The 72,089-nt window shown below is 36.2% G+C and overlaps 2 protein-coding genes across 4 annotated transcripts; both read left to right on the top strand.

Annotated features, from left to right (window-relative positions):
• The first annotated feature begins 16,485 nt into the window (after positions 1-16,485).
• Positions 16,486-27,287, top strand: LOC139858489 (pentatricopeptide repeat-containing protein At1g20230). 3 transcript variants are annotated; one of them, XR_011762970.1, is made up of 3 exons: positions 16,486-18,590; positions 26,384-26,860; positions 26,962-27,287. XR_011762970.1 is itself a non-coding variant. In XM_071847347.1 (2 exons), the coding sequence occupies exon 1, from the start codon at positions 16,577-16,579 to the stop codon at positions 18,557-18,559; it is 1,983 nt and encodes a 660-aa protein (XP_071703448.1). In that variant the 5' UTR covers positions 16,486-16,576; the 3' UTR covers positions 18,560-18,582; positions 26,384-27,287. The 3 variants fall into 3 exon arrangements, 2 of the variants coding, with proteins under 2 accessions (XP_071703448.1, XP_071703437.1); XM_071847347.1 differs by having other exon boundaries at positions 16,486-18,582; positions 26,384-27,287; XM_071847336.1 differs by having other exon boundaries at positions 26,384-27,287.
• A 26,682-nt stretch (positions 27,288-53,969) lies between these two features.
• Positions 53,970-65,447, top strand: LOC139858507 (la-related protein 1C-like). The gene is made up of 6 exons (XM_071847352.1): positions 53,970-54,531; positions 54,854-55,385; positions 55,872-56,025; positions 56,098-56,188; positions 57,581-57,652; positions 64,731-65,447. The coding sequence occupies exons 1-6, from the start codon at positions 54,103-54,105 to the stop codon at positions 65,016-65,018; spliced, it is 1,566 nt and encodes a 521-aa protein (XP_071703453.1). The 5' UTR covers positions 53,970-54,102; the 3' UTR covers positions 65,019-65,447.
• Positions 65,448-72,089: the final 6,642 nt, after the last annotated feature.

Raw genomic sequence — 72,089 nt, 5'->3', positions numbered from 1 at the left:
AATATTGTCCTTTTATATTTTTAAATATAATTCATTTATTAATAAATAAAATTTCATATTAAAATTTATAAAATAAAATATACTTTTATATATATCAAGTAATAAAATTTATAGAGTTCATTTAATATCATAAAGATAATATGATAGGTATTATTAAAGTAATTTATTACACGTAGTAAAATATGTTTGTATCACACATTTATTTGATAAAATAATATATACAATAATAGTAAGTAAAAGTTGTATTATTTTGTAATAATGATTATTATTATAAAAATACCAATATTTATAATTACTACGATGACATTATGAATAAACGATAATTCTAATTATGATAACATTAATATTTACGATAATTTTTAATATTATCTTAAAAAAATAATTCTATTTAAAATGGTAATAATAATAATGATATTTTATAGTAACCATGATATTTCTATTATAATGATAATTTTTGTTAAAATGATAGTTTTAATACCAACGATACTTTTAATAATAATAGTAATGATAAAAATAATAAGAACGATAACTTTATCTAAATCAATATCTTATAATATTTTAATTACCTTATGATGCTCTTACACATTATTTCCTAATCGATTTGTTAGTAACTTTTAAATCGTCTTTCATATCGCGTTCATTTTGATGATAAAAATAGTAGTTATAATAATTAAGTGTTACTTAATATTATAATACTAATAATAATAAATGTTATGCTAATGATATTACTAATAACTATTTTAATGATTAATAATAATAATAATAATAATAATAATAATAATAATAATAATAATAATTATAACTTCAAAAATAGTAATAATAATAAAAATATCAATTTTTAATGATAATACTTTTTATTGATAATAATAATAATAATAATAATGATGATGATAATAATATTTTGATAAAAACTAGAACGATGTTAATAACGACGATGAAAATAATCATTTTTAATAATAATACCAAAAATTCAATTGACTATAACTTCTAATCCATTCATCGAATCTATTCGACATCTAAATGAAAAGTTCTTAATTTTTCGCTAGCTTTCCAACGACATGCATATCTTATACCTTATCTCAATCGCAGGTGTAACTAATTCGAGATTCAACATAACCTAACTAAGGGCAATATTAAAAGTACAAGCATGCATAATCCTATATTCTCGAGCACTAGTCAGGGATACATTATTAGTATGTAAAAAATTAATTTACGAGTACTCACGTATCAATATTGAGATTCAATATTGCAGGAAAAATACGTAGACGCAACGGAGACGATAACTACCAAATTGACCTCACGAGCATACCCATGAACCATACCCATCACCTCCATAGCTATAACCCATAATTTCCTTAGCCGTATCCTACTCGAAGACCAATTTTGAAAACCCGTTTTAGATCACTCGAGCAGCACTCCGTCGTAGTATTTTATGTATAATAATGCTAATAATAATACTACGACTAATAATAATAATATGATTAATAATAATAATAATAATAATAATAATAATAATAATAATAATAATAATAATATTTATATATATATATATATATTAGAGAGCAGAGATGATATGAGAAGAATGAATGAGTGAACGAGCAAACTGAAATCGCTGGCTTTATACATCTTTCTCCCACAAACCCCCCATGCGATTGCATGGGGGCTCCTTGAGAATTTCATGCAAACGCACGATTTAATAATACAGCTGGTATCCAGCTTTTTTCATTGCCGAACTCATTTCATTTTCATATGTAATACGTAGGTTTAAATATTATTTAATATATAATATATTAAATCTTTAGAATTAATTAAATATTATATTATATTTACGTGCGTAGTAAAAATGTAACTTTTACTAAAATGACACGGACGTGATCTCACGACTCATGTACCACTTTCGGTTTTTCGAGCGCACTTTCGTACGTTTAGAAAACTAGCCTTTTACGTTTAGTGACTCGTACCCTTATAAAAATAATAGATTTAAATAATGAAAACAATCCCAATCAAAATGTAACTTTATTCATTTGAGCGTTTTGGTCATTTACTTCTATAAATCAGTGACTCATTGTTTATCAAAATATATTATTTTAAATCAGGACGTTTTTTTGACTATGTTAAAATATATATTTTTATTTAGAATTTTAAATTGGTGCGTAATATATATGTTTGAAATATTTATCTAAAGATATAATATCTAGCCTTTCCAAAACTAATTATATTTCAAGGTTCGTTTTTATTTTGTTTTAGAAAAATATTACAATACATAACGTTTTAATATTAATCGTATTACTAAGCGAATGTTCTATCGCGTACTTAACTAATTTGAAAACATATATATTTAGTGAACATGTTTTAAATATAAGCTGCGAGTTTTCTATATTTATTTAACAATCAATATTCCAGCTTACATTTATTTAATCAAGGACGTTCTATCAAGTCAAGTTCTATTATATCGAAAAGCATTTTCGTACATTTGCAAATAGATCCATCAAGTATTATGAAATTCAACCCTCGACTAACTTCGGTCTAACTCTCGAAACTTGATAATTTGTTCTTATTATAATTTCACTTTACCATTTTCCGAATATTGTTAAATGGAAAGATTTCCCAAATCAATGTGGACCTCTGAACAAAGACTCGTAATCATAATTCAATGTATCTGATAATTCAATCATTTGTTATTATTTTTTAATTTTGTCGATAATTATTCTAAATATATTTTAAAACAAATATGTTTATATAAAGTATTATACGTCTAATACTTTGTTAACGTTTTTAAATTATCATATGTACACATATATATATACACACATATACATATTCATATACAATTAGATAATGGTTCGTGAATCATCGGAACTTGGTCGAGATTGAATGAATGTATGAACATAGTTTAAAATTCTTGAGATTTAACTTTACAAACTTTGCTTATCGTGTCGGAATTATATAAAGATTACAGTTTAAATATGGTCGGAAATCTCCGGGTCATCACATACCACACTGCCCCATCTTGCTTGATACTCGTCGTACATTGCTTGTTTGACACGTCTTGAACCCGTAACAATGGTAGTTAATCATTGTTACGCGAGCACGTCGCATTAACTTGCTAGTACAACGTCTATCTCGCTTGATGTGTGACAACCCGGAAATTTCCAACCAAATTTAAACTTTAATCTTTATATATTTCCGACACAATAAGCAATATTTGTTAAGTTAAATTTCAAGAATTTTAAACTATGTTCATACATTCATTCAACCTCGACCAAGTTCCAACGATTCACGAACCATTAAACGAATATGATTATATATGTATATGTGTATATATATTATAACTTGAAACGTAAACAAAATATTAGATTAAATACTTTATATGATTGTATCTGTTTCAAAATGTTTATCAATGGAATTAGAAGATAAGATCAAATGATTGAATTATTAGATATATTGAATTATGATTACAAGTCTCTGTTGAAAGGCCCACGTTGATTTGAGAAATCTTTTTATTTTAACAATATTCGGAAAATGGTAAAGTGATTTATAAATATGAACAAATTGTCAATCATTGAGAACTAGACAAAGGATAGTGGAAGATTGAATCTCATAAAGACTCGATTGATCTATTTAGTTGCAAACGTACAAAAACGTTTTCAGTTTAAAAAGAACTTTATTATTAAAACGTATATAACTTTTATAAATATCTAGAACTACTTTTGACAACTCATTACTTAACTAGTATGACAAAGATAACGATATTTATATTTTATTTTATTAAATATATATAACGATTTAAATTAATATTATATATATTTATACGCGTATTATACGTACATAGTTTTATACTTTTACTATACTTAAACTTTACCTTTACTTTATTTTTACTTTACTTTAACTTTAATAATTCATACTTTAATAATTCACTTTAATAATTCATACTTTAATAATTCACTTTAATAATTCATACTTTAATAATTCACTTTAATAATTCATACTTTAATAATTCACTTTAATAATTCATACTTTAATAATTCACTTTAATAATTCAAAAATCTATTATAAATAGAATTCAATAGGTTTCATTATTTCATAGAAACTTGAAAATAGTTTTCTCTAAACTCTCTCAATCGATTTACATATATATATTTACTCCGTATTATCTCAAGATATTATTAGTATACATAAAATATTACGACGGAGTGCTGTCCGAGTGATTTCGAAGTTGTTTTTTCGAGTGGGATAGGATTAAGGAAATTATGGGTTATAGCTATGGAGGTGATTGAGTATGGTTCATGGGTATGCTCGTGAGGTCAATATAGTGTTTATCATCTCCGTTGCGTTTACGTACCTTTCCTGCAATATTGAATCTCAATATTGATATGTGAGTTTTATTACTCCCTTTTTATATATATTTTTGGGACTGAGAATACATGCGCTGCTTTTATAAATGTTTTACGATATAGACACAAGTAATCGAAATTACATTCTATGATTGAATTATCGAAGTCGAATATGCCCCTTTTTATTAAGTCTGGTAATCTAAGAATTAGGGAACAGACACCCTAATTGACGCGAACTCTAAAGATAGATCTATTGGGCCTAACAAACCCCATCCAAAGTACCGGATGATTTAGTACTTCGAAATTTATATCATGTCCGAAGGAGGATCCCGGAATGATAGGGGATATTCTTATATGCATATTGTTAATGTCGGTTACCAGGTGTTCACCATATGAATGATTATTTTTGTCTCTATGCATGGGACGTATATTTATGAGAACTGGAAATGAAATTCTTGTGGTCTATTAAAATGATGGAAATAAATCATTATGATAAACTAATGAACTCACCAACCTTTTGGTGGACACTTTAAAGCATGTTTATTCTCAGGTGTTAAAGAAATCTTCCACTGTGCATTTGCTCATTTTAAAGATATTACTTGGAGTCTTTCATAGCATATTTCGAAGAACGTTGCATTCGAGTCATTGAGTTCATCAAAGATTATTATTAAATCAATTTATAGTTGGATAGTGGATATTATGAAATGGTATGCATGCCTGTCAATTTTCGATATAAAGAAAGATTGTCTTTTGAAAACGAATGCAATGTTTGTAAAATGTATAATATAGAGGTCAAATACCTCGCAATGTAATCAACTATTGTGAATCGTTTATAATGTATATGAACGGGTCCTTTCATGATGATTGCTAAAACAACACAAAACGATTAGTGCAAGGTTAGTTCATATAGACCTAAGCACTAACCAAATCCCCGGTCCGACCTGTCTCCTACAAGTCCCGCAAAAAGCGCATACACAATAAAGTCTAAGTCTAGGCACCTATCTCAAGTCGCCTAAATCCCTTAGACCATGCTCTGATACCACTTGTAACGACCCAAACCAAACCACGAACAACCCGCGTAAAAATAACAACAACAAACAAAAATTGCTGGAACAGCATATGGCACGGCGCGCCAGAAGGCCGCGTGGCGCGCCATTCTGGTCTGTCCAAAAAGTCTTGAAATGCTAAAAAGATTGGCCACTTCCCGACATAATTAGACAAAAAGCTTTTAACAACATATTCAAATATGTAAAACTAACACATTCCATTAATAAAAATGAGTTTTACGAAGTGGGGCCCACATCGACCATTTTACGAGTTTAATTCAAAATATGAGTTTCGACCATCAAAAGTTTAAGTACCAAACTACACTACGAGCATGGTGTTTGGGATTAAACTACCCAAGTCTCGGTCAATACTCCACAAGCTAAATAGCCCAAAAGCATTCTCTAGCAACGACGGGATCTCTAATCCAAGATGATGCCCTTACCCTTGTCCACAACCGAACCTATAAAAAGGTAAACAACGAGAGGGTAAGCAAAGCTTAGTGAATGCAATAATTATACACATACATATATAATACACCTACTTGCAAATCACTTACACAAACTCCGCATACATGCTAGCAACACAATTAGCTTATAATCTCGAATACAAGCTAGAAAAACCCCAATACCACAAGCTAGCATATGCAACGCATGTAATATAATTCGAATAATATATTATGCTTACACGTATAACACAAATAACCATGGTTAACCAATCGTACAAGGGAATGGCGCTCGCAAAAATGCCATCGGTGTTCGTAACATCCGTTAGGGTACTTAACACCTCGTATCACTAACCCCTAGGGTGGCACTTTAACACCTTGGCACTTCACCCCGAGTGGCATCTTAACACCTCGATGCTTCACTCCTTATTTTACGGAGTGGTGTCTTAACACCTCGACACTACACCCCTAGGTGGCATCTTAACACCTCGATGCTTCACCCAGAGTGGCATCTTAACACCTCGATGCTTCACCCCGAGTGACATCTTAACACCTCGATGCTTCACTCATCACGTGAAATGTGGTGTCTTAGCACCTCGACACTACACATTTCATGCTACAACAAATAGGTACATTATATACCTACACATATAATTATTCCACTCACCTTACGCCTTCGGTGAAAGATAATCAAGTCCGAGAACCTTCAATGTAACGTACCTATTACATTATACATAATATCAATCACAAACTCAAGTTGGTCAACCCACTAAAACTCCATTCTAGGGTTATCTTGACCCATGGTGCAATTTTGACCCATTTGCAACCCTAACCCTAATATTTGGGTTAACATCCCTAAAACCCTAATCATTATCCAAGTTAGGTCCTAAGACACTTTCCAATACAAGGTTTATGCATCAAACACATACATTTACCCACTTAGGTCCATCATGACCCATTTGACCATTTAAAGTCGATATACCCATTTCGGGTTACCCACTTAACACCCATTTACATATGTATAAGTGTGCTAGTACTTTAACTAACCAATTTAGGCTCATAAACATATTTTAATACTTTGGAAACCCTAGTTAGTCATCTTTGGGTCTACATGACCCAAATTCGCCCAAAACACCCAATTTACTAACAAAATGGGTTTTTAAGTTCACCATTAACCCTAACACTAACCCTTTCCCAAAATTAAATTAGGAAATCAAGATTAGAGCATACCACTATGATCAAAACATAGCTAGAGGATAGATGAACGACTTTAAAGCTTGCACTTAGACCCGATTCAACCTCCTTCTTCTTTATTTTGAGCTTTCTCACACTAGAACAACCTTCTCTCTCTAAAATTGAATGGATGAGGTTGAAATAGATGGAATTGGAATTAATGAGGCTCCACCAACTGGTCTAAAGCCTTAAAGTCGGGCTCCAAGTGATTTTACCAAATTACCCTCAAAATATCTAATTTTAAAAAGAAAGAATCTGTCACAGGCCATCTGCGCGGTGCGCCAAATGGCCGCGCGGCGCGCAACATCCCCAGATCAGAATCTGCCCCCTTTTAATATGTATAACAAAACCCCACTTCAAGTATCATATTCACACAAATGAACACTACAATTATTTGGGTCTTACAGTTGGATAATTCCTTCATCTCGGAAGGTGCTAAACGATACGGAGCTTTAGCAATAGGAGCAGCACCGGGAGTTAAATCAATTTAAAATTCAACTTGTCGAGGAGGTGGAAGACCAGGAAGATCTTCGGGAAACACATCGGAAAAGTCTTTAACCACTGGTACATCTTCAATACGCTTCTCTTTCGATTCAATCATCTTAACGTGAGCTAGAATAGCTGGATAACCTTTCATAAGGTATTTGCGGGTTTTAATACATGAGATGATATTGAGATTGGAACCACTCTTTTCATCTTGGATGATGAGAGTCTCTCCATTTCCCAATGGAACATTAACAGTTTTATCGTAACACATGATAGCAGCATGTAATGGACGTAACCAATCCATTCCAACTACGACGTCAAAACTTCCGAGCTCGACCGGCAAAAGGTCTATCTTAAATTCCTTATCGGCTAAGATTAAGTTGTAGTTTTTATAGATTTTATCGACTTGCATGACTTTTCCATTGGCTACCTCTACTAATCTTTTAGTTTCTAAGGGTTGAGGCTTTTCAGTAAATAGGGTACAAAAATCACTAGACACGTAACTTCGATCAGCACCAGTATCGAATAAAATAGTTGCATAACAATTATTGACAAGCTACGTACCCGTGATGACCTCATCCTCATCTCGAGCTTCAGCAGCAGTAATAACAAACGCACGACCCTTTGCAGCAGTAGTATTAGCTCTGCGGGATTATCCTTCTTCTTAGGACAATTAGGACTAATGTATCCCTTCTCTCCACAAGTATAACATGTAGGAGGAGCTTTAGCTGGAACGATAACCTTGTCCTTTGGAGGAGTCTTACATGTCTTAGCAACGTGTCCCAATTTCTTACACAACGAACAAACAGCAGTACACTGCCCCGGGTGATGCCTCTCACAACGAATACAGAAAAGATAGGAACCCTTATAATTCGACTTTGTACCATCCGCAGGCTTCTTACTAACATTCTGAGTCGAACCTTGAGATGGCTCAAACTTCCTCTTACCATCATTACCCTTGGTTTCAACCTGCTTATTAGCCGACGCTCTTCTTCTCTTGGCCAACATCAGATTTTGTGCCATAAGAATCACATCATCCAGAGTAACCTTCTCGGCAGCTATAACATTCCCTTGAACATCCTCGAGAAGACCTTCAATATACCGCTCATTTCTTCTAGCTTCGGTAGGAAACATCTCAGGACATAGAGTAGAAAGTTCCAGATAACGATTGGTGTAGTTCTCAATATCAGTACCCTTGACCTTGAGTTCCCAGAACTCAGCTTCAAGTTTCTGAACTTGACTCCTTGGGCAAAATTTGTTGACCATCATGCTTTTGAGTTCGTCCCATGGAATTGCATTAGCATTGTCAATTCCTACGGACTTGGCATGAGCAGACCACCAAGTTAAAGCATTGACACCCAATGAGCTAGTGGCATACTTTACTCGATCGTTATCACCACAGTTGCAAATACGGAAAATAGACTCCATCTTCTCAAACCAGCGAACTAGTTCGACAGCTTCTTCATTTCCTTTGAACGCAGGAGGGTGACAGTTTGAAAAATCCTTGTAGGAACAAGGTTTCGGTTGAGGATTTACATTATTGGCTTGAGCATTGCCACGTGCGGCAGTGAGTAACTGTTGGAATTGCTCGGTAGTCATAACAATATTGTTAACAGTAGGTGCAGCTGGACGAACCATGATGTCGCTACATAAGTGGCGGATAAGTTAACAAATTATAGGGTTGAGCAATTACAAGTATGAATAAGATAAAGTATTGATATCACATGATATATATATAAAACACTTTATATTATTAAGGAACGAGGCATTAAATAAGCCTTTTAGTACACGATTCGGAAATAGAAATAGTTTAAGGCATAGCCTTTACATAGATGGAAAAATAGAAAAGATAACTAAAGAATATTAAGATTGAAATAGTCTTCATATTTCTTCTTCTCGTCCTCAAACTGCTTCATCACTTTTTCCATGTTATCCTTCACAAGTTTCTCTAGCCTTTCAATTTGAGATTCAAGGGACTCTTTGATAAACTTATCATATCGCTCGTTCTTTCCTTTTTGCTTTTCGTAGAGGTATTCGAGATTGTCGTAAAGGTTGGTAACACAACTGTAAACAGCATTGGTGTCGTATTCCCTTAAGGCAAGTTGTTTGTCGACTCGGCTTCTCTCCATTTTCATTCAAAAGTCAACATCCTCCTGGAGATGAGCAAGTGATTGCTTTCCTCAACGAGTGATGCGTTCTTCCTCGTACTTTAGCAGCCTTAATTCTTTTCTTAGTTCAACATTTTCCTCCACCAACTTCTTAATTTCGCGGTCCTTCTCATCCATACGGACCTCCACTCTCGCCATGTGGCGAAGCAAACCCTCATACTTAGCATCATCATTATAAGAATGAGTCCGGGCTCTCTTCCTTGATGGATCGGCTTCTTCATGACGTTTTCCTTTATCATCAATTCTCGGAGTTGGATAATATTGAGGAGACCTTTGTGAATTTCGTAGAGTATTTGGGCTATAGTTTGGTGAAGCAGGACTGTAAGAAGGACTTCAAACAGGTCTTGATGTTACAGAGTGTCTAAAACCTACTTCGATAGTAGGGTTGTGAGCTGCCTTGTTGGGCTTGTTAACGCTTGAGCTTGACATCCTATCATTAGGAAAGAGACTTTGATTAGAATCTTTTAGTCAAGTTTGGGAAAGCATAAATGTTAAGATTATAGGGCAATCCTAAGTGCTTTAAAGTCTAAGGCAGGAAAGGTTATAGTTTCCTAGATTGCTAAGGCACCCTAGCAAACAAATAAGGCACACATAAAGATGCAATCCTGGTTCTCTATAACAGCCTAGCTATGCTCTGATACCAATCTATCACACCCTCAGTTAGGGCCTGGGCAAAATGTGACTTAATATTAAAATATACCAACATATTATAATAACGAGAACAATACTAAATGATAAAATCAAACTTTAATGAGTACGCAGCGGAAAATGAAATGTCGTTACAAAGGAATAAGTAAATTTTTAAATGCAATAGTAACAAATGCGATATCTCTTGATCCTATGTCCAAGTAGCATCACATAATCAGTAAGTATAAGAGCTTGAATCAAACAGCACCTGAGACAAAACATGCTAAAGTGTCAACCAAAAAGGTTGAGTGAAGTTCATAGGTTTAACAAAAGTTTGACCGTTGTTTAAAACCACAAGATTTAGTTGTAAAGTTGATCTCCCACAGGATCAAAAAGTTATGCCAATGTGTGATATTTAGACTAAACGTTCAAGTTTTCCCCAAGACAAGTTATCGTTTATACTTGTCGGTTTAATTTCATTATTAAGTAATACAAAGACTTAGTCAAATGTATCGGGGACGTTACTCCCGATAGGCCTACCCCCAATAATTAAGCATGCAAGCAGCAATTAAAAATATCATTGTAGGGACTTAGTCGGACATAGCCGGATATAGCATAGTTTTAACAGTTGGTACTTGTGTCTAAATTGTAAAATGTAAAAACAGCATGTGTCTCACCCCAAGAATAAAAGTAAATAAGTTGCGCAATAGTAAGTGGGGCTATGAATTCACCTTAGTAGAGAGAGAGAGCTAGTTATTCCTCGGAATAGAAAGTTGGACGAGTGAGCAGAAAAGTCAACCTATGATATTTAAGAGTAGTAAGTGTTTTTGCCCATGTTTAAATAAATGTTTAAGTATGATAGTGTTTTTAGTACAGCTCGTTTTACTAAGTTTCTATAACTAGAAAGTTTCCACTTTTAGTAGGTTTCTTATCTTAGTAAGTTTCTATAACTAGAAAGTTTCTATTTTAAGAGTGTTTTCCATTTTAGGATACTTGCCGTATTAGATAAGCTTCCAATCACCCATTTCTCTTCGAATGGCCATTTCAGGTCTAGGGGCTTGAGCTATAGGACCCTTTAAATCGGAAATCCAAACCCTTCCGCCTAGAGTTTCGTAGAAACCATTCGTCAAGAAAGTTCGAAGATCTATACATCTCTAATACATATCCCAAAATTTTTTATGTGTTATAATATAAGTAGTAGGTTATAGGTGTTAGTAATAGTAACAGTGTATACATGTTAATTAATAGTATAAGTTGTATTAGGGTTTCATTAATTAGGGTTAGTTAATTAAAGTAGTAATTAATAACTAGGGTTTAGTAATTAATGTCCTCGGGTTTCATAAATTAGGGTTTAGTAAATTAGGGTTTTATTTAATGTAGTAATGATTAGGTAATGATTAGGGTTTTAATAATTAAAGTGGTATTAAATAATTAGGGTTAAGTTTAATGAATTAGGGCTTACTAATTAATTAGGTTTAGGGTTTAAGTAATTAGGGTTTAGTACATATATATGTATATTTTCGTGTATATATATATATATATATATATATATATATATATAATTTTTACATGTATATATGTATATGTGTCGATTTGTATATGTATATATGTAGGTTTATTTTGTTTCCTTAATTAACCATAACAAATCTTCCATGTAATAACCTAGGGTTTTAAGATTAAAGTTTCCTTTCCCTTTTTTTTTCTCCTAGTCGACATGCATACATATATATATATATATATATATATATATATATATATATATATATATATATATATATATATATATATATATATATATATATATATATATATTTGTATATTTTTTTTACATGTATAGATCTAGGTGTTTATGTATTTACTTATGTATAACAAGTTTATAATATGAACATGAATTAACAAAAATCAAAGTTTATGTAAATAGTTTAGGGTTTATGTTATACCTTTGAAGATTCGAAGATAACTAACGAAGAAAAGAAGAACACGACGAAGATTGAAGATTAAAGCCTTGAGAAACTTGAAGAACTTCTTGAAGATCCTTGAAGAACATGAAGAACGCGAAGAACAACTCGAAGATCACCTTGAAGATTGGTGGTGGATTTCGATGGGTGGTGGTGATGATATTTTCGGCTTTGGCCGAAAATTAGAGAGAGATGGGAGAGATTTTGAGAGAGATGTAATTATGATTTGGTACATGGAATGGGTTAGGTTACGTCTCTATTTATAGGGAGGATAGGAGGATTCTAGAATTGGGGTTTAATAAGGAATTACTTAGGGAACAAGTTGGCTTGGAAAAGGGGTTATGGGAGGTGGATTTGGCCGAAATTTTTAGGGGTAATAGGGTAATTTTACCCTCTAAAAATCGGTTAGGGTTATTAGGGTTAGGGTTTGTGATTTTTCACTTTAGTCCTTGTACTTTAATTTGTTTAAATGACTCCTTAATTATCCTAGTTTAATTATTTTAATTACACAAGTTTTAAAGTTATTTATTTAGTCACAAAAGTTAATAAGCTTATTATTTTTTTTTATCTTGTATTTACTTGTCGTTTACAAAGTTAATATTATCATTCTTAACAATCGTTAAATAAGGTCTTAATTGTTAAGTTTAATTATTTAGTTGGGCATTTAGTAAGGAAAAGTATAGAATGAAAAAATGAGGGTCGTTATATTAAGCTTCTTTTCATCAAGGTTGTTTAAACGTGGGAAGTCTAAAAGCTTTCAGTATCACATTACTCCAAAATGGCAGTGGCGTTATCTATCGAATCCGAATGACTTATTGGTGACCATTGTTAAGTCCATTCACGGTAAGATTTTTTTTTAATCACACGGCTTCAGTTGCTACGGTTTGTTCGAATATCATTGATGTTTACAACTGTTATATCGACAATGGTAAATTACCTACTAATGTTTTTCGTTTGAATGTCGGCTCGGGATCTTCTATTCGTTTCTGGTTCGATCAATGGTGTGGAACAACTCCTTTATGTTCAAGGTTCAATCGTCTATTTCACTTAGATATAAATAAGGAAGACACTATTGCAAATAAATGGCGTAACGGTACCTGGAATTGGTCTTGGTCGAGAGAGGTTCTCGGTAGTCGAAATGTACAAGCTCTCAAATCTATGGTTTCCGAAATCAGCTGCTACCATCCTACGGATCAAGATGATAGATGAGAGTTCACTCTATCTTCGGAAGATATGTTTTCTGTAAAAGATACCCGCCTATTTTTGGATCGTGCATCTCTCCCTACTTCGACGACTTCTACTATTTGGTTTAAATTTATTCCACGAAAAGTGAATATATTCCTTTGAGATTAGGATTAAATGCTCTTTTGGTCCGTTGGAATTTGTCCTCGAAAGGTTTAGAGATTAATTCGATTGTTTGTCCAGTATGTTCTAATGGTGCAGAGACACGGGATCATGTCTTTTTCGAATGTTCGTTGACTTTAGATCTTTGGCATCGATTGCGGGTTTGGCTTGATTGCTCCATGCCTCATTTTACTTCATGGAATGGCTTGAAGGGTTTCGATTATCAGCTTCTATCAAAAATCATATTATAGCTTCGGTGATCACTTTGCTTTGGGCGATTTGGAGATTCAGAAACGACATTGTTTTTAATGATTCTTTCTATTCTAGAAGTAGTCTTTTTGATGTTATTAGATTACTTTGTTTTCGTTATTAAAAATATGGGTCATTTAGTTTCTAATTGGAACTTATGGCTTGCTATTGTAATTTCTCATTTAGTTTCTAATTGGAACTTATGGCTTGCTATTGTAATTTCTCCCTTAGCGCCTTGCTAGGGAGCGTTTTTATATTATAATCATTTTTTTGCGGTTAAAAAAAAATCTTTTCAAAGTACATCTTCACCTTCGTCGTAAGAATATTATAAGTACATATCCATGTAGATGTTTTTCAATATTTGGAATTGCTTCCGGTCAATTGGATAGTTGATTGATAATGATGAGATTAATGACTAATTAGATAGCTATTTTTACAGTTAGTAAACCTCTAATATATTATCAAGCTTTATTCTTTTTGCAAAAGGTTGTGGGTGATTTGGGTTGACCTGAAAACCAACCTAACGCAAATAAGAAACGAGCCGTTTAAAATTGTTCTCCTTCATATCAATATGATACCACCTATGTCGTTTTAGTTTTCAATTATCAAGTTTCTATTTTGAAATATCTCTTCATTTATGCAAATTTTTATGTTATTGCTAAGGTGCATGTATTTATCATAGGTTTGTTATGTGAAATAACATCATGAAAGCGAAATTAATTCTGTCCTACGAAAATGTTCAAATCTTGGCCATAAAACTAACAATAAAGTAACTATAGCAAATCAAAAAAATTCTTAAGGCTGCAGTACAAGAAAAATACAAACACACGGCACGTACAAATGCACAAAATTTCATCATGTTTATAACCTCAAGTGTTCACAACAACACAACAACAACAATACCTAATCCCACGAGTGTAGGGTATGGGGGAGGTGGAGTGTAGACAATCCTCGAACCCTAGATTAGAGGGAAGTCACTACTCCACCCGCGGGTATGGAACCCGCGACTAGATAAGATCGTCCCACCCTCCACTCGAGAGCCAAGAGATTGCTTCCTAAAGGACCTCCGGCCAAGAAAACTCATTAAAACGCTATAGTGCGGGCATACGTACCTGTAAGAGTTATGTGCGCGTAGGAAGATGCAACCATACAAAGTAGCCAAAAAGAAAACACATATAACAGTAATGCACAGCAGTAAGACAGATAGCATGAATAATATAATGCGCAGTAATATGTAATCTCCAGTAGACATGCAAACAATCAAAATACACACACACACACATACACAGACACACCCCCACATATATATATATATATATATATATATATATATATATATATATATATATATATATATATATATATATATATATATATATATATATATATGCTTCCACACACACATAAGCATGTATAAAAATCTATACCTAAACATGCATACATAGAGATACAATCATAGGAATATATACTTAGGTACCGATACAGACAAACATATACACTTAGATACATACATACATAATACAGACAAACATATACACTTAGATACATTCATACATTTCACGATTATCGCTTCATTCATATATTTTAGTTAACTAGATTCATATCTACTAATCAGTCTATGTTACCAAAATACAGCTACAACTTCGGAGTAACCATCAAAGATCACTTAGGAAAGGCATCATTCATGTTCTTTTCGCATGAAGCTGATAAGATAGTGCAAGTGGACTTCGAGAAACTGGTAAAAGAAATGTGGTACGACGACCAATTAATAATGACATTTTGGATCAGAACGCAGGTAAGATCTCAAGACAAAGAAGCCAGCTGAGACCTATTGTCATATGATGCTCTATAACTAGCGGTGGAAATATAATTTTCACTTGAGCATAACTATTTGTGGTTGGACTCCATTTTGTGAAAGTTGATCCTTTATTCACTGCTCTTAATTGGATTTAAAGTTGATATCTTTGTTTGAATTTATTCAAGTTGAAAGTGTTGACTTATAGGATAATGCGAATATACATTTGTATGTTCTAATGGACATTTACATTTGAGCATTATTTACATAATGAGTAAAACTCGAAAATTAATCTGCTACAAAACCACATTGACTCGGGACTGCACCCGCAGCAATGCACGAACCGTTCCGTAACTTGTTTTGAAAAGAAAAAAAGAGTATAAATTAAAGATGAAAAATACAAAAATAAAAAAGTGTATTTTGACTACACTTTTTTAATCGTGTTGTTATACACGTATGCTTTGAATACCGACACAATTCAAAGTTTACCAAGAACACTAAACTAAATATCGCAATTTTGCATTATTTTTGCATTATTTTTTAAGTATCTTAGGCTAACTCATTGGTTTTATATTTAATAAATATAAATATAAATATAATATACACTCTTCAACAACAGAGCTCAAACAGACAACCTAGTAACAATGTCCGCAACCACCATTCTCAATTCAACGCTTTCTCTATCACAAACACGTCAAGCACACGCTCATATCCTCCGTACATATCTTTCTCATAACAAGCACCACACCACAAAGCTTCTATCTTTATACGCCAACCATCTTCATTTCAAAGAAGCAAACACCCTCTTAAACACCATACAAAACCCAGATGTATTCTCATTCTCAACCCTCATTCACGCCTACACAAAGTTCAATCAGTTCAACGATGCCATTATGTTATTTTCACGTATGGTTATACAATACAATGTATTACCGGATACACGTGTTGTTCCATCTATTGTCAAAGCGTGTAGTGGGTTGAATAGTTTGAGAATAGGGAAACAAGTTCATGGGTTTTGTGTAACGTCTGGGGTGTGTTTGGATTCGTTTGTACAGTCTTCATTGGTTCATTTTTATTTAAAATGTGGTCGCATGGAATATGCATGCAAAGTGTTTGATGAAATGTCTGATCCGGATGTTGTGTCATGTAGCGCTTTGGTATCTGGGTATGCGAGAGAAGGACATGTGAAGGAAGCGAGGAAAGTGTTTGGTAAGATGGTGGATGTTGGGATCGAGCCGAATTTGGTTACATGGAATGGGTTGGTGGCCGGGTTTAATCAGAGTGGTTGTTATATGGATGCCGTGAACGTGTTTCAAGAAATGTGTGGGCGTGGATTTAAGCCAGACGGAACGACAGTTTCTAGTGTTCTTCCTGCTGTTGGAAATTTGGGGGACGTGTTAGTAGGTGTTCAGGTACATGGGTATGTTTATAAGCGTGGTCTTGGATCCGATAAATGTGTTGTGAGCGCGATGATTGATATGTATGGGAAGTGTTCTTTAACTGTAGAGATGTCAAAAGTGTTTGATGAAATGCAAGATGTAGATGTTGGTTCGTGTAATGCTTTGATATCAGGGTTGGCTAGAAATGGTTTGACCGACGATGCATTAGAAGCGTTTAAAAGGTTACGAAGCCAGGAATTAGAGTTAAATGTTGTGTCATGGACATCTATTATCGCATGCTGCTCGCAACATGGGAAAGATATCGAAGCACTTGAGATTTTTAGAGAAATGCAAGTTTGTGGAGTGAAACCGAATGCTGTAACGATCCCTTGTTTGCTTCCCGCATGTGGAAATGTTGCAGCGTTAATGCACGGGAAAAGTGTACACGGGTTCTGTCTTAGATCCGGGATTTTAAATAATGTTTATGTAGGAAGTGCGTTAATTGACATGTATGCTAATTGTGGAAGGATAAGATTAGCTCAAATTTGTTTTGATAGGATGCCTTTTCGTAATATAGTTTGTTGGAACGCTATAATGGGAGGACACGCGATGCACGGGAACGCAAATGAAGTTCTTGAAATATTTCATTTGATGGAAAAAAGTGATCAAAAACCCGACTTTATTACTTTTACTTCTTTGTTGTCGGCGTGTAGTCATAGCGGGTTCACAGAGCAAGGTGAACGTTACTTTAAAAAAATGCAAAACGATTATGGAATTAAGCCACGTGTAGAGCATTACGCTTGTTTAGTTACGCTATTAGGTCGTGCGGGGAAGATTAAAGAAGCGTATTCCACTATAGAGAAAATGCCGTATGAGCCCGATGCGTGTGTTTGGGGGGCTTTACTTAGTTCTTGTAGAGTTCATAATAATTTGGAATTAGCACAAGTGGCTGCGGATAAATTATTTGAGTTAGAACCGAATAATCCTGGGAATTATGTTTTATTATCCAATATATATGCAAATAAAGGGTTATGGAAAGAAGTAGATAAAGTTAGAGATTTAATGAAAAAAATGGGAATGAGGAAAAATCCTGGATGTAGTTGGATTGAGATCAAGAACAAGGTGCATATGCTTTTAGCAGGTGACAGATCTCATCCTCAAATGTTTAAAATATTAGAAAAGATGGAAAATTTGAGTATGGAAATGAAGAAATCGGGATGTTTGCCAGTTACTTCGTTTGTATTACAAGATGTTGAAGATCAAGAAAAGGAGCATATTTTGTGCGGGCATAGTGAAAAACTAGCTGTTGTACTTGGGTTATTAAATACTCCACACGGGTCAAGTCTTCAAGTGATTAAAAACCTTAGAATATGTGGGGATTGTCATGACGTTATAAAGTTTATATCTAGATTTGAGCAACGAGAGATATATGTTAGAGACACGAATCGTTTTCATCACTTTAAAGATGGCTTTTGTTCATGTGGAGATTATTGGTGACAGACTCGGTTACATATGGTCTGGTGAGAAAGTGAGTTTCAGCTAATTATTGTGTTAATCGTGATACAGCAAGAAACAAACATCTAATATCAACATTTCTAGTTTTCCACCATAGGTGGTAAAAATAGATTATTTTATAATTGCTTCAAGTTATGTGCACTATGTTAAGCAGCCACGCAGTGTGCACAAAGTGAACTATTCTATCGCCTTTTACTACGTGCACTATGTTTATGGGGTGTTGGGTACACTGGCGAATCTGTTGGAGGTTTTATTAAATTCTTTCGTGTAGGGTAAAATAATCGATAGCCGGATAAATCACTGAATCGTGGTATCACTTTCCGAAAGTAATTATTCGACCCTTATAGCCTGGGTTACACGAATATCACTTTGGGATAAGACAGAGATTAAATTCTTGTTTTGGCAGAAACAAGAATTCCTTTTGCAGAAGAATATTTTGGTGTTCGTAACTTGTCTTTTCTCATGCATATTGGTTAATATATTTATATACACCCTTAATCATGAAAGAGTCTTTTTATTAAAATCAATTGGCCGATTGATTAATAAAAGTATCTTCTATAATATTCAAAAGTGGTTACAGGAAGAATATTTCTATAAACAAATATTATCACTTCCATCATTAAAGTAAAAGTTGTTACTTTTACAATAAACAAATATTATATTTTACAACTATCAAAGCATGAGTGATCACTTTATAATAAACAAGTATTATTCCTTCAACCACTAAAGCAAAAGTGGGTGCAAGAATAATTCTTCCGTAATCACTCAAAATTGTGTTAAGTGTTTTCTTACTGCTGTCTCTTAAGAACCAGCACTGCAAAAGGACCAGCAGCGCAAAAATCAGCAAACAGGACCAGCAGCGCAAAAGTCAGCATACAGGACGCAGCGCAAAAGTCAGCATACAGGACCAGCAGCGCAGAGGAACCAGCAAACAGGACCAGCTGCGCAGAACAACCAGCACAGGGACCAGCTGCGCAGAACAACCAGCACAGGGACCAGCTGCGCAAAACAACCAGCACAGGGACCAGCTGCGCAGAACAACCAGCACAGGGACCAGCAATGCAGAACAACCAGCACAAGGACCAGCAATGCAGAACAACCAGCACAAGGACCAGCAATGCAGAACAACCAGCACAAAACACTTAACCAAATTTCAGCTTACTAAGAAAACTTAGTACTGAAAACACTTAGTCAAATTTCAGGTAGACCAAGTCATGATAGTAAATAATGGAAAACCACTTTTGGGTTCGGGTAATCTATCACTTGATGGGTGTACACTCCGTACCTCCAAACCCATTTACAAGTGTAGATTAAAACCCAAAATTACACTAAATTTACAACAATCCTCCCCAATTTAGTGCAATTCGTTTCATGAGAATTAAACAAATTAAACAAATTAAAACAAAACTCATGCATAAATGAAAATATCTTGAAGATTGAATTTTCACCTTAGTACATTACACATTCCAAATATTCGAGAATCGGGGTGTTCTAAGAATTGAACCCTTCAACCCATTTGAATAACTGAAAATAACATACACATAAGTTTTCAAATACTCTAAAGCTATCCTGACACTTTACAAGCCATGTGTCCATATCCATTCATGAATGTATCTAAAGCAAAAGTCCAAGCTTTGTTGAAGCGGCAAAACTTCACATTCACATAGGTAGTTCATTTCAGTCATGCACCTGCTATTGCACTTTTTCAAATAAACCATTAAGAAGCTAAACTTCATCCTCACCTTCAACATGTCCGAGTACATACCTTACCTTGGGATGATACAAAATTTTGTACTCCAAATTTCTAAGTATAAGTCTTCCACATTGAATTCAACTTCTAATTTCCATCAGAAGGGAATTGGGTATCTTATAATTAGAAATTTATGTGGACTTTAAACCCATCCCCACAGCAGACTTGTTCACCAAGTCTCTTGCCAATCCCTTCGTCAAGTGATCAGCTAAATTCTGTTGTGACCTCACGAACACTATAGAAATCACCCCATTCATGATGAGTTCACGAATCATGCTATGTCTGACACCTAAGTGTCTAGACTTTCCATTGTACATCTGGCTATAAGCCTTTGCCAATGTCGCAGCACTATCACAATGGATAGACATGGGTGCTATAGGTTTAGGCCATAATGGTATCTCATGGATCAAGTTTCTAAGCCATTCTGCTTCTTTACCAGCAGCAGCTAAAGCAACAAACTCAGATTCCATCGTTGAGTTGGTAATACATGTCTGCTTCTTAGAAGCCCATGAAATAGCACCTCCCCCAAGCAAGAACACCCAACCACTCGTTGAAGAATGATCTTCAATATTGGTTATCCAACTCGCATCAGAATATCCTTCTATTACCGAAGGAAACCCATTATAAGATAAACTATAGTCCATAGTTTTCTTCAAGTACTTCAGTACCCGCCTAATTGCTTGCCAGTGATGAGTACTAGGATTACTAGTATATCTACTCAGTTTTCCCACAGCAAAAGCAATATCCGGCCTTGTACAAGTCATGGCGTACATCAAACAGCCAATCACCTGAGAATACTCAAGTTGTGATACAGCTTCACCTTGATTAGGCATAAGCTTCTCACTTGGATCAACAGGGGTACTCACAGGATTACATTCAAAGCAATTGAACTTTTTCAACACCTTCTCAATATAATGAGATTGACAAATCGAAATTCCTTTGCTTTCACGTTTGATCCTAATGCCAAGGATAACGTCAGCCTCCCCCATATCTTTCATGGAGAATTTTGATGACAAAAATTCTTTTGTTAAATCAACCTGACTTTGGTCAGTCCCAAAGATTAACATGTCATCAACATATAGACAAATTATAACTCCTTTACCAGAATCATCAAATTTACTGTATACACATTTATCTGCTTGGTTTAATTTAAAACCACTAGATAAAATCACTTCATCAAACTTTTGATGCCATTGCTTAGGTGCTTGTTTCAAACCATATAAGGATTTCACAAGTTTGCACACCTTGCTTCATTTCCTGGCATGACAAAGCCCTGAGGTTGGTTCATATAAACCTCCTCATCCAATTCACCATTCAAGAATGCTGTCTTCACATCCATCTGGTGAATAACTAGATTGTGAATCGTAGCCAAAGCAATCAGCAGTCTAATGGTAGTGATACGTGCCACGGGAGCATTAGTATCAAAATAGTCAATTCCAGACTTTTGTCTAAAGCCTTGAATGACTAACCTTGCCTTGAACTTTTCAATAGTTCCATCCACCTTCATCTTCTTTTTGAAAATCCATTTGCAACCCAAAGGTTTGCAACCAGGAGGTAGATCAGCTAACACCCAAGTGTTATTGCCCATGATAGAATCTATCTCATCATTAATTGCCTCTTTCCAGAATGCAACATCCTGAGACCTCATTGCTTCATCATATGTTTTAGGATCATCATCAACATTGAAACAATACGAATATTGGGTAGAAACATCATCCCTAGAACCTTCAACTAAGTATAGTTGAAAATCTGGTCCAAATGATTTAGGTTTCCTTTTTCTTTTGCTTTTTCGAAGCTCAAGTGACTGATCAACAGCCTTTTCAGAGACTTCATCATTACAATCCTTATTGATTCCATTGTTACTTGGAATCATATCCTTTGGTCTAGGTATAGATGAAAATCGATTTTCATCAAAGATTGCATCCCTTGAATCAATCACAGAATTGATTGAGACAAACTCATTAGGCTCTATTACATAGAACCTATATGCCTTGGAATGTTCAACATATCCAACAAATATGCAATCTATACCTCTTTCACCTAAACTTTTCTTCTTGGGATCAGGTAGTCTTACAACCGCCCTACAGCCCCATACCCGAAGATAATTCAAGTTAGGTTTCCTTTTATTCCAAAGTTCATAAGGTGTAATCTTGTTTCTTTTGTTAGGAACTCTATTAAGCAAATAACAAGCTGTTAACATAGCTTCCCCCCAAAATCCTTCACTTAAACCCGAATAGGATAACATGGAATTAACCATTTCCTTAAGGACCCTATTCTTCCTTTCAGATATACCATTTTGTTGTGGAGTATAAGGAGCTGTGGTCTCATGGATAATACCAACGGATTGGAAATACGATTGGTCAATGTATTCACCTCCCCTATCCGTTCTAAGTCTTTTAATCAAAGCCTTTTGTTGTAATTCTACTTCAGTTTTAAATATTTTAAATTTATCTAATGCTTCATCCTTAGTATGTAACAAATAAACATAGCAAAATCTAGAAGCATCATCAATAAAAGTCACAAAATATTTCTTGTTCCCTAAAGTAGGAGTAGCATGCAAATCACATAAATCACTATGTATTAATTCCAAAATTTCAGTATCACGATGTACATTTTGAAATGGTTTCTTAGTGATCTTTGTTAACATACACGTTTTACACTTTTCATTGTTCATGTTAAAGGCCGGTATTAATCCATCTTTAGACATATCTAGCATTCTTTTAAAGTGTACATGTCCTAGTCTAGCATGCCAAAGTGTAGAATTATTTATACTAGAAGTAGATATAAAAGCAAAATTAACATTCAAGTGATTAATGTTAAGTCTAAACATTCTATTGCATAAATAACCAAAACCAACAAACATACCATGTTTTGACAAAACAAACTTATCAGATTCAATCACTTGTTTATAACCACAACAATTTAACACACTACTGGAAACCAAATTTTTCCTTATTTGTGGTACATGCAAAACATCAAACAAACAAATAGTTTTTCCAGAACTAAAACACAAATCCACACTTCCACGTCCATGAACAGAGGCTGTTGACTCATTTCCCATATGAAGAATTGATCCATCAGTCACGGACTCGTAAGTCTTGAACCAAAATCTATCCTTGCATACATGGGTGGTGGCTCCCGAGTCAACCCACCACGCGACATCATCATCCTGCACAAAATAAGCCTCAGATATATATGAAACATAATAATTCTCATTTGAATTATTAAATATATTCTGACCTTTCGAGTTGTGGTTGTCTAAACCATTTCCCGAACCGCTTGTGCTAGATCCTTTGGCATTATTATTACCAAAAATAACCTTACAATCCTTTTTCATGTGTCCAGTTTTACCACACTTCCAACAAGTCAATTTAGACTTCTTGTTCGGATTAGCCTTGTTATAACCTTGAAGTTTACGTTTGCCCTTTTTGTCATTATTACTAGTGAACTTTTTATGTTCCACCATATTGACAACAGATGTACCAGCAACTTCGTTGCTCTTTGGCTTGTCATTATCCTGCAACCTGAGGGATTCCTCAATACGCAGATGACTACCCAACTCAACAAGAGTTAACTCCTCCTTCTTATGTTTCAAAGAATGTTTAAATTCTTTCCAAGATGGAGGTAGTTTATCAATTATGCTTGAGACTTGAATAGACTCATCCATGTTCATCTTATGTTGTGTGAATTGACCAAGTATACGAATGAGCTCATTGTATTGTTCCAAGACCGGTCTAGAATCGACCATCTTGTAATTATTAAAATTACTCACAAGGAATTTTTTACTAGAAGCATCCTCAGACATATACTTGGTTTCTAAACAGTCCCATAGTTCTTTAGAAGATTCAATATTTAGGTAAATATCAAAAAGGGAATCAGCCATACCATTGAGGATTAAACCTCTAGCGATGTAGTCATCGTTCTCCCACTTGCACCTTTTCCGAATTTGTTCAATAGTGGCATCATCACCATGATCTTCAGGAATTGGTGTACTGAGTACGTACACCACACTCATGCTGCTCAGAAAGAAGTGCATCTTCTTTTGCCATCTCCTAAAATCAATTCCCTCAAACTTATCAAGTTTGGAGAAATTCGCCGTCATGTGTTTCATCGTAGCCGCCATCGATTATAACGAATAATTACTTTCGATTGTTGGAGGTTTTATTAAATTCTTTCGTGTAGGGTAAAATAATCGATAGCCGGATAAATCACTGAATCGTGGTATCACTTTCCGAAAGTAATTATTCGACCCTTATAGCCTGGGTTACACGAATATCACTTTGGGATAAGACAGAGATTAAATTCTTGTTTTGGCAGAAACAAGAATTCCTTTTGCAGAAGAATATTTTGGTGTTCGTAACTTGTCTTTTCTCATGCATATTGGTTAATATATTTATATACACCCTTAATCATGAAAGAGTCTTTTTATTAAAATCAATTGGCCGATTGATTAATAAAAGTATCTTCTATAATATTCAAAAGTGGTTACAGGAAGAATATTTCTATAAACAAATATTATCACTTCCATCATTAAAGTAAAAGTTGTTACTTTTACAATAAACAAATATTATATTTTACAACTATCAAAGCATGAGTGATCACTTTATAATAAACAAGTATTATTCCTTCAACCACTAAAGCAAAAGTGGGTGCAAGAATAATTCTTCCGTAATCACTCAAAATTGTGTTAAGTGTTTTCTTACTGCTGTCTCTTAAGAACCAGCACTGCAAAAGGACCAGCAGCGCAAAAATCAGCAAACAGGACCAGCAGCGCAAAAGTCAGCATACAGGACCAGCAGCGCAAAAGTCAGCATACAGGACCAGCAGCGCAGAGGAACCAGCAAACAGGACCAGCTGCGCAGAACAACCAGCACAGGGACCAGCTGCGCAGAACAACCAGCACAGGGACCGGCTGCGCAAAACAACCAGCACAGGGACCAGCTGCGCAGAACAACCAGCACAGGGACCAGCAATGCAGAACAACCAGCACAAGGACCAGCAATGCAGAACAACCAGCACAAGGACCAACAATGCAGAACAACCAGCACAAAACACTTAACCAAATTTCAGCTTACTAAGAAAACTTAGTACTGAAAACACTTAGTCAAATTTCAGGTAGACCAAGTCATGATAGTAAATAATGGAAAACCACTTTTGGGTTCGGGTAATCTATCACTTGATGGGTGTACACTCCGTACCTCCAAACCCATTTACAAGTGTAGATTAAAACCCAAAATTACACTAAATTTACAACAGAATCTACATAGAGCCAAGTGGGGTCAAAGGACCCCATTAATTAATTTTTTTATATAAAAAAATAATACTGAAATTGTATAGGACACCAAAAATTTAAAGATAGGATCCACGTATTTTTAAAATTAGTGGTTTTTATGAAAATAAATAGCCATTTGTTAGAAAAAAATTTCACAAAAGTACCACTCAAATTGCATATGACCCCATTGAGTTTTGATCCTAGAATTGACGCTGGTTGGGTATCGGGTCATTGTTTAGTACATTTAGAGATACGAGCAGATGGGTTGGGTACTTTGTTTTACCTGCAAACAGAAAAGAAAAATTTATTTGTACGTTTTACATGTTATGTATGAAATTCATGGTACCATTTGACCCGTTCCCATTATAAATGAGTTTTTTTATTCAGCCCGTTTTAGGTAATACTCAAGTTGATCCACTTATAAGTAAATGTGGCAAAATAACTTCTTTTTTAATCGTGCATAAAAGTAAAATGGGCAGCTTGATGATGCTTAGAATTTGTTATCCTCAGATTTAGAAGCCTGGCTGACACCCCATATATATGGTTTACAAATAGTCATGAACGACCAAAAAATACTTTTTACGTGTTCATCTTAACTTCAAAATTTTGATATACAGTAATCATTTATAATAATGCTTTTGAAACTAGGTTAATTGGTTTATTGTGTTAATTTTATTTAAAATGAGTCATTGATATCAAGTATGTTTTTTTCATAGTAACCACTTTCTTATCAAACTGTTTTGAGGGATGTATTAATTATTTTGTTTTATCGCTATTTGTCTAGGGTTGAAGCTTTCATCTTTGCATCTTCATACCCTGTACAATGTGGTGTTGGGTGTGTACTTTGGGTTGACTACAAGTGCATATAATAGATTGAACGATTATGTGAGACATTCATGGAACATCGAAAAAGGGCAAAGCTGCAAAGGTGTCGAAAAGTCTAAGGATCCAAGTTATGCCTAAGTCATATGCTGCATGCTAACTGTAATCTAATTTAGTTTTAATTATAACTTGAGAACTAATATACCAAGAAACTAACTGTTCTAAACCTGAAAAGAACACTGATCCTTGAGCATATAGGTACTGCAGTGGGAAAATTACTTCCATAGCTCCATCATCTCTATAATCGAATTTTGCGATCACTTTAGAAGGCAAGAAATTTGTGTTTTACGTTACTTTTATTGGTAAATTTTATCTTAACCTTAGTATTAAGGTTCCCCGTATGAGCAGTTGAGAAAATCATGAATGCTTGGTTTGTTAGGTACTTGGAGTGTCCCATAAAAATTCGAACTTATATTTAAATAAAAGTGATTATATTACTCTTTTAATGCACAAATTTGTGAAATTAAATTCAATGACCAGGTGGCTAAGAAGTAGCATCATTTGTATTCAATTTGATGCATAGAAAAGGGTTGTAAGTAGCAGCAGCAGTATTTGTTTTTGCTTTATGAATGTGGAGTACTAGTTGGACATCCATATCGAACAATGGCCAATCTATGTCATTCATGGACGCAACAAGAGACGGGTGACAAAATACTTCTCGAATATCATCTCATCAAATTGGAGATTTGGTCAAGCCTTTTCAAGTGGAGTACAATTTTTAAATGTATTCAAGATGGTTTGTGGTTGCGGTATGCTTACTCTTTTCATAGAATCAATCTGTGCAGTGTCTTTTCGTGGACATTATTCAAAAGGTATATGATTATATTACATGTACATGTATTTTTCAATTGTGATTAGAAATAAAGAAAAGATAAATTGAAATATTTCATTGTATCCTGATGATCTTTAGTAGAGCTTACAAGGCTTAATTTATAGATACAATAGGGATAGATGAAAAGACAGGAGACTGCCCTAGAAACCTCTAGACCAAGTAATAAATGCAACTACTAACTACTCCATTAACTAATACAATAAATGCATACATCTACTAACTACAATCATAAATGCATTCTAACACTCCCCCTCAAGTTGGAGCATAGATTTTGATCCAACTTGTCACAAAACCAAAAAACCAAACGGCATGAGCAACAAAATTCGTCTCAACGGGGACGAAGGAAAAACTAATTTTGCTTCACCAAGAGCATCCAAACTCGTCTCACTAGGAACGAACAAATAATTCAACTTGCTTCACTAGGAGCAACCAAACTTTATCAAAACTTGCCTCACAAGAGGCAACCAAAACTCATCTCACTAGGGATGACCAAGCAACCAAATTCATCTCACCGGGGATGAGTAGATAACCAGACTTGCCTCACTAGGGGCTTCCTCGACACACAAGGGCCGATATCTTCTAATAACTTGAACTCAAAAATACCAACTCTCTCTCTCTCTCTTTTTTTTTTTTTTTTTTTTTTTTTAATACAAAGCTCCTACCCTTACCAATAATCTGTTTCATCGACAGAGTCAGTCTTATGCTCTGTCTTAACAAACGCAGCAGTAGATATACTAGGTTTCACCGACTCTTTCAATCGAGCATATTCAGCATATTCATCTGCAGAAAGAGTGAATGTAGAAGAGGAATCAACGTGTGCAGAAGAACCGTTAAGATTTTGGGGCAGTTTCTTGCAAGTTCGTTTTGTATGCCCAAATTCATGACAATAGTAACACTCAATACCCGAACCAGGAGCATGGTCTTCAGTTGCCCTATCAGTATGATCACCTCTTGAACTTCCACGATAGCCACCACGAAATCTCCCTCCTCTAAATCCTCCACGACTAACAAGAGCAGTGTTGTGTTCTGGGATTTGAGGTGTGTTAATATTCTCATGACGAAGAACACGAGCAAACGTTTCTTGAAGTGAGGGAATGGTAGACTCATTTAAAAACTAAGATCTAATAGCATCATGCTCTGGTCGCAGGCCAGTCAAAAAACTCATAACAGCTATTTGCTCGCGTTGAGTTTGCATATTTTTAACATCACCACTCAAACGGAGCAAGGAGTTAAACTCCTCATATGTTTTCTTGAACTCCATAACATATGCAGTAAGAGACCGATCGTGTTGTTCACCACGATGAAAAGCTTTGCACACACTAAAGATTCTAGAGATATTACTTTGCCCGGAATACAGAAAATCCAAATAATCCATAAGTTCTTTTACATACTCACAATGATTTACCAAACAAATAACGGAAGATTCAATGGAGTTCATAATCTGGAGAAATAGCCTAGCATCATTTTGCAACCAAAGATCACGTGTATCATCCTTAGGAGGTTCCGAAGTGAGATGAGAATCTTTTCCCATGCTCCTAAGATACACACGAATAGTTTTACTCCACTCAAAGAAATTAGAGCCATTAAGTTTATTATCCGTTAATCGGGCAGCAATTGGAATGATTTCAGATGTAACATTTAAATTTCCATCCACTTTCCTTTCATCACCCATTATTTAAATAATAAAAGAGCACACCAGGAACAAATATAATAGCAGTAACAGAAGTAGCAAGAAACACAGGAAGGAAACAGAAATAGTAGAAGTAGGTATCCTACAAATATAACTCAAATTCGAAAGTAACAAATTAGACCAATACTCACCAGGGTTTTGGTCGGAGATCGAAAACGGTAGTACTGGAAGAAAAACGGAAGCAAACGGAGGTGTAGTGCCTTCTCACGCGCCGGCGCGTGTCTTTCCGGCGGCGGAGCAAGGCGGCGCGTGGGGTGGCAGTGGTGGTCCGAACTGAGTGAAAAATTCAGGGTTTGCAATTCGAGTCAGTCTGAATCGATTGGCGAGATGCAAAAATCACACTCTTGTTGGTGACCAGATCGATGTACTCACAGGGGTACCATTTTTTTTTTTTTACTTCACTGAATACGGAGACAATCACTAGAACACACAAGGGGACTAGTATATTGAAACTTGAAAGAACACTCACAGGGTGTTCACGATTCAGAACAGATTGTACACACTAGGGTACAATACTCAAACTTTTAAACACTTAGAACCTCACAGGAACGCTCTGATACCATGTGATTAGAAATAAAGAAAAGATAAACTGAAATATTTCATTGTATCCTGATGATCTTTAGTAGAGCTTACAAGGCTTAATTTATAGATATAATAGGGATAGATGAAAAGACAGGAAACTGCCCTAGAAACCTCTAGACCAAGTAATAAATGCAACTACAAACTACTCCATTAACTAATACAATAAATGCATACATCTATCAACTACAATCATAAATCGGAAGTTTATGATTCTCGCAATGCGAAATAGTATTCCCGTTTATGACATCCTTATTAGTAGACATATTTTACCCGCCTCACAACCCAATTTGTGTATTTGGTGTTTGGAAGACGTTGAATCGGTCAACCATCTTTTGTTACATTGCAAGTGGACTTTTAAAGTATGGTCGGACCTTTTTAGGTGGTGGAATTTGGAATGGGTTATACCGGGTACAATTGGTGCTTTTTCTTTTGATTGGTTTCACGGGATGGGTATTCGAGCATCCAAGTTTTGGAAGTTGATAGGGCCTGCAACGCTTTGGGCAATTTGGTTGGCACGGAATAATTTTATTTTCAATCGGAAGTTTTCTTGTCGTTCGGTCTTGGTGCGCAACATCAAACTCAAGACTTTTCTTTGGGCCACAAACCTCAAGCTATGCAATGGGTCACAATTCTATGTTTGGGAAAACAATCCGTCATTATTATGTTTTTAAGTTTGTCGTTCAATTGTATGTTCCTTTTGGAGACCGAGTTTTACTCCGTCTTTGTAATGCACTTTATCTTCATTGTTTTGATGAAGATCGTTTCAATGAATCTATCTTTTTTCGCCAAAAAAAAAAAAAAAAAAAAAAAAAAAAAAAAAAAAAACTACAATCATAAATGCATTCTAACATCAATGTATTTGGTGATACCCAAAAATAAGTACATATCTTCTTGTAGAATTTACTACAGTAATGTTTTTAATTAAAAGATTTAATATGATTATAATAGTTGTGTTCACATGTCTCTCTTCTCTTCTCAACCTCTCTACGGTGCAGTAAAAGACTAGTTCTTTACTCACATAATACCACAATTATGGTAAATAAGAGAAGAGTATGACGCAGAGTTCATGTGTATATGAGATTATTACATGGGTAAACCATATTAAGTCCGACACCATAAATTATATCTTAAGTATCATTATAATATTTTTAAGTCAAGATGTGATTTGCTTTAAAGTGTCAATAACATAAATATGTGAAAAAATAACAATCTTCAGGGTATACAACAATCTCTCAAAAAAAATATGTGAAAAAATTCTACTAGTTAGCAAACTCTAAATCACAAATTACGGCGTGATCTTTGCACTTTTACATACTGACAGTCTCGTAAACTTTTTTTACTTTGACATGTTATATTCTTTAAATCCCAAATAGGCTATTACAGTTTGTCTTTTGCTTTTTCTATCGATCGATATCCTATCTTTATAGGATTTCAGTAAACAAATTTCCATTTTTATTTTATTTTTTAGATTTTTAGTATAAGATTCAAATAGTATTACTTTTGTATTGACTCAGTATCTTCGTCATTTTATCACTTGAACAAATCAAAGCTCAATAGGCCAGTTTGTGGTTAAATTAAAATGTGGGCCGAGAGTCGAGCGATTACGAGACTAGCTTTATTATGTAACAAAAATAACCTCATATCGCAGATAGTACCATTTTCCATTAGTATTGGGGCATTTTCGTAATTCTATTTAAGATTGTTACATACTCCATCACATATTCACATTTATCTCCCTAAAGAAATATTTTGCTTACTTTCCCTAAACCCTAACTTTCTTAGAGTCAATCACCAAAATACTCATTTTTTTGGCCTTTTCTGAGCTGGAACCCCCTTTTTTTTTTTTGAGAATTTGCCCGCGCAAGGCGCAAGTATCTTTAGACCTTGCGACCTTGCGGCTTGCGCCTTTGCGTGTAAACGCAAGGCGCAAGGATAAGGACTTGCGTCCTTGCGTCCTTGCGCCTTGCGTCTTATCAGAATGGATTTTTCCTGATTTCTGGATAAGATTTTTTTGAATTCTTTGTACCTTTACGGATAAGATTATGTACCTGTCTATTTAATGAGGCTAGAACTCCAGATTAATCATTTTATTTCACTTCATTTTCAAAAAGATCAAGTCATTAGAGCATCGTTAAGGTACCAACTTTTATCTATTTTTTCACTAATTTGTGTCTTAATGAGCTGTAGTAATGATGAATCATTTGTTGTTTATGTATGTTGTGGGGGTAATTTTGAATTTGTTAACAACATACCTATGTATCTGCCTCTTGACTATTTTAGAACCAGATTAAAACTACCACTTGCTCCACAAAAACCAATAAATCGAAGAGTATTGTTAAGGAAAATTCTCAAAAAAATTGAATTGCCACCTAATGCACCTGTTTCGCTAAGATATATTGATAATAATCATATTTTTGATATTACTGATGATCATGAAGATTTTTTTGAGTTTTTAAAACACGCTGTCACAAACGAGGCTATTGATATTTATGTTGTCGACAAAGTTAGAATGCTTCAACCCGGACAAAATTCACAAACACACCAGCCCCAACAAAATCCACAAACACACCATCTCCAACAAAATCTCCGGATTCTCGAGTCTCAACCAAACAAACAAACTCACCATCTGCAAAAAGAACAGGATGAAATACACAATTCCGAACCAAACCTCGAAACACACTATTCGGAAGAAAAACAGGCTGAAATACCACCTCCAAACACAGAAGAATTTGACTTCTTCAACCATGGCGCCGAGAACGTGTGTAAAATAAAAAAAATAGAGAACCCGTTTATACCTGTTGTTGGGTCTAGTGAATCGGATGAAGCAAGTGACGAGGAAGATGAAGATGAAGAAGATGAAGAAAAACAAGATGTATTCTGGAATATGCCAACTCTACACAGTCAGCAAGATGAAGAAAACCCAGAATTTACGACCCCAATTCCAACCACGTATCAGGTATCTGATTTGGTCAAAGTTCGTCAAACGTTTTCGAACAAGGAAGAATTCCTAAACCAGCTATTTACAAAATGCCTTGAAGAAAACTTTCAAATAAAGCCTGTAAAGTCAGACAAATCTCGGTACACCGCTAAATGTGTGTTGCCAAATTGTGAGTGGAAATGTAGTGCATACAAAATAAGACACACTGAAAACTTTATGGTTAAAAAGTTGCATGACGTACACACTTGCTCACGCACACAAATTATGGGAAACAATAAACATGCTACTAAAAAGGTGTTGGGTAGTATTCTTATGGATTCGTTCAAGGCTGCTAATCGAGAGTATAAACCAAAAGATATACGTGATGATGTAGCTAATCGGTTTAGAGTGAGCGTATCATACAATCAAGCATGGAGGGCCAAGTGTCAAGCAATAGAGATGTTACGTGGCAGTAGTGATGACTCCTTTAGAATGCTTCCCATTTACCTTCATAACCTTAAGATCCACAACCCGGGGACCATCACCAATTTGGTTACCGATAAAGAAAATAAATTTGTGATGTGTTACATGTCCATTGGAGTAGTTGTAAGTAAATATATATTAGCAAAAACCACCTTTTAATATGTACACCATACGCAAAGGCGCAAGGGTCACCTTGCGCCAACGAATACGCAAGGACGCAATAAAAACCTTGCGCCTGGCATTAAAGACGCAAGGACGCAAGGCTTTACTTGCGCTTCGTGGGCGCAAGACAGAAGAGTGTTCCTTGCGCCTTGCGTATGGTGTATGAGGTCTTTATTAATAATATTTGATTTACTGTGAAAATTTCATGCAGATTCGATCATTTGTGCAACATGTCCGCCCGATAATCATCGTCGATGCTGCACATTTAAAGGGTGGGTACCTGGGTACTAATTTAGTTGCTGTTGCGATGGATGGCAATAATGGAATTTTGCCATTGGCTTATGGAATTGGTGAAGGCGAGACAAACAGTGTTTGGTCATGGTTTTTTGGTAACCTAAGAGATCATTTAATGAGTTATGGTATGGTTGATCGTATGTCAGAGATTACTTTTATTTCTGATCGTGCTGCTTCAATAGCACACGGCATTGCAAACGTGTTTCTGGAAGCGTTTCACGCTCATTGTGCACGTCATTTATTCATGAACATCAAAACTAAATCCAACAAGATGAAATTCTTCGAATGGCACTTTTGGAAAATGGTTAAGGCGTACCGTGCGTCGGATTTTCATGATCATCTAGATGTATTTCGAAGGAGATTGAAAGCGTCTTATAAAGTTCTATGTGAGGATGGTATCAATAGATGGTCCAGAAGTCAATCTACTCATATTAGGTATTCATACCTTACAAGCAACAGTGTAGAGTCTATAAACTCTCTATCAAGACATGCTCGTAAACTACACGTTTGCATGTTGTTCGAATTTTTTCGTTGTTCAATACAGGATTGGTATTTCAAACATCGCAACAAATCAGTTAGTCTTACTTCACCGGTTACTCCATATGTTGAACGTAAGCTAGCAAAGAGGACGGACAAATCAAGAAGATGGCGAGCATTTCCATCGACAAATGATCTAATAGAGGTACATGATGGACGAAAAAATGGGTTGGTTAATCTACAAGATAGAACTTGTTCATGTGGTCAATGGCAATTATCAGGCATACCCTGCGGTCATGTGATTGCATCAGCACGACACTTCGGAGTGGAGGATATTAGTTGTTATGTATCACATTGGTTCAGCACTCAAACATACATAAATACGTATTCCGAACACATTCTTCCTCTCCCCCATCGGTCTGAATGGTCGGATCCGGGTCCCGGGATTTTGCAACTTGTACACCCCCCAGTTCTAAAGAAAAGACAACCTGGACGTCCTAAAGGTAAAAAACGCATTCCTTCAAAAGGTGAAGAAACTTCAAAAAAAGTAAGAACTTGTAGTCGTTGCAAAGAACCAGGTCATTCTCGATCAACATGCCCAGCTGCTTATGATCGAACAGGTGAATCAACTTCTCAACGGGCAAGAAACACAACCTCAAAGGCGAAAGAGACAGTCGAACTATCTCAAGCTTATCAATCTCAGTTTTATCCAACGTACAATTTAGGTAGTAATTAGTTCCTAGAATACGTTTATTTTCAGTAACAAATTAAGGTGTGATGTCTTCCATTGTTGTAATATTTTTTAATTAGTATTTTATGATGTGGTTTCGTGTGTTACTTCATATGTTATAATATTGAATGCACAAGCTAGTGTTACAAGAATAATAAAAATGTTGTGGCGCAAGGTCGCAAGATGAACCTTGCGTATGTTTCAAAAATAGGCGCAAGGACGCAAGAAGCACCTTGCGCCTGCTTAATAAAAAGGCGCAAAGACGCAAGAATCACCTTGCGCCTGCTGCTAAATACGAGGCGCAAGGCCGCAAGAAGGACCTTGCGTCTACGGCTATTACGGGACGCAAGGTCGCAAGGTCTGATTACACACCTTTGCGCCTTCAAAAATACAGTTACGGACCTGTTCACAGTTTACAACTGATATCGCGTATTTCATATGCGTTTTCCTTAGCGATATCGGGTACATTTTGGTCCTTTTGGATACGATTTGGAGTTATTTCGGTTAAAGTTGTGGAAGTTTGAGTTCCAAGACCAAGGAGGTTAAATTTGAGGTTATTTGATGGTTTTGGATGTTTTTCGATGTTAACGAGTGAAAAGGTTTGATTCGATTCGAGTTTTGGTGTTAATATTGAGTTTTTCAGCTAGTTTCAGCATTTTCAGCATGGAGCGCCGCTCCAAAACATGGCGCGCCGCGCAAATCAACAGGAAATAAAGGTCGAGCATTTCAGAAGTTCAAGGATCAGATCCCAGTCATTCGGCGCGCCGCGCGGGGGTATTGGCGCGCCGCGCGGGGGTATTGGCGCGCCGCGCGACCTTCAGCCCGGGTTCAGATTTTTCCACTTATAAAAGCCCGAAAAATACCCTAATGTTTCATTATCGTATCCAGACGAATTCCAGCCACTTTTTGACGAACTTAGGTGATTTTTGGGGATCTTCAAGGTCATTCTAAGGTACCAATCATTCCGGGAACAAGTCTCGATTCGTTTATCTTTCATGATTCAATTATTGATTAGTTTTATCTCTTTGTTATCAACAATGAATTTCTCTATTTCTTTGATTGTTATTTTGGTTTTAGCCATGATTGTAGGCTAAACTCTTAATGTTTGTCTAGATTGAATATTTGCAAGTGTTTGGATGTTACTTTGATGTTTTATTAATTGATGCATAATAATTATGAGTTTTGATTAAGAACCATTCTTGTAGGTGTTGATTATTGTTACTAGGTTGATTAGTGAATCTTGTTTGAACAAAGGGAACCCTGTTTCAATTTAGTGATCTAATTCTCAATTGATTTGTCTTAACCGATTGGGTGCTTACTGGACCAAGGGGGTAAACCGGGTAACGTAATTGAACAAAATAGGGGTGAATTGTGTGGAGCGAACGCGTAACCAATTGAATCTTAATCTTATAATTAGCTAGTTACTAAGTCACAAACGAAAGATGGTATTTGGTGAAAGGGAACCCTAAGCCAATTAATCCTAGTTTGACGTGTTTGCTAAAAGAGAACTCTGGGTAAACCGACTCTGTAATTGCGTGCATTGATTAATAGAACTAGTGCTTAATAACAAATCATCCAACACTGCGAATAGGATATCTAGGCGAACATTCTTTTATCCATTGAATTCAAATATCTTTATTTTTCCGTTGAGTCTGCATTTCTTTTATCTAAACTTAAAAACCAAAAATATTGTCTTTTACTTTTAAAGCTATCTTGATTTGGCTAATCGTTAAATAGCCGCAAAACAAACTATCTCGTACTTTAAAATTTCATAGTTTAACTTAGTTACTTTTATTTACAAACTTAATTCTCACGTTAATACTGTCCTTGGAACGATACTTGGAATTACCATTTTTATACTATTGCACGATCGGGTACACTGCCCGTAAGTGTGTAGTAATCTTTAACCAGGCATATTTCCAGAGATAATTTATATACTAGATTTCACACATCAAGTTTTTGGCGCCGCTGCCGGGGACAGTTGTGTTGAAAATTAAGTTTGAAAATTAAGTTTGTTTTTAGTTAACTTTAACTGTTTATTTTATTTTAATTCTAATTGAGTCGGTGCGTTTAATCGGTTTGTTAGCTGTGTTCTTGCAGTTACAGGTAGTGCATGCCACACACGCGTTCTTCAAGTTCTCCGATTTTAACACCATTTGACGAGCCTGAAAGAGAGTTGTTCAAAGCTTTAAGTCAAGAGCAAAAGTCTAAAGTGGATTCTTCACCGTCTTCGAGTGAAGTTGTAGTCAATTTGTTCAGTAACAACGATATTGTGGTGCCCGAGACACCACCAGAAGTTAACTCAGAAGAAGATTCTTACGTTTCGTCTGACACTTCAGATACTGAAGAAATGGCCGAAGAACCACCTCGTCCTCAGACTATGGCAGAAAAGTTGAAGGCCACCCGAGGAGGCCAAGGCAATTCGATTACTCAGCCGAATATTACTCAGCCTTTTCAAATTACAGGGCCGATCCTGAATTTGATTTCTTCTGATTGCCGATTCTATGGCAAAGATACCGAGGATGCTAACGAGCATCTTCGTAATTTTAATGATGTTTGTAACTTGTTTAAGCTACATGAGGTTGCCGACACTTCAATTAAGACAAGACTTTTCCCTTAGACTCTTAAGGGAGAAGCTAAGAGATGGTTAGATAAGCAACCAGAAGGTACGATTACATCTTGGGAGACTTTGGAAGATAAGTTTTTGTCGAAGTTTTTCCCTGCATCTCGAGCTGCTCGACTTCAAGCAGATATTTCTCAATTTAGACAAAAGAGCAGTGAGACATTGTTTGATGCTTGGGACCGTTTTGCTACTTTGTTACGCTCGTGTCCGCAACACGGGTTGAATGATTTACAGAAGGTTCAGATTTTCTACAAAGGTTGTGATATTCCTACGCGTCAGAGTATTGATCAACCTACAGGTGGTACGTTAATGGATAAGACTGAAGAAGAGGCGTTAGCGATCATTGAAAAGCAAGCTGCTTATTCTCATGAGTGGCATCAGGATCATGAATCTTACCCTTCAGCTTCAGTTAAGAGAACAGAGACTACAGGTACAGGTGCTTATGATGATTTTGGGTCTTTCAGTGCTAAGTTGGATTCGTTTAGTAGGAATTTGGAGAAGATGAACAAGGATATTCATGGTATGAAGGTTGGTTGTGAATACTGTGGAGGTTTGCATCTGAGCAAAGATTGTGATGCGGGTTTGACTATGAATCAGAAAGAAGAGATCAACTATATTAGTCAGCAGAATAACAATCAGTTTCAGGGACGTGCTCAGTTTAATAGGAATTTCAATAATCCTTATAATCCGCAAGGTAATCAGGGTTCGAGGTTCCAACCGGGTTCTAGTGGAGGTTTTCAGCAGCAAGCTCCCGGTTATTTTCAGAAACCACAGGCCGAAGAGAAAAAGTCCAACCTTGAGGCTATGATCGAGAAGTTAGTGATTTCTCAGACTCAACTTGTTACTACCGTTACTCAGAACAATGAAAAGAGTGACCAAATGTTTCGGAATCAACAAGCAGCTATTCATAATCTAGAACAACAGATTGGTCAACTTGCTAATAAGAATAGTGAGAGAAAACCGGGGGAGTTACGGAGCAAGACGGATACTAACCCGAAAAACGGGCATGTTAATGCTATCACCACCCGAAGTGGTTTAGCATATGATCCACCGAGGAAGCCCGACGAGTATGATTTGAGGGTCCCGTTAGTTAATGATAGTGAGCCGGTTGTTGAAAGTGAATCGGAAAGGGAAAAGGAGCCGGAACAGGTGGCTGAAAAAGTTGTTAAGGAACCTGTTACTGTGGCTGCTAAACCGGTAGTTAGAGAGTATCAACCACCGTTCCCATTCCCGAGGAAACAGCGTTTGGAGAAGCTAGAGGCCGAAAAGTCCAAGTTCATGGACTTGATTAAAAAAGTTAACATAAATATGCCTTTTATTGATGTTATTGCAGGTATGCCTAAGTATGCGAGGTTTCTCAAAGATTTGGTGACTAACAGGCAGAAGCTGAAGAACGTGTCTTCAGTCAGGTTGAATGCCGCATGCTCAGCGGTTGTTGCAAACAAGCTTCCCGAGAAGCTTGAAGATCCTGGAAGTTTTACCATTCCTTGTTTACTTGGTAATTTGGACTGTATGAGGGCTTTGGCGGATTTGGGGGCTAGCATTAATTTAATGCCTTATTCTATTTACTTAAAGCTAGACCCCGGAGAGTTAAAACCCACGCGCATGGCTATTCAGCTAGCTGACCGCTCTATTAAATTTCCTCGTGGAATCATAGAGAATATGCTAGTTAAGACCGGGTCGTTAGTTTTTCCGGCGGATTTTGTGGTTTTGGATATGGAAGTGGATGAAAGGATTCCACTTATTTTGGTCGGCCATTCTTAAATACTGCTAGGTGTATGATTGATGTGTATGGCCAAAAGTTGACCCTTAGGATAGATGATTTGAGTGCAACATTCTCAATCGACCATGCTTTAAAATACCCTGGCTACACTGATGATACATGTTATTTTCTTAACACTATGAATGTCCAGTCTGAGTTTTTGCAGGAATTCCCAGAGTTACAGGGTTCAGGAGAATGCTCATTGGTTGAGATTAATGAGGATGTGCAGGTTGAGGAGGTGGATATTTTAACCACCTTGATGGAAAACGGTTATGAGCCGACTGAAGAGGAGTTCAAAGAACTCGAACGTGATTCAGATTACCGGAGCAAGTCTTCAATTGAAGAACCTCCCGAGCTTGAATTGAAGCCACTTCCAGATCATTTGGAATACGCTTACTTGCATGAGGAATCTAAGCTTCCGGTAATTATTTCTTCTTCTCTTTCAGCAGGTCAGAAAACTGAGCTTGTAACCATGCTAAAGGCCCATAAACCGGCCATTGCATGGAAGATTCACGACATTAAGGGAATTAGTCCCTCCTATTGCACCCACAAAATCCTAATGGAGGATAACTCCAAACCTGTGGTGCAACGTCAAAGGAGGTTGAACCCGCATATGCAAGATGTCGTGAAGAAAGAGATCATAAAGCTCCTTGATGCAGGTCTGATTTACCCGATTTCTGATAGTCCGTGGATTAGCCCGGTACACTGTGTACCTAAGAAAGGTGGTATGACTGTTACCACCAATGATAAAAATGAGTTAATTTCCACCCGGACTGTCACGGGGTTGCGTGTTTGTATCGACTACCGTAAGTTGAACGACGCCACACGCAAAGACCACTTCCTGCTACCTTTCATGGATCAAATGCTAGAGAGGTTGGCGGGAAACAGCTTCTATTGCTTTCTCGATGGTTTCTCGGGCTATTTTCAAATTCCTATCTCGCCCGAGGACCAAGAGAAGACTACTTTCACGTGCCCGTATGGCACGTTTTCATATCGACGCATGCCCTTTGGCCTTTGCAATGCTCCGGCCACTTTTCAAAGGTGCATGATGGCCATATTCCATGACATGATAGAAGATTGCATGGAGGTGTTCATGGATGACTTCTCGGTCTTCGGTGACACTTTCGATTCATGCCTTCTTAATATAGAAAGGATGTTGGTCAGGTGCGAAAAATCCAATCTTGTGCTCAACTGGGAGAAGTGCCATTTCATGGTTCAAGGGGGCATAGTTCTCGGGCACAAGATTTCTAAAAACGGTATAGAGGTGGATCCCGCAAAGGTTACCACTATTAAGAACCTTCCACCTCCTACCGATGTTAAGGGTGTTAGGAGTTTTCTCGGGCATGCCAGTTTTTACCGACGATTCATTAAAGACTTCTCTAAGATTGCAAACCCGATGAATAAACTCCTTGAAAAGGACACCCCGTGGAACTTCTCCGATGAGTGCCAAAAGGCATTCGAGCTTTTGAAGGAGAAACTCATCAATGCACCAATCATAATTGCTCCGAATTGGTCCCTTCCATTCGAGCTTATGTGCGATGCATCTGATTTCGCTGTTGGCTCAGTTTTGGGTCAAAGGGTCGAGAAACATTTCCGACCCATCTACTATGCAAGCAAGACCTTGCAAGGAGCGCAATTAAATTATACTACCACTGAAAAAGAGCTCCTTGCGGTGGTCTTTTCGTTTGATAAGTTCCGGTCCTACTTAGTCTTATCTAAGACTATTGTTTTTACGGGCCATTCTGCTCTAAAGTACCTTTTTGCTAAACCGGATGCAAAACCACGACTTCTTAGATGGATCTTGCTTTTGCAAGAATTTGATGTTGAGATCCGAGATAAAAAGGGTGCTGAAAACTTGGCGGCCGATCACCTTTCACGTCTTGAGAACCCCTCCCGTGAGATTCTCGATGAGACTACCATTCATGATGATTTTCCCGGAGAATATCTCATGAAGGTGGATAAGGTTGATGAGCCGTGGTACGTGGACATTGCTAATTATCTAGTTGGGAGATTCTTGGAGAAAGGGTGGTCACATCAAAAGAGGAAGAAATTCTTCAGTGACCTTAAGTACTATTTCTGGGAGGATCCCTATATTTTCCGTTGTTGTCCCGATGGGGTTATCCGCCGGTGTGTTTCCGGTGATGAGTGTATGCGTATTTTGACCGAGTGCCATAGTGGGCCTACCGGTGGGCATTTTGGACCCCAAATTACGGGGCGTAAAGTCTATGATGCCGGCTTTTATTGGCCGACAATCTTTAAAGATGCCCACCTGGTTTGTAAGTCATGTGATTCGTGCCAAAGGGCCGGTAAAGTCACCAAACGGGATGAGATGCCTCAACAAAGCATCCAAGTTTGCGAAGTATTTGACGTTTGGGGAATTGACTTTATGGGGCCATTTCCGAAATCTCAGAATTATAGTTACATACTCGTTGCCATTGACTACGTGTCTAAATGGGCCGAAGCGCAAGCTTTACCCACAAATGATGCACGAGTTGTGATTTCGTTCCTTAAGCGTTTATTCTCTCGATTTGGAACTCCTAAAGCTTTAATTAGTGATAGGGGTACTCATTTTTGTAACGCCCAAATGGAGAAGGTATTGAAGCGATATGGAGTTCTCCATAAAGTTTCTACTTCATACCATCCCCAAACGAGCGGACAAGTTGAGAATACCAATCGAGCTCTTAAAAGTATTCTTGAGAAAACTGTGGGTTCGAATCCGAAGGAGTGGGCAAATAAGCTCGATGAAGCTTTGTGGGCGTTTAGAACCGCCTTCAAAACGCCAATTGGTACCACTCCTTATCGGTTGGTTTATGGGAAAGCGTGCCATATCCCGTTGGAGATTGAGCATAAGGCTATGTGGGCACTTAAAAAGTGTAATTTAGATTTGAAGGAAGCCGGACGCCTAAGGGCGGGGCAATTGAATGAGCTTGGTGAATTACGCCTTGATGCGTACGAGAATTCATTGATTTATAAAGAAAAGACCAAGCAATGGCATGATAGGAAGTTAAAGGGTCCAAAGGAGTTTAACGAAGGCGACCGAGTGCTTTTGTTTAACTCTAGATTAAAGCTTTTACCGGGAAAACTTAAGTCCCGGTGGACGGGACCATTTGAGGTTGTTAAGGTGTACCCATACGGTACAATCGAGTTGAAAAATACGAATGGTATTACCTTTAAGGTTAACGGACATCGTGTGAAGAAGTATTTTGATGGTCCGTTAGAAATTAATGATGAGGTTCACGTTGAACCCGATCCCAACGTCACTTGAAGTTGGGGACGAGTTGCGTGAACGACTCGTTAAATAAGGTTCACATTGTTGTAGAGTTTGTTTATTTTTGTGTTTGTTTGATAATATGTGCAATATGATCATGCTTGGATGTTTATCGGGATTTGTTTGGTAGTCTTATGGGGAGAAAATTGTTTTTAAGGCTAAAAAAAAGCGAAATTTTGATGTTACAATATATGGAGCGTCGCTCCATTTCAGGGCGCGCCGCGCCACATTGAAACACCTGATGTGCCAGCAACTGAAAAAGGCTCGACATTGTTTTGTAGTTATTCAGAGCGCCGCGCATGCTATTGGCGCGCCGCGCGATAAACCTGCGCGCCGCGCGATATACTGGAGCGCCGCGCCAATGTGTGTCGGCCAGCGGTTTTTGGGTTTTTAATTAAGTCATCCCGAATTTTCACAACCACATAACTTAAAATCGGGTACCAGCTGTCTTTTATGCCTTTTTACTTCAATTATTTTCTTTCATCTACATCTTTTACTCTTACAAATCCTTTGATCTTCAAAACCCTAAATCTTAAAAGTTTGATCCATTGTTTCAATTAACCTCAATCTTTCAAGAATGGCACCCAAAAAGGTCCGAATTTGTTTCCTTCCTTACTAATTTCATCTTATTATATGTAAATTGCTTGTTTAATTCTTGATTATCATGATGAATTAGTGTGGGGTTGCTTTAATTTGGGGTTATGTGATTCAATTAGTTATGGGTTTTGTTAGATAATGTTTATATGCTTTTATTTCAAGATGAATTTTGTGTTTTTGGAAGTTTAACATGAACCTAGGGTTTGTAGGGTTTAAAGTTCGAATTTTGTAAGTGAAAAGGGGATATTTGCTTGAAAGTGTGGTGGTTTTTGAATTGTTCATGTGTTTTTGAGCTAGTGTGGGGTAGTGTTCATATGGGCGGGTCAAATTGTTTTGATTGACTTGTGCTAAATTGTTCCAATTATGATTATGCCATTCTAGTAATGATTAAACATATGATTTTTAATTGTGATGAAGCTTTTTGTTAATGGTTGTTGAAATTGATAAAAGTTGCTAACATGATGAAGTTTATTGGATTTTTGGAATTTAAAAGAGTGATAAGTAATCATGTTATGTTTTGGTTATGTTGATTGATGAATAAGGTTATGAGTTATTTGGTTTAATGGATAATGTGATTTGGTTGAGAGTGTAGTTTTTGAAAAGTTTTCACAAGAGTTATTTGTTTCATTGGTGGTTGTTTTTGAAAGTGAATTAACATGAAGCAAGGATTGATTGTAAAGGTGTTTGGTGCTTAATATGATGACTAACACTAACTTTTGAGTTTTGTGTTTGTTTTCTTACTTGTTTCATGAATGTAGAGAACAAGAGATAACCAACCACAGCAACCACCGAACAATCCGGAATTGTGGTTGACTCAAGTTGCTAATATGGAGGATCTAGAACAAAGGTTTACCATAAATCTTGCTCGTCCAATTGAGCAAACTTACTACTTGGATTGGTCGCATCTTCGAAATGAGAATATTCATGCTTATCGACAATTGCGTGGTTACTTATGGGTTACTTATAGTGGTAATGAGTTGAGACCGTATGAGCGATTGTTTGAGATTAACGAAGACGTTTATGAGCAGTTGACTGTTGAGTTCTTTTCGACCGTAAGTTGTCGCCCCCGAGTTGCTCCTCGTGATTCGGACTTTTTGACATTCAGGCTTGGCGGGGCGGACCGTCGAATGAGTAAGGTTGAGTTGGCTCGGGCATTGGGTTTGTACCCCGAGTTAAATGATGATATTTACAGTACCATTTGTTGGGATGCCGGGTTTTTGGTGAAGATGCTTTTAGTGAAAGTGAGTATTGGCCAACGGTTATTAATCCGGGGGTTAGAGCTTTTAGCTCTAGTAGGAGCATTCAGTCAAATCTTCGACGTCCGGAGGACCGGATTCTTTTTAAAATGATTGCTACTATGTTCATGGCCCGGAGAAATGCAAACAAAATTAAACGAAAGGATCTTTGGATCCTTCAGCAGATTAAGGCTAGAGAGACGATAGATGTCCCATGTATGTTGGGGGCCTGGTTTCAGGAAATTGGTGAGGATAATCGTCCCGAGCGCCCGTTGTTAGGGGGCATTTAGTGACACGTTTGGCTGAGGCATTTTCGGTGCCAACTGATAGGTGTACTGTTTCGGGGGCCGAAGCAATGGTATCGAATATTTTGTTTTTCGCTAAAGCCGATTTTATTAGGCGAGGTCCGAACGGTTGGGTTTTGGTAGGTGAGGAAGAACAACAACAGGGTCAACAACAACAACAGGGTCAAGGTCAGCAAGGTCAAGGTCAAGGTAGAGGACGTGGTACTGGGTCCACGTATGAAGCAGGGAGTTCTAGTGGTAATGTTCGGGGAGTATGGACTCCCGATGAGGAAACTTTTAATGGGTTGGTGAATAGTGTTGATGGGTTGCATCTTGAGTTCCAAGATAGTCGTTCATTTTATAATGCTCAGGTTGAGCATAATCAGCGTATGTATGACGAGCAGCGCCGTCATAATCAGGAGTTGATGACGTGGCACCAGGGTAACTATGGGTCGCTTAACACGAGTTTGGGTCAGGTTCGGACAGAGGTTGGTAATTTGGGCGAACGTGTTAGCAGGATAGAGTATGATGTTCAAGGGATTCGGGCCCACAATCAGTGGGAAATTCATCAGAGGCAGCTCCAACGGCAAATGCGTCGTGTGCCGGATGCGTACATTCCTACGCAAACCACCATTCCGGACTACACCGCCGTGACGCCTCCGAGACCGGATCCATCTTATGACCCGTATCAAGCGTGCCAAGATACTTATGGCGTGACTTGGGACCCGTTGAGAGATTTTTGGCCGGGAAGCAATTGATGTGTTGCACGTATTATTGTTGTATTTGTTTTAGACTATTTCCGTTTCGATTTGGTTGTACTTGATATTTTTATTTTTCGTATGATGTACTTTGAGACCTTATTAGGGGCAAGGCGTTTCGGTACCGGGTGGTACCACCTTGTTCCCTTTATGTATTTGGTGTGTTTTGCTTTTTCTTAGGTGTGTTGGTGAAACGGTTTTTCAAGTCTGGCATTAAGTTCAGCAAAACTACTTGAGTGATGATATTGGTGTGAGAATCGGGAATGGACGATGTTCTTATGCTGGCAGTCAGTTCAGTGCCATCTGTCACTGTCATTCCACGATTTGTGGTTAAGCTCGATAAGTTTTTATTTTTCTTACCCTTTTGATTTTAATCCATTTTTGATCTCAAGTAATGGGGACATTACTTGATCTCAAGTGTGGGGTGGGGGATGTAAAATCTCTCGGGTTGGTTATTAATAGAATCATCATTATTTTGGTTTTGATATCTAAAAGACTTGGCGTTTCACGGGGTTTTGGTCGTAAAAAAAAAATTGAAAAATTTAGGGGAAAATAAAAAAAAAAATGAAAAATTAGTTAGTGAAAAAAGAAAAAAAAAATATATATAAAATTTAGTTAAAAATTCGACCAAAACCCTTGTTTAAGAGTTGGCTTGGTATTTATTTTGTGAATTTGAAGAAGCCAGAGTTGTTCCACATGTTCATTACCATTGGACATGAAATCCTACTAGTTCAAAGAACTAAATAGTAGGTCACCTGTACCAAAACGGGTGTAAACCGTGAGAGAGCGGTGATTGCATAGCGTGATTGTGACCGAATCACGTGCCAGATCAAAAACTTTTGGTTACTTGGTATAGCAGACTTCCGAAACTATATCATTTTATTATTGCATCATCTAAATGGTGTGATACTGTGGGAAGAGGAGCCTTGAGCTTCACCAGTGCTGTCCTTTTCAGGAGCAATAGCTACGTGCTTGTGTTTGCTTAGACAACACAACCCATAGCCAAAAGCTATGGCACCCGAAGGTTTTCGGGATTTACCGGAAGTAAGGTCTTCCGAAAGTGCTTCAAACCCGGTGTCAATTGAAATAGATTGGCACTTCCGAGTGATTCAGATCCACTCATTAAGGAAGTAAAGTCTTCCGACCGTTCTACTTGGTTCGTATACCTCTTAAGCGTGCCATTTCATTACCCATCATTTCACGATGAGGTACTGTTAGAGGAGAAAGTCTTGAACTTTCAAAACACGTTCATTATTTTGAATGTGAAATCCTACATGAACATTCAGTTCATACGTAGGTCACTTGTACAAAAACGGGTGTCAACCGTATGAACGGTGATTGGATCGTGTGGTCAAAGCCGGGCCATACGCTAGATCAAAAACTCAACAGGGCGGTCTTCATTGTTTCTCCTAACAAGGACAATGTATGCGCTCGACCACCTTTTATGACCATACAGGATGTATCCATTCCATCCTAAAGGGAGTCAAGTCTCCCGAACGACACACTTGCTGATTTATTTCAGAAGTTGTAGTCCAGACCAGTTGTAGAGTGACGAAAAATCTTGAAAAGTCATTGCTAAAATCGACTGGAAATCTACCAGGCCTCAACATCAAACAGGGAAACTGGTAGTCAAAGCTTATCTCAATGAGGGAGATTTGCTAGCCAAATGGGAAGCGCACCATGATACACAAAATGTCAGTGATTGATCAGATTCTCAGTGGATAACCTCCGGAAAGGTGAGATATCAGCTTTTAAGCCTGATGAACTTCAATCTTTATGATTGACATAACGGATTAGGCGGTTACCTCATAACCATCGATGATATCCGGACGTAATGTGTATCCTCCTAAGCACATTATTTTCTACCAACATCTCGAGATGTTAGGTACTGTGGGAGGTTTGGCTTGACCAATTGCGGGGTAGCCCGTGCGTTCTCTTGGCACATGTGTTCGATTGCTTATTCTTTGGTGCTCGGTTCTCACTTGATTCCCGGTTCTTTTGAAGATTTATGTTATGACTCGAGATTCTCTACTTCATCATTATGGTACGTTATCGAGATTATTTTTGGTTTCTTTATCCGTTACATATTGTTTGCGGTTTGAGAAGTTTCAAGGGGGAATGCAAGTGGGAACCATGGTTGTTATTTACTCCAAATCGTGCCCATGCTAGTTGCTTGTTTGGTTTCTTGTTCATTGGTTCTACATTCATGTTTGAAGACATTATTTTATTGTAGAAGATTATTATCGAGTTTCATTGCTTGAGGACAAGCAAAACTCTAGTGTGGGGTTGTTTGATATCGCGTATTTCATATGCGTTTTCCTTAACGATATCGGGTACATTTTGGTCCTTTTGGATACGATTTGGAGTTATTTCGGTTAAAGTTGTGGAAGTTTGAGTTCCAAGACCAAGGAGGTTAAATTTGAGGTTATTTGATGGTTTTGGATGTTTTTCGATGTTAACGAGTGAAAAGGTTTGATTCGATTCGAGTTTTGGTGTTAATATTGAGTTTTTCAGCTAGTTTCAGCATTTTCAGCATGGAGCGCCGCTCCAAAACATGGCGCGCCGCGCAAATCAACAGGAAATAAAGGTCGAGCATTTCAGAAGTTCAAGGATCAGATCCCAGTCATTCGGCGCGCCGCGCGGGGGTATTGGCGCGCCGCGCGGGGGTATTGGCGCGCCGCGCGACCTTCAGCCCGGGTTCAGATTTTTCCACTTATAAAAGCCCGAAAAATACCCTAATGTTTCATTATCGTATCCAGACGAATTCCAGCCACTTTTTGACGAACTTAGGTGATTTTTGGGGATCTTCAAGGTCATTCTAAGGTACCAATCATTCCGGGAACAAGTCTCGATTCGTTTATCTTTCAGGATTCAATTATTGATTAGTTTTATCTCTTTGTTATCAACAATGAATTTCTCTATTTCTTTGATTGTTATTTTGGTTTTAGCCATGATTGTAGGCTAAACTCTTAATGTTTGTCTAGATTGAATATTTGCAAGTGTTTGGATGTTACTTTGATGTTTTATTAATTGATGCATAATAATTATGAGTTTTGATTAAGAACCATTCTTGTGGGTGTTGATTATTGTTACTAGGTTGATTAGTGAATCTTGTTTGAACAAAGGGAACCCTGTTTCAATTTAGTGATCTAATTCCCAATTGATTTGTCTTAACCGATTGGGTGCTTACTGGACCAAGGGGGTAAACCGGGTAACGTAATTGAACAAAATAGGGGTGAATTGTGTGGAGCGAACGCGTAACCAATTGAATCTTAATCTTATAATTAGCTAGTTACTAAGTCACAAACGAAAGATGGTATTTGGTGAAAGGGAACCCTAAGCCAATTAATCCTAGTTTGACGTGTTTGCTAAAAGAGAACTCTGGGTAAACCGACTCTGTAATTGCGTGCATTGATTAATAGAACTAGTGCTTAATAACAAATCATCCAACACTGCGAATAGGATATCTAGGCGAACATTCTTTTATCCATTGAATTCAAATATCTTTATTTTTCCGTTGAGTCTGCATTTCTTTTATCTAAACTTAAAAACCAAAAATATTGTCTTTTACTTTTAAAGCTATCTTGATTTGGCTAATCGTTAAATAGCCGCAAAACAAACTATCTCGTACTTTAAAATTTCATAGTTTAACTTAGTTACTTTTATTTACAAACTTAATTCTCACGTTAATACTGTCCTTGGAACGATACTTGGAATTACCATTTTTATACTATTGCACGATCGGGTACACTGCCCGTAAGTGTGTAGTAATCTTTAACTAGGCATATTTCCAGAGATAATTTATATACTAGATTTCACACATCAACAACATTTACAGTTTTATACACAAATTACATAATTAACTACAGTTTTCAAAATAAAACCTCAGTTACCAACTTTTGCTTTCTCTTTTGGTGGGGGTTCCTGGGTATCAAAGCGTGCACGAAAGAAGGTCTTGGCCATTCTCACTCTGTAGTCTTCTGCGGCCTTTTTAGGATCTCCAATGTTTGGGATTTCATCCCACCCAAAGATCACCCTCTCCATATGGATGCAGACCCAAACACCACAGTCCCCATTACTTCCACCTTGCACCGGCACGACTGGTGCTGCCTCGGTCATGAACTCGATGCTCTCCTTGTTTTCCAAGTAGTCAACAATCTGGGAGTCTTGCTTTTGGTTAAAGTAATCAATTGCTCTTAAGTATACAGGCAATTGATCTCCCAGATCTTTGGTGAGCTTGACAATTTCTTGATCAACATGACCGGGCAAACTATCGTACACCAATATCTTCTGTTCCTCCAAGTTCAACACAATCAGAATAAAGTGTTGAGCATCGTAAAAATGAACGGGGATCAAAATCTGCAAAAAACATACACAATATTAGCTAAACTGTAATAGGCGCAAGGACGCAAGACCATACCTTGCGCCTGCAGAATGGAAGCAAGGACGCAAGACTATAGGGCGCAAGGACGCAAGGACAACCTTGCGTCAACCAGAAACAACAGGCGCAAGGACGCAGGGACAACCTTGCGTCAAACCTAAAACACCAGGCGCAAAGACGCAAGTCACACCTTGCGCCTGTGCCAGAACACCTCAAAACACCAGGCGCAAAGACGCAAGACTGAACCTTGCGCCTGTGCCAGAACACCTCAAAACACCAGACGCAAAGACGCAAGGACAACCTTGCGTCCAACCTAAAACACCAGGCGCAAGAACGCAAGACTTAACCTTGCGCCTGTTCCAGAACACTTCAAAACCTAAAATTTGTATTGGGAATTAAAACATACCTTATCACAATAGGCCCAGGATGGATATAGCTCATCACTACCATCCCCTAATCCAATCAAATACATATAATCAGGTGGATTCTCCCCTGTGATTGCTACTTCTCCTCTTTTCTCCGCTTCTTTCCGTTTCTCTTCCTCCCTTTGTGTATCATCATAATAGGACTGAAACGCTGCAAGCCTAGAAAGGAAACCCAATGGCATGACAGTCCATCGAGAACTACACGCAAACGAGTCGGTCGGGATAATAGGAGTGGAATACTGGCTTGCTCGGGGGAGAACCCTCTGACGATATCTCAACATAAGTGTAGCCCATCCATCAATATGCTACAATTGTGATAAAACAAATAAGCATGAAACTTACTTAGTTTTCCAAGAATGGAAACAAATAAGCGAGCAACTTACTAAGTTTTCCAAGTATCCGGAATATCCAAGACCAAGTAACCTGATCCAAAACTCAGGTGTGAGGTATATAAAATTTTTGTTCTGAAAAATGAACATGCACCACGTTTCTTGCTTACTATCCACCATACTCTTCGGATCTTTTGCAGGCCCAACGTGCTTTCTACCGTCTCTCCAAGCATTGGGTGGTGGTGGTAGTAGAGTTCCTTGATCATTCACTAGCCTGTCTACCGTCGACCAAATTTCCTCGTCATTAACCCAATCCTTTTGCGACCGTTTACGCTTTTTCACAATCGGAGCAACAACATCTTCTTCAACAATAGGGTGGGGTTCTTCTTCAACAACACCCTGTTCTTCAGTATCGAGATTAACAACCTCCTCAGCCTCAGACACCCTCAGCCTTTTCACTTTGCGAGCAACATCATCTGACAGCTGTGAATTATAGAAAGTCAGGAAAAAAGGCGCAAGGGCGCAAGATAACCCTTGCGACATACGCAAGGACGCAAGGTATGACCTTGCGCCATTTATGTAACATAGGCGCAAGGTCGCAAGACCATACCTTGCGCCTGTTTGGCAAAACAAGCGCAAGGACGCAAGACATGACCTTGCGCCTACTTTTAACAAACACAGCCTGTTTATTCTCGATAATTAATGACAAAACTGCAAGTTTAAGGTAAAAAAAATGTAATTAAAGATATACCTTCTCGATTGGTTTTCTGTATCCCGGTGTTGTGAAAGGGGAGCTTAGTACACGCGTTGGTCGTCGATCTCTCATTCCACGTCTAATCCGTTGAGCTGATTTGTCGTTTTCATTGTCTGAGAAGGATCGACCAAGTAAATCCTCATCTTGATTTTGCTCTTGTTCTGATATTCGTTTCTCTTGTTCAGATATACGTCTCTCGTGATCATTTATTTGCGTTCTACACTCTTGCAGCTCCTTCTCTTGCCTATCCATCCGTTTCACCAAAGACATGTATAATTCCTTTGCATCAGTAGATAAGTTTGATTGAGTCTGAGATTGAGACTGAGATTGAGACTGAGATTGAGACTGTTCTCCACCACCATGTTCCTCATTGACAGGTTCATCTTCAACAGGTTCTTCAACTTCCTCATCCACTTCCGTCCCATCAAAGTATTGGCAACTTTTTAACCACCATTGACATCCACTCTCAACATCAGTGGGATGCAGAGTACGAAAAGGTCGTTTATTCTTCGGACAATCATCCTGTACAACAGCAGCAAAAGTTAAATCCAAAGGCGCAAGGACGCAAGATAAATCTTGCGTCTTCATCACATCGAGGCGCAAGGACGCAAGACCAACCTTGCGCCTCGTAAATGATGACGCAAGACTACTCTTGCGTTGACCATAAGACGTTAGCTGAAGGCGCAAGGACCCAAGGACAAACCTTGCGTCCCGTAAACAAACACGCAAGCCGTGAACCTTGCGTGTTGCGTCATCAGTAACCAAGCGCAAGGTTGGTCTTGCGTCCTTGCGCCTAATTACTGATGACGCAAGACTACTCTTGCGTTGGCCATATGACGTAAGGTGCAGGCGCAAGGTCGCAAGAACGAACCTTGCGCCTTGGTCACGCAAGGACGCAAGATATATCTTGCGCCCATCACAGAACCCATTTTATCCTAAATCCTTACTCTGTATTCTTCCAGCACCAACAAAACTTTTATGTTAAAAACAACACTTACCATAACGTTTAGTAGATGCAGGTAATCAGTGACTGAAAAAGTCTCAGCCGATGAACGTTTCCAAAATAAGGCCCTCGGTACTCCATTTTTGTCTGTCTTGTGGGCAAAACTTTTAATTGTTCGTCGATATGCCTCGAGAATCCAAATCTACAAAATTAGTTAAATAAATAAGGACGCATAAAAAAATAATATACGATTCAAATGTAGAGGTATTAACCAAATCTACCAAACTTGTTTATTTTTACCTTAAATGACCACATAAAACCGACCAAAGTATAACCCTTTCCCACCTCTAACTGACTTTCCCGAGCTTGAAATCCATCTTTAACTACGGGGTAAGTGGCATCCCAAATACGATTACCCCACGGGTAGTCATTCAATTTAGCAAAGTCTTCGACTAGCCATAGGTATTTTTTGCTCACCACATGAATCCCTTGCTTACCCATAAACGCTCTCTCCACAATCAAAATAATGGCTAGTCGCACGACATCATCATCACTAACCACAAAATCAGCACCATCATATAAAAGCTTTTGGATATCGGTAATTGTAATGTTTGAATTATCTTTACGATTTGGGAAACAACGTCGTCTAATCGGTGGTGTTTCTACATCATAACTTCTGGGAATGTAATGTGCCATGTCCGTGCGACGACTAAACTTAAACCCCGTGATGAGACAAAATTCCCGCCTACTAAATCTAATTTTGAAATTCGGACGGAAACTAAACCATATTTCCTCATCATCAGCAGGGTACTTTTCATCTATTCCTATCGGTCGCTCACTCTTTCTTTGGAGCATTGCATGTACAAGGCCCGGATCATTGCCGGTGTAAGAAAGATCTAGCCAAGGACCAAAACAAGTTCCCCTAAATTTTTTTTGTTGATTCTCAGTCATTGATGCCTTTAGTTGAGGTATAACATTCAGCATATTCTTCATCGTCAACTTCGCCTCAACATATCCCTGAAACAGACAGTTTTTCAGAAGAAAAATACAGGCGCAAGGACGCAAGTCGCACCTTGCGTCTCGTTTATCACACAGGCGCAAGGACGCAAGACGTGCCTTGCGCCAGCTACTACGGACAAACGCAAGGACGCAAGACTTTCCTTGCGCCTATACCAGATTCTAGTTTTAAGCCCTAAAACAATCGTGTTCCAGTTTTTATAAAATGTTAGCTTCCAAATACTGTAACTTTAACAAATCTAGCAACACTATAAGTGAGTTTTGCATCACCAAGCTCGTTGAAGCATTTCATCGAACACTTGGTGTGCAACAAAAATTATATATCATTTTCGACATAGAAATGGAGTAATCGAACGGAGATAGTTGAAAGGAAACACTTACCTGTTCTTGTGACATCTTGATCACGTTTTTTGTCGGTTTTTTTTCTCTTTCTTTTTCTCAATCGTGGTGGTGATGGTGATGCTAATGGAGGCGGTGATGGTAATGGTGGTGAGATGTACTGATGGCGGTGGTGCTGGCGATGGTGGTGGTGGTGGTGGTGATGTGGTGAGTCTCAGAAGAAAGGTCGCAAGGGTAGACGGGTCGCAAGGGGGTCGCAAGTGTAAGGTTCTTTGTAATCGCCGTCGGTCGCAAAGTGGTCGCAAGAGCTGAGTGTCGGGGTGTGTGTGTATGTGGTGTCTGATTTCTATATTTGACCTAATTTTTTAACACAATGACGCAAGGCGCAAGGTCGCAAGTCGCAAGGTCTCTTGCGCCTTGCGCGGGCATTTTGTCAAGGTTTTTTTTTTTGGGTACCAGCTCAGAAAAGACCAAAAAAATGGGTATTTTGGTGATTGACCCTATTTACCCACTTTCCTATCAGTGCATTAGGCCTACTATTAAAAGTAAATGGGCCTCACAAAAGCCCAAACAAAAACGCACAATTTTTCGCCACATTCCGATCATTCTTGTGGTGGCTGTTTGTAATCGCCGATCACTCGCTTTTCAAAACCCTAAAAATAACACACATTTTGTACCAATTACTACATTCAGTCAAACTCTAAACCCTAACTCTCATTGTTGTAAATTAGTATATTCAATGACTTCCGAATCTTCCCCTTCCCCGTCCGGCGACAGCTCCGGCACTGCCACTGGCGATGGAGGTATCAGTTATACTCAGCGAACTCCGTGGTCACAAGTGGTTCGAGGTGGAGTAGAGCCGGAGGCTACTGCTCCGAGTTCTCAGTCGGCATCGCCACCGCCTGTTCCGCCGGTGCCGGAGACCACGGCGGCGGCAGTTGAGAGTCAACCGGAGTGTTCTGAAGGTAGTGATAATGGCAATGTGAGTGGTGTTGTGAAGTCTGTTTGGAGTAAACCTTCGGTTAATGGTGTTGTGGAGGGGAGTAATACGCCAGTGATGGGCGCCGTTTCTTGGCCGGCGTTATCGGAATCGACTAAGCCGGTACCCAAGTCATTGTCGTATTCGTTGGATTCATCTTCAGCTGATGTTTCAATCATATCATCTCAGGTTGTATAATGCAGCTTGATTGTTGTTTATCTAATTAAAAACGTCTCAGAATGCTATAAATATACAAACTTCCAGATTACAAACACATTTTTATATAATTGGATATTGATTCTATTATAACTTGCGATTTTGCTTTGATTTAGTGCTTCAGAATGTCATTAAACACTAAAATAGGTATTTTATCAATACATAAATGGTGTATTTGTCAAGTTATATAACTAACATTAGAAAACGTTTGAAATATTCTTATGTTCTTGTTTAAGATGTGTTCTTATTGTACGAGGTTAATGATTGTGTATATTTTGCTGTAAATCATGTACAGGCACATGTAAATGCGCAGCCGCTACAAAAACATGTTAAGAGTAAGGCAAATCATCAGTCTAACCAAAACCATAGTCATCCTGTTCGACAAAAGTCGATGAAAAGAGGTGGTAGTGCAGGGGGTGGCTACACTCGGCCGCCAATGCAACCACCCACTCCACCACCAATGCCAACATATCCTCTTTTTGATTTGTCATATCGTGGTTTTGTACCACCCGCGATGGATCCTGCAGTACTAATGGGCGGTGGTGGTGGGTCCCACTCGCAAATTGTGAATGATCATCCCTCAAATAGGAAACGGAATAACTTTGGTCCTCGACCCCGTGGTGATGGAGGAATGTACGCTAACAATGGTCATAGAGCCAGACAGGATCGTGATTGGCGGGGTCCTCGAGGTAACAGAGATAATGCACATCAAAGGGCCCCACCACCACCCCCTCCTTTTATGGGATTTATGCAACCTGCTCCTATCGGTCCTCAGCCTTTTATTGCTCCCCAATCTATTAGACCATATGGTGCTCCAATTGGTTATGGTAAGTTTGTAGGGGTGCTTTATGTGTTTTAAGAAGTGTTTGGATGTGCGTTTTGAAATTTATTTGTTGTTAACCAATATTTGGATAATCAACTGTAGGTAACTTAATTTACCCTCAGATAATTACTTTTCTTGCATATTGTTTTAAGTTAATGGGTTATAATGGGTTACTGGTAGCTAATTATATGATATCTAATTCTAATTAATAAAAAAAACAGAGCTATATCCACTTCAAATCACAATACTCGATTATATTCTGCAGGACTGCAAACGAATAAAGTGTTTACATAAATTTGATATCTGATTATTGTGATTTTAAATGGCAGTAACAAATTTCTAATGTTTGGGTAACTTGATTCTGCAATAAAAATTTGAGTTATTGTAAAATTACTTACATCTACATTTGTTTTATATATTACTATCTATAAATAAGTTTTGAGAACACTTAATTCCATTGACATTCATGGTACTATTTAACTTCATGCAGAGATGCCACCGCCATTTGTTTATGCTCCAACTATATCTCCAGAGTCTTATACGGGTCCACCCGTCTTCCCTCGTTCACCACCGCCTTCTATGTACATCCCTGTTATGGAACCATTGTCTGTTCAGATACAACGTCAGATTGAATATTATTTCAGGTAACAGAGCATCATTAGCTGATCTTTTATTTGTTAGCATTTCATATTTTGATATCGTATTTTTACTCACAGTGATGCTAATTTGGTGAAAGATAAGTATTTGAGGTCAAACATGGATGAAGAGGGTTGGGTACCTGTTACATTAATAGCTGGATTTCATCGAGTAAGTAATATTTTTATTTGTTATGTGAAGGGAACTCTGTTCTTCCATGTTTTATATTTGTTCTACACTCTTTGTTTATTGACATGGCTCTGAAAATATAGTGTTATAATGCTTTGTTTATCATAGACCTATATGGTTACTATCAATTTCTGGCAGTCTGAATAGTTAGGGATAAATCGAAAATCAATAGGGAAGTATTATTGATATTACAATTCATAAAGTATTTCACTTGATGACTCTAATTTAACAATCTGTGCAAGTGTTTTTTTATTACAAGCAGTATGCACATCCTACAATAGTACATTCTATGACCAGCCTAAACATTGACCAATAAGATCTTATTTAGTTTACTTACCTTTTTAAAAAAGAATAATAATAATATAATATATAATATCCATTATGATATGAATTATGAAACTGGATCTTCATATGTTGTATTTGATAAATGAGTAGGCTAAGAAGAATGGTATTGTATAATAATGATGGAGCCAATTCACTCGTGAAGATATGACACTTTCAATTAGAAAAGTAGAATAATAATATATCTGCTATTTAGTTTTGGCCAATTAACGGTGAAAAGAGAAGAAATAAGTAACAGAAACAAGTCATGTGATAGGTATTAAGTTTATAAGTTCATGGTACGACACAATACCTTTGATATTTCATGGTACTAGAAAAGCCAGTAAATCAAATTAAGGTACTAAACTATATATTATTTAAAAACAGTCAGTTTTTAATCCGTGATGACGCTGCTACTAAACAAGTATTGCATTTTACAAAACCATATTTGCGAAGTTTTTGAGCCCCATTGCATAAATCTGCACCTGGATTTTTCCGAATTGAATTGTGTGCAGCCAAAAGAGACATTTGTTGCATCTCTTAATCTTGCTTTCACCTTTACACCTTTTTTCATGTACTCTTCAAAGTTAGTTTTTTTCCAGCTTTCATAATCTCAAGACTAGTGTACTCACATCATTGTATACGCCCTTAATCATTATGGATCTAATCGTGAATCATACATTGCAATATTTTATCAACTAGTAAATGACCCATCTTCATTTCGATTCCATCAACTTTCTGTATGCTCTATATCCAAAGGTTATATATAGACAATATCACATTAAATTGCTAAATGGCTGCATGCATATGTTCTTTACTTGTCTTTTGTGGTAATTGATCAAGTTTGAAATTTATGTTTTCCTGGAGATTCATGTTGTGTTCTTGTTATATATATATATGTGTTTCTCTATGCCTAGGACAACTCAATATCGAACCGTGAACGATAGTATTATTATTACCGGAGTGTGTGTGCATTTGTGTACTATTGATTTAAAGTACCCCAGTTTGACCAGCATTAACCCTTTTTTTGTTGCTTTCTGTATGGTTTTCCAGGTTCAAAGTTTGACAAGCGACATTCAAATGATTTTGAGTTGTTTAACAGACTCTGCTATCGTTGAAGTTCAGGTACTATCAATACATGGCATGCTAATTTGTCTGTACACAAAACTATGCGTATCTTTTCAAAATAGTACTCCATACTTGCTTATAAACTACTCCGTAATTTTTAATAAAATAGTACTTCACTGGTCTCTTATAAAGAGTAAAAATTTAGGCGGGAATACATGATCCTCAACTCACATAGTTTGTCAACTCATGTAGTTGTGATTGGTTGATGCTGGTTATGTTTATTTATGGGTCAGATTTGTAGACTAAACTTGAGTTGTATTTTTTTCTAACGATTAAAAGCTCGAGTCAATGTTCCCTAAAGAATAAAACAAAGAGAGAAGCTTAACATGTCAACGAGCTCCAATCCAGTTTTTCATATATCCCTGATTTTTTTTAATATTTTTATTTAATCTGTACACATATATATAATTTACTATAATTTTTGTTTATTAAAAAGCATATCCGATTATAAAATCTTGAGCTACTTCAGTTTTGCATAATGCACTAAAAAATCGCTTACAAGACACATTTTTTCTTTGTTTCTGAATATTTTTGCCCCTCTGTTTAGCTAAACTAAAACAAATAAAGATAATTAGCAGGGTTTTCGAACTTGGAAAAAACTCGTCGAGTACTTGATGAAAAATTCGGGTCGAGTAACTGCTTAAAATTCGGGCAACCCTCGGTCAACGAGGATTATTCGGGTTTAATCATAAAATCTGTCAAAGTCAAACTTGATCAACATCCGGTTACTCTCCATTTACCGATTAATCCTTAACAATTCCCGACCTAGTACTCCTCGAGTAGCGATTTTTGCAACCTTGAAAATTAGGAAAACTGCAAAGATTGGGAAAAGTCAAATTCGGGTTTAATCATAAAATATTCATTCCTTGTATTGTATTTGAATACGTTGAAATTTACCGAGTTAAATTATTGTTGGAGATGGAATTGCCATTTATGTGAGGACAGAATTAAAATGGAAAATGTTTGTTAAGGAGATAAAATTGTGTTTTGGATGAGTGAAATTCGGTGACATACTACCTTGATTATTGTTTGTTTCTTCTTTTTATCAAGATCAGCTTAAAGTTAGCTGTTAGTTACTTTCAGCAGAACTTATAAATATTAAATACTCAAAATTAAAAGTAAACAGATCTAATTGTTATAATTTAGTAGTTTATAACTACCTTTAGTGGCCTATGTCCAACTATATAGTACTAATATGAAAGAATAGAGAATATAGTAAATTCTTAGTGAAGAAAATGGGTGTCTGCATCTTTTCATTTCAATCGGTATTTATAATACAATAATATACTGTACATGTTTGAATTATGAGGGTTAGGTGAAAACAATTGTCATCCATAATTGACTTTCTCATAACACTCCCCCTTGGATGACAATTTTATTAGAGTGCAACTAGTACTGTCTTGTTAAAAACCTTGCTAAAGAAAAACCCAGTGGGATAAAAACTTTAGTCAAGGGAAAAAGATTGCAGTATAGAGTTGACTCCCCCTCAAGTAAACATCGCTGAGTCGTCACATCTTTTGAACTTGCCTCATGCCAATATTGTGAACGTGTGTTCTGAAAACAGCGGTTGACAGTGCTTTGGTATAAATATCAGCAGAGTTGTTTATTGAACGTATCTCATTTTAATCTGGTTGTCTTTTACGAGATCTTGAGTATATGAGAAGAATCTGAGGTTTTCATCTGAAACTGTATCATCTAAATATTTTATGTTCAAGTTTAGCCCTGTGATTTGTCTACAGTCTCCTTCATGGTTTGCTCAAACCCTTGTTTCAATTCCTATTCCCTTTTAGTCTTTTCTGAGCCTTACCAACATACCATTCTTTTCCATCAAACTTATGACCGTCAAGACCGTCTATGGCTTTGGTGCCTCGTCAGCATTTATATTTTGTTCTGTCACTTTTGATACTCTTCTTTCATTTGTATTATGCAAACTTCATTATCTTCATATATAGTTGTTGGTGAAGATAGTTGTTGGTCTTTTATAGCTTTCTAGTCCACAAGAATCCATAATGATTTCTGTCATTGATCTCAACCAAACACATTTTCGAGTAGTTTCATATAATGCAATCACTTCGTCATGATTTGATGATGTTGCAACAAGTGTTTGTTTTAAGAACGCCATGATTTTGTGGTGCCTCCATTTAGGAATACATATCGAGTTTGAGATTTATCTTTATGAGGATTTGATGAATGACCTGCATATACATAATCTACCAAATCTTGTTTTGAAGCGTTAGAATAAAATAATTTTAAATCAGCAGTTCCTCAAGGGTATCAAAAATCTGCTTGATCCCATTTCAATGTCTTTTTGTAGGGGTTGAGCTGAACTTTGTCAACAAATTAACTGCAAAAGAAATGTCAGGTCTTGTACAATTTGTAAAATACATAATAACCCCAATTGCACTAAGATATGGAACTTCTAATCCGTAAAGATCTTCATGATCTTCACGGGGATGAAATGGATCAGTGTCAATATTGAGTGATATATCAACCAATGGTTTTGTCTTTAAAAATGTTTTCAAATCTTTTCGCATTAGTTTGTTTGATGTACAAGTTAACCATTAGGCATATGCTCAATTTACAATCCAAGGCAATACTTGTTTTTTTTTTCAATATCTTTCATTTAAATTTCTTTAGAAGTTGAATGATTTCATAGATCTCTTTATTTGTTCATATGATGTTATGATCATTGAGATAAACAACTTACAATCACATATCCGGACATTGTTTTCTTAATGAAAACACATGGGCAAATAAGATTATTTGTATACCCTTTGCTTATCAAGTAATCACTTAATCGGGTATACCACATGCGACCCGATTGTTTAAATCCATATAAAAATCTTTGTGATTCAATGGAATACATTTCTTTGGGTTTTGCATTAGATATTTCTGATACCTTAAACCCTTTATGGATATCCATATATATATCACTATCAAATGATTCATTTAAATAAGTAGTAATAACATCCATGAGATGCATTTCTAAATTTTTTAGAAACTGTTAGGCTGATTATCTAAAAGTAATTGCATCCATAACAGGAGAATAAGTTTTCCTCATAATCCATTCATGGTCTTTGAGAAAAATCTTGAGTTACAAGTCTAGCTTTACCCTGTAACTTCATTTTTTCTCATTTCTTTTTCGGATAAAAATTCATTTTTATCTCATATGTTTCACATCTTTAAAAGTGATAACGATTGATCCGAAAACTTTTCTTTTATTGAGCGATTCTAATTCAGCTTGTATTGCTCCTTTCCATTGAGTCCAATCATGTCTATTTTGACATGCAATGACAGATTTTGGTTCCAGATCAACATCTTTATTCATGATGTCATTGTAAGATTATATGAAAAATCAATATTTGTCATTTTGTTTCGGTTCCATAACATTGCATAATTTATTGCAATTTATGTATTTACATCGTCAATATCCTCTGCAGAAGGAATATTGATTTGTGGTTCTTCTTGAACACCTTTTTTTTACCTCATTATCAGCTGATTTTCCTTTTCGAGGATTTTTATCTTTGGAACTAATTTGTCTTCCACGTTTCAGACGTGACAAAAGACTCATGAGTGACATTATTGCCAGCTTTTGGAATTTTAACTCTTGCTAGAGCATTTACTGCTGATATATATAATTTAGTCATTCTTTTTGCATCTGTAAATGCATCGGGCAATTTATTCGCAAGTTCTTGCATATGCATTATTATTTTTTTGAATTTTTGTTTCGCATTCTTTTGTGCGAGTATCAAGATACCTTAATTGATGTTCACATCATGAAACATCATTTTATTTATTTTTTCATTTCTCCCCATAATCTAGGGAACAATTTTTCATTAAAATGACAATCAGCAAGCTGTAAAAACATCACCCGTCATGGATTCAATATATCTTATGATTGAAGATGTTTCATATCCAACATATATTTCAATCCTTCTTTGAGGAACCATTTGTTGTGGTGGTGCAATTAAAAATACACTGCACAACCAAATGTTCTAAGATTGAAAATATTTGTCTCTCGACCAAAATTAAGTTGATAATGGAGAATATTTATGACTTGCACTTGGTTTAATGCGAATTAATGTCGCATCATGTAAATTTACATGTCCCCATATAAATATTGAGAGTTTTGTACTCATTACCAATTGTCTAGTTATTAGCTGCAAGCGTTTATCTATTGATTCAGCTAAACCAATTTTGTGTATGCACATTAGCAACTGGATGTTCAACAACAATCCCTGTAGACATATAATAATCATTAAATGCTTGAGATGTTAACTCACCAGCATTATCAAGTCTCATCCTTTTAATGGTGTAATCAGAATAATGTGTTCTCAATTTAATAATTTGTGCAAGAAACTTTGCAAATGCCATATTACGGCTTGATAACACACAAACATGAGACCATCCGCTAGATGTGTCTATTAGAACCATGAAATATCAAAATGGTCCACATGATGGATGAATTGGTCCATATATATAACCTTGAATTCTTTCAAGAAACATTGGTGATTCTTTCTCAATATTCTTTTCATTAATCACCATATGTGCTTTTCATTAATCACCATATGTGCTTTTTAATTAATCACCATATGCGCTTTTAATCATATGCACTTTTCATCATATGCGCTTTTAATCATATGCCCTGCACTTTTAATCATACGCGCTGCGATTTTCATCATATGCGCTTTTTATCATATGCGCTGCGCTTTTCATCATATGCGCTTTTTATCATATGCGCTTTTAATCATATGCGTTGCGCTTTTAATCATATCCATTATGATATATATCAGAGAAACTTTACAAATTTCTCTTTGATTTGGGAGAAAACAAAGCATTGTTTATCAGAAAATTCGTACCATTTGGTAATATGAATTTTTGCCTTTTCCGTTCCTTATATCAAGTTTGCAAGACCTGATATAGTATTTATAATTCCTTCATTTGATTTAAATCAATGAAATATTTCTTAGATTTGATCATAGTGTGTATGTTACCACTATCTGCAATACATAGGTCTTTACCATTTAATTGATGTTGTATTTCAGCAGGATTCATACTAAAACTTCAAATAAGATAAGCAAATAATGAGTTATATTTTAGCAAGATAATCAAGTTATATTACCTGCAAACAAGTTACAATCTGAAGTACATAAAAGATAACACTTAATAAACATTTGCGTTATGGTCTAAAACCATTTATTTATGAGTGATACATAACAAGCTAGGCATCTTAGAAAATTCAAACCATTCAAGTCTCAAGGTAGCTCAGGGTTTATTTAATCAAGATTTTTCAACAGATTTACTCTCGTTTTCTTTTATTTTGGGACTTATTTGTAGAGATAAACAAGATGTTCATGTATTCAAGAAATACTAGACTGATGATCCACGTTACCAGATCATTAATAAGAATCTCCGGGATTCTTATAAGAGCCGTCTACTAACATTTTCAATTTTAATCTTTCATGGATCACCGTTATTTCTTGATAATTAATATCGTATCTATCTTTGAGTATTTTCATAATACACTTGGATCTTCGATCATATAATATGTAGATTCTAAGGACTCGTCAATATGTTTGCTAAGAAAAATACTTGCTATTGCTTTCTCTTGTTAGGAACAATTGTTATTTTCATTCAGGGTTTCTAAAATACCGATTGATTCGAGATGTTTTTCTACATTCATAACCCATGTTAAGTAGTTGTTCCCACTTGATTCTAAAAGAGCAAATTTAAGCCTTTTCAAAATCGACATTTTCTATTATCAAAAAGATGAATAACATAAATCATAATCATAATTAATTTCTAACAACATGAAATTAGAATCATTTTAAATTTATAAGTAGCAAACAACAGAATATTGGTATGATTACAAATAATAAAACCACAAGGGCAGGATAGAATATAGGTTCACCCGGTGGTATATTAGCAACAATGATGATAGTTAGTATGACCAATACAATAGGAAAAATCATCCTTGTGTGAATCATCTTTACAAAAACTTTTTGAGAGTGGTAATCTGAGAAAATGAAGATTGATTTGTAAAAATGTAAAAACAGAGATATTTATTTTATATTTGAAAAATATAGTCGTTGTAACGTCGTCAGTTGACATTAACAACCGTTATGTATATATGACCGTTGTAACATCGTTAGTTGACGTTAACGACTGTTATGTACTCGTTGTATTAATAATAATTTTAATAAAAGAATTTTATTAGTATAAATACGATTACTATAAATACATTTAGTATAAATACGTTTAGTATAAATACGAAGATTAAGAGAACAAACATATTATGCATAAATAATGAATTTAAGAATAAACATTAGTATGCATGAAATAAATAATGATTAATTGCATAAGTAATCATAAATGTTAGATAACATAAATATAAATGTTAGTGAAGTTAATAAGAGTTAGATTACAGAAATATAATTCAGGCGGTATAACCGACCATATATAACTTAAATAACATAAATATAAATGTTAGTGAAGTTAATAAAAGTTAGATTACAGAAATATAATTCAGGCGGTATAACCGGCTATATATAACTTAAATAACATAAATATAAATGTTAGTGAAGTTAATAAAAGTTAGATTACAGAAATATAATTTTACTTATGATGATAATAATATTTACCTTACTAATAAATAATATAAGATATCGTTAAAGAATTTCTTACCTTGATTAGTGACTTGTGCTTGTTTAGATAAACCTTGATTATACGGAGCACTTCGTGCTGATAACGTGTTATAATTTAGTAGTTTATAACTACCTTTAGTGGCCTATGTCCAACTATATAGTACTAATATGAAAGAAGAGAGAATATAGTAAATTCTCAGTGAAGAAAATGGGTGTCTGCATCTTTTCATTTCAATCGGTATTTATAATACAATAATATACTCTACATGTTCGAATTATGAGGGTTAGGTGAAAACAATTGTCATCCATAATTGACTTTCTCATAACACTAATGATCTTATATTATAATTATAATTATTACTATTATATTACATGTGTTATGATGAGTTTGGTTATAGAAAACTGTTGCCCAATTTCTTGCTACTGTGTAGGGTGAAACTCTAAGGAGGCGAGACGATTGGAGGAAATGGGTCAACCGATCCACCAACATTGATCTTCTACCCGATTCCAGTTCTCAATCACCGCACTCAGCAGTGGATGGCTCAGTCATAGAAACTTCTTTGCAGAACCTCACAATGGATGAGTTAACCGCCGTTAAAAAGAGCACTGTTGATACAAATGACACTCACAACAAACAGGGAGCTTTAGATATCCCTTCGTCAGGGTTGACTGGCTCGTTAAATTCTTCCAACGGGGAGGCAAGTAAGATCAATCTATGAACCAAACTCGTCAGACCATGATCTATGAGGGTGCCCATATTTTGGAGCTTGCAGTACATAACGAGTGTGGTTCAACCAACACAAAAGTGATATACTAGTGGATATGTTGTGTGTATAGATATCATGTCGCCATTTAGCTTGTTTGATTGGATCAAAATTTTGAAGGCGAATATCGTAGCTGGGGGGATAAGATGTGCTTGTTTTTGGCTGCGTGAAGGTTGATGATTGATTGGAATTTTTTGCAGGTTTTACTTGGATTATGCACCATTAACTATATACTTGTTCCTTTGAGATTTATACGCTCATGTATATTATCATCGGCTATTCGGCTTTACCTTAAATTTTTGGGTTTTTGTTTTATAATTTGTAGACTTCAATATCTGTATTCGGTTCTGGGTCTGTTAAAAATCTATTGATTGCTTTTGTATCTTTGAAGCTTTGAAAGTTGTCTGAGATGCATGGTTCAAGTGGTTGCTGATATGGAGATTTTGAGTAATTAAAACACAGTAATAATCTCGTTGTTTAGACGATAAAAATGTTGGTGGCAGTGCAAAACGGTTCACATGTCCTGATCTTAATTGAAATAATTGCTTATACTTTGAGAGAGTCTCTACTTGTGCTTTTTAACTAACTTTTAACATCTGAAGGTGTGTGGTCCAGCGGTTGTTGGTCTGCCTCCTTTAGGGGAGGTCAGGAGTTCGATCCCTGTTGACTACATATTAAAAACACAATTTCATCTATGCCATGAATTATTCAGTCATGACACCTTTCCCATATCGTTTGGGGGGTAAAGCGGATATAATCCGCAAATGCACGTTATGGGCAATGTGTAATGTAGATAATCATTACTGTAGAAGATGGATGTCATTTCTTCACTTCGTACTATTGAGCAAAAAGTAAAGTAAGTCATCCGTCTCTCTACCTGATCTCAACATGAGGGTATTTCTGGTTAAGATATAAAAGTGATTTTTTTTTTTTTCGAACGGCCATAAATTTATAAATAAACCACAAGTGACACTAACGAGAAGCTAGAGTGACCTGAAAACCAAAGTACAATGGCAATATGTGCCAATCATTCCAAGTAACATTTACATTGCCTCTACTTCTATACCAATTAAACGCAAATAAACGAATAGAATCAAATAAGACACAACGCTTAAGTGGACGATGATTAAACAACAGGTGTTTCGAAACCTCTAAACGTGCCAGACGGTAGAAGCAACGATCACATAAAGTCTTGCCTTCCGGTCGAGAGAATCTCACCAATCTTGAAACCAAGCAATCCAATCCGACCACTCAGTAAAACTCGGCAACTGGATATGAACCCACAACCTGATTTTACGCCATAACTCCCTTGCGACATCACACTCGAATATCAGATGGCTCACGGACTTGATACGGTTTCTGCACCAAAGACATTCTACCTCCGCGATCTCTAAACCACGACGTGACAGATGAAGTTTATCTAATGCTAACCTCCATATAAAAACATTTACTTTTCTCGGAATCTGTTTCACCCACATAGTATACACAACATTCGAAGGTAAAGTCTGTTCATCAATGAATGATCTTGTTCTACTAACCGAATATCCTTCGCCGATTGAGAGTGATCAACATCATCTGTCAGATCCATCACCTTGGACAAAACTACTTAGTTTCGTATTTAAACATTGCAAACTTGCTTCGTTCCGAGCTCCAATATGATTAAGTGACCATTGCCACATCCATTGCCCATCCACAAATCTGTCAGCAACAGAACAGTTTTCATCTACCTCGAGCCGAAACAATCTTCTAAATTGATCCTTCAACGCGCCATCGCCTAGCCAATTATCTTTCCATAAACAAATCGTAGACCCAGTGTCCACTCTCATACGTAAAACATCAACCGGGAATCGTTTGCTAGCTCTGATACCACATGGAGTAGGACATCGGAAGGATTCGTTTTCATTCATGTTTTAAATTGTATTTAATTGCAAACACGGTAAACCAAAATTTAAACGTCAAGAAGATTAAAGAAAGAATAACTCATAATTTATTAATTGAAAGTTGAATAAAAATAACAAAAGCATGTCAAATATATACACTTATACTCCCTCCGTCCAAAAAAAAAACTGTATGCCTTACTATTTTTGTTTGTTCCAAAAATATTATCTCTTACTTTAAATAACAATAAAAAAACTACTAAAGTTCCAATTACACCCTTTTATTATTGGAAATTCAGCATTAAATATAGCTATTAATTTATAACTTACTCTTTATAACAACATTAAATGAGGAATAAATTAGACAATTCACTATTTTATCTTAAATTCAACAAAAAGTCAAACCAGACATTCTTTTTGGGACGGAGGGAGTAAACCATAACCCTACATGGATTCTAATTAAGTTTCCTAATTAATTAAAAGTAAATACTATCCTAATTTATTATTTCCCAGCAAATTATTATCACTTGTTCTTCAAGTAAATCATGTTACTTGTCCTCAAGTTTCACCAAATTCCTCGTCGATCAAGTTTTCTTCAATTATGTACCGCATCACCAAACCACTGTCCCAAGCTCAATTAGTTAGATTTGATTAAAGCCCTCTTCGAGTTGTTAACCCAATAAACCAAGTCCCAATGTTTGTCGAGTTGATTAACTGAAAATGACCTTTCGTGTAAGATTTTAAACATAATAATTGAAACATGGATTCACACATATATTGATTGAGAGTTGGGACAAGAATGGGCGAGAAAAAACTTGTGACCCGCGCCTACCCGATTTGTGATAGGCGGGTAAATTCATTAAATCTTACCGCGGACACAGGTACGGGTAAAAAATTATACCCGTCGACGGGTCATGTGTAGGTCACGGGTATATTCTACCCGTCGTGGGTAAACCCGGTCTGCTAATCCATGAGACTCTTTTTAATTCACCCGTGAGTTTACACATATAGTTATTAAACTTAAAGTGATTTTATTTGTAATAGAAACATTACATATAAGTAAAAAAAAACTTAATTTTAAGGTTATTTTATATGTAGCTTTTACGTATGGTATAATTAACAAAATTATTTGGGTTTTTAAATTTTTTCTAAATTGTATATTTTTATTACCCGCGGGTTTATCCGCGGGTCACGGACATGGAAAAAACATTTTTACCCGCCGGTGGGTAATGGGTATCAACGAGCAAAAAATAAACTCGAAGGGTGGGTCGTGGTATATAGAAGCCGTGCCAATCGCTCGTGGGTGCCATTCTTAATAAAGAGCTTTAAAAGAAAGATTACAAGAAGTTTGAAGTGTGTTGTGGCAAATGAGGCCACCCCTTTATACTACTCCTATTACAATGTGGATGGCTAAAATTAAGGTAAACTAATGACTATGAAGTACTAGAAAAGTATATACATGATTCTAGATATACCAATGGAGTTTTCACTTCAATTTAATGATGAACTAAGGAGAGAGTTCTAGAGATCTTCCATATACTTTTTGGACAATTCTTGATTTTAGTTGAAATTTAAAATTAGAGCACAAAATTGGTGGGTTGCGCAACAAAGTTGGTTGTGACATGTTGTTGACGTCGATTTTTTTTACAGCAAACACACACACTTTTTTTACTCAAAGACGGGACTCGAGCTAATAACATCAAAGTTGACGAGTTCACTTGATACCGTTAAGCCAAAAAGCCTTTGGTGTTGGTGAAGCCGATTGATTGTGAGAACTAGAAAGAAGGACGGTTCAAAGTTGTTAGACTTAGACATTGCCGTCTCAATAATTTATATAAGTTCGTTGTCAATATATGAAGTTTGGCCATTATTGTCACGACCCAAAAATTTTCGACCAAATTTAAACTTAATCTTTATATTATTTCGACACGATAAGCAAAGTCTGTAATATTGAGTCTCAAAATTTTTGAACTGTTTTCATATATTCATTTGACATTCGACTGTTCTCGACGATTAACGGACAATTAATTGTAAATAGATATGTGTATGTATATATATATATATATATATATATATATATATATATATATATATATATATATATATATATGGTAATTGGAAATATAATTTGAAATATTATATGTTGTTGTTATTAAAATTAGTTATGTAAAATAAAATAAAAATAGGATATTATAATGATTATTATTTAAAACATATTTATATATAAATAAAACATATTAAAAATAAATAATAAATGATTGTAATACTTGTTTGATGTTCCGATTTATAGTAAGCAGGTTAAATTTAAACTTATATGATTTTAAAAATAAACGGTGATCCGAAAATGAGTTATATAAATTATAGCTTTACTAAAGGTATATTTAGGACCTAATTATTAAATTTTAACATTTTTTTTATATTTTACCTGGGATCGAGCGCAGACAGTTGATTTAATTTTTATTTAATAGTTTTAAACAATTAATGACCATTTTTTTAAATAATGATTAGAATGAATAAATATGTTTAATATAAAAATTTGGGATTTTTCTGTGTAGTTTTATCCATTATCAACGGAGCACGAATTTCAGTCCGTGAATGAAATAGTAGACGACGGCTAACTTAATCACACGTTTAAATTATTAATTATTATTATATTATAATTATTGTTAGTTGATTTCGTGTTTGTTGTAGATATATGTGATAAATTGCCAATCACCTACAGTATCCATCTACATCTATCTATTATCTAAATTCTATATATACATCTACACATATGCATATTGAAGACTTACACTAAACATAAACCCACTTCACTACCATCTTTCACAACCTCCTAATCGCCACCGTCTACTATATATATTCTGTTATCTATATATGATCCAACCACCATCGAGCCTTAACAGAAACCCAAACACCCCATATGCGAAACTGCTTCTATTTTACTGTCACCACATGCGAACTGACTAGCTACTCTTGTTTTTCTTTCTTGTTCGAACATTCGATCACCACCGTCCAACTATCACCACGGCAACCACCACTCAAACCACCTACCATCGTGATAACCGCCACCACCATCGAGCATGAACAAACCCGTCACCTCACCTCCCTCATCCTCCACCGCTACCCTTCAATCACCAACTCCACCACTTGTTAACCATCGACCTCTTACACCTCAATCCTCACGACCATCTCTGCAACCACCAACCCGCCACTCTCTCTCCTTTTCCTCTCTCATCTCTCTTTTTCTTTATTTTTCTCTTTCTTTCATTCCTGCAAATCGCGACTGTGACGGTTGATTATTTCTGTTTTTTGTCATAAATATCACACACAACAGCCATGATGGTATTGCTATCCGCTGTATTATCTTTTCTGTTTATATTCACCAGTCAACAACCCACTATAACCACCTGCAACTTCTTATATTTCTGTTTCTAATTCAAACCCAAAAACGAAACCCAATTACTACAGCTACTGTTCCGGTACACCTGCAACGTCGACTGCCACTGCCGTTTACTATTGCTATTTCTGCTACTCCTACCGGAAGTACTGTTTCAGTTTTGGTTATCAAGGAGACGATGAACAGTGACAATGGAGATGAATTGATAGTGATGATTAACTGCTACTACTACCTTCGAATTCAAACCGTTTAAGCAGCTCGATACAGCTACTTCTATCTGTTTCTTTTATTTTTCTCTGTTATAAACGAAGGTGAAGTATGAAGATGATTGATGTGAAGCGAGGTGTATATAAAATAGTTATTATTTTACTAGGAAAATACTATTAAATACGATACAATTTTACACAAGATATTTATTTATTTATAGAATGGATATACTTAAACCTTGCTACAACACTTATAGGCAGTGTACCTAATCGTACAGTAGTGTAGTTTTTAGTAAGTCCGGTTCGTTCCACAGGGAAATCTTTAAACAAAGCTCAACGCTATATTAGTTTACTTTTATAAAAATACAAATATATATATAAGTGATATTATTATTATAAAGGGGGGTTTTTACCGTTTAATGACCGGTTTGTCGATTTTAAAACTTTAGTCGCAGTTAAAACCTAATGTAAAATATAAAATAAATACAAGACTTTAAATTAAAGCGTAAAGTAAATAACGATAATGAAATTGCGAATAATAAAAATGCGATAAAATTAAATTGCGATAATTAAAAGTACGATAATTAAAAGTGCGATTAAATAACAATAAAAGTGCGATAATTAGAAGTGCAATTAAATATAAAATAAAGGAAATAAAATATGAAATAAAAGAATTATGCTTATTTAAACTTCCGTAATCATGATGTTTGACGTGTTGATTTTAGTTTTATGCCCTTGGGTTAATTGTCCTTTGTCCTGGATTATTCAATATGTCCGTCTGGTTTTTGTCCATAACAGTCCATCAGTCATAAATATAAATTGCAAGTGTCCTTGACAAATTATTATTATACCCGAAGTTAAATATTCCAACTAATTGGGGATTCGAATTTGTAACAAGGTTTTAATACTTTGTTTAATGAATACACCAGGTTATCGACTGCGTGTAAACCAAGGTTTTACTACTTTGTTAACAATTACACCAATTACCCTTGAATGTAATTTCACCCCTGTTTTAATTATTCTAGTGGCTATTAATCCATTCCCGTGTCTGGTTAAATGAACGATTATTCGTACATATAAATACCCCGCCCATCGTGTTCGATCGAGTGTATATGGTAATTTATAGGGACGCCCAATTGTAAATCTTTATATTAACATTAACAAACTTTCATTTAGTTAAACAAATATAAAGCCCATTAATAGCCCATAGTCTAGTTTCCACAAGTGTCGTTCTTTTGTCCAAACCCCAATTATGGTACAAAGCCCAATTACCCAATTTTAGTAATTAGCCCAACATCATGATTACTTCGTTTTAAATAAGCATAATAATAACTTAGCTACGAGACATTAATGTAAAAAGGTTGAACATAACTTACAATGATTAAAAATAGCGTAGCGTTACACGGACAGAATTTCGACTTACACCCTTACAACATTCGCTAACATACCCTTATTATTAGAATTATAATTAAAATTAAAATATAAATTATAAATATAAATATATTTACGTATGAAGAGGAAGAGAAAAAGATGATTAAAACTCGGC

Source organism: Rutidosis leptorrhynchoides, chromosome 1, assembly GCF_046630445.1.
Source record: "Rutidosis leptorrhynchoides isolate AG116_Rl617_1_P2 chromosome 1, CSIRO_AGI_Rlap_v1, whole genome shotgun sequence".
NCBI lineage: Eukaryota > Viridiplantae > Streptophyta > Magnoliopsida > Asterales > Asteraceae > Rutidosis > Rutidosis leptorrhynchoides.
Note: the sequence above shows the minus strand (reverse complement) of the source record. Positions and strands in the feature narration are given on the sequence as shown.

What these genes read in the sequence shown, in the direction of transcription:
- LOC139858489 (XM_071847347.1), top strand. Translation starts at nt 16,577, where the DNA reads ATGTTATTTTCACGTATGGTTATACAATACAATGTATTACCGGATACA.
- LOC139858507 (XM_071847352.1), top strand. Translation starts at nt 54,103, where the DNA reads ATGACTTCCGAATCTTCCCCTTCCCCGTCCGGCGACAGCTCCGGCACT. An exon ending in TGGTGCTCCAATTGGTTATG is followed by an intron (nt 55,386 to 55,871) that starts GTAAGTTTGTAG and finishes AACTTCATGCAG; the next exon opens with AGATGCCACCGCCATTTGTT. An exon ending in TAATAGCTGGATTTCATCGA is followed by an intron (nt 56,189 to 57,580) that starts GTAAGTAATATT and finishes ATGGTTTTCCAG; the next exon opens with GTTCAAAGTTTGACAAGCGA.